Below are 70,413 nucleotides of genomic sequence, written 5' to 3'. Positions count from 1 at the left end.
AGTGTTGGTGAAAGATGATGAGGGAGGATCTGCCTGTAGGCGAGGGGTCCTAGAGGGCCGGTATCCAACATGTTTTAGTGGTTTCTCTGCTCTAACACACTTGATTCAGTGGTTGAGTCGCCTGTGCAGCAGCTCATCAGGCTCTGCAGAAGCCTGTTAATCATTAACCTGTTGGATACCGGCCCTCCAGGACCAGGACTGGGCACCCCTTCTCTAGACGGAGTTGATACTTCATGCAGGAAGGAGTTGGGAGTCTTGGAATGGTGTGACCACCAGAAGAAGGAACCATAACAAGCTAAAAGTGGGTTTGATTACAAAAGTAGAAATCTAATTACAGATTTTCCTCAGGGCCACATAAAACCATGTATACCATATACACACACAAACATATTTAGTTGAGGTTTATTTTTGCCATGCGTGTTCTCATTATTGTCGTTTTCCTTTTCTATCGCCTCCGTTGGCCCAGCAGATAATCTGTCTTGCTATGAATTCAATGACGTTAAAGGTGCAAAATGTAAGAATGAAGAATGACATCTTGTGGGCAAATTTTGTTACTGCAGCTCATTTTTCTAAACAAAAACTTACATTCTCACTGCCGTTCTGTGAGTTTCGTGCCTGTTGCCAGTTACAGATCAGCGCCAGAAGATTCTAGATAACAATCAAAGACGAGTCATACACAACGAGTTGATAAGTAGATAGACGCATTGTCATATCTGGTGTTGGCACGCTTGGGTGTTTGGGAGCACTTACTACGCTTAATACGGTAGTTTGCCTCCAGCATTAGAGGAAGTGCATGTGGCAGACATTTCACTGTAACATTGAGTTGTTGGTAAATGAAAAAGTAGCTTGAGATATTTTTAGATATTTGCTTCTAATTCACCGTTAGCATTTTAAGCTCAACATTAGCCTCTGCCCTGCTTCACCTGATAATAGAGTAAAACAAAAAGATGCCGTGGATTCTTAGGGGTACTAGAAATAACTTCCGGGTCGCTCCTGTGGCTGGCTTTGGCTCTTTAAACGACTCTGGAGCTTATTGCCGGTGTTGAATACAAATTTTAGCAATGTTGCGTTAGCCCGGCGCAGACTGATTGTAAATTGTGACTACGTCCCTCTTTTGTTTTTTTATGAGAAAAACGGCAACCCCCCCACCCACCCCCCACCCCCCCAGCCAGCTGAGAAGGAGATCTGTTTCAGTTTATCCGTCCTTCCAGCCTGATCGAAACACAACTGTTTAGTGATTATTTAACTGTAAAATTCTTACATATTGCTCCTTTAACTACGCGGCATAGACCATCTTTCCTTATGGACCGTCGGAGCAGGACCGTTTTAGAGGAAGCTTTCAGGTCGTTATTTTACCTTCCTGCTTTGTTGGGCTTTCAGGGATCAGCAATGCTGAGGCCAGGCAGCCGGGCAAGGCACCAAACTTCAGCGTGAACTGGACGGTGGGCGACCAGGCCCTGGAGGTGATCAACGCCACCACAGGCAAGGACGACATGGGCCGGGCTTCGCGGCTCTGCAAGCACGCCCTCTACAGCCGCTGGGTGCGCCTGCACTCCAAGGTAAAGGCAGGCTGAAACAATGGATTTTATGGTTTGATTTTCAGGCTCAGAGTGCAGCAGAATAAAAGTGAGGTGTGTGTTTTCACTGCGATTCTTAAAGATTTAGCGTAGTATTTTTAAAGAAATCTAAACCTGGTTTGGTTCAAATGGATTACCCAGCTTTCCATGTAATAGACGTGCCTTCACTGCGACTTCAGTGGTGCGCTGCCTTCCTACCTAAAATGTTCCACGCATTTGGTTCTACGAGATTTGGCAATCATACAAGATCACACGTGATTTTGCCATTTCTCGCGATAACAAGTGGGAGAAAGATGGCAGCCGGTCTGTGGTTTATTTCCTGTTCTTTTCCTCAGCCGTGGAGCCGTCAAAGGCGATGACATATTCTCTCTTTTAGCTGAGCAACAGGAAATCTGTACAGGTCTTTTATTTTGAAAGATGTTTTATGCTGCTCTCGTGTTTGATTTTCTGTCCGGGCAGAGCTGAACGGCGGAGCTCGACATGTTTGGAAATGTTGTGTGTAAAAAAGCTGTGACACACACTTCTGAGACGCCCGGTGGAAACACCAACTTGAACGGATGCTAATTGCTGCGTGTTGCACTTGGAGGGCACTATGTGCTGCTACGCATCCGGTGGGAAGCCGGTGTTATTTTCACTCAGTGATTGATACTGGCTCTGTTTTCCACTCCTCTCCTCCTCAGTTGTCCTCCATCCTGCGGATTAAAGCTATGAAGCCCAGCTCGTACCACGAAGCCAAGCAGGCGGCCTTAGAGTACCACTCCGCCAAGAAGGCGCTCATCAAAGCCTTCCACAAGGCCGGCCTTGGGGCTTGGGTCAAAAAGCCCATCGAGCAGGACCAGTTCACCCTCAGTTCCTGAGGAAGTCCTGCACCGCCCTCCGCAACCCCAGCCAGCTTCAGGTTCTCAAACTTCTCATCGTTTTCATTCCTCAGAGGACCTCAGCCTCATGTCTTATTGGTTTTTACCGGATGGTGTTTTCCGTCTAAAAGTTTTCTGTTTTCCAACTAGATTCATGTTTGTCTGATTTCATTGCTCTTTTAAAACCATTGAATTGTTTTATTTTTCCCAGAGAACTCCCGTTCCTGGTACTGTAGCCGTGGTAGATGAGATTATGAAGTTTTTATAAAGTGTAACTAAGTTAGCATAAAGTTTATTTTAGATACAGGGTCATTTTTCGACAAAAACCAGTGTATTTGGACCTAAAGCAAGAAAAATTGAACTATACTTACTAAAATTAAAGTGACAGTGTGTAGTTTCCTGGCGATAGGGGCAGTACTGCCTAAATCATTGCAAGCCAGCGGTATTTGTATGTTCGAGTGACAACGTTACCAACAAATGGCCATAAAGACCAAACATCTCTGAGTATCGTAGCGCTATTTGTTTTTTAATTGAATAAACTGTAAGACAGAATTACCTCCAGCATATCGCTGTGGTTGTCTGCTAGTTTAAAAACGTTGCGGTAAATGTTTCCAGTTGAGCACAAAGCATGCGGCCTCAGTCCGTGGAGAGAATGCCATGCCGATGCTAGTTTTCTGGCGGTGTAGGTACCGAATCGGCTCGAGGTCCTGCGCCTGTCGATGACGTCAAACTACAAGGACTACAATCGCAAGTTTGTCCGGACCGCTCAAAATCTTCTGTGTCAACGTGCTAACGTAACTTGTACGAATGTGGTAACGTCACTTCCACAAGTCATACGTCCAGCCAGTCATCTAGTGTGACATCATCGACGTCTAATATGGCGTCCCCCAGAGACTTAGACCCGTGCCCGTGTAGATTTTTATGGTTATATGTTACGAAGCTGCCAATACTTTCCAAAGACTGCGTAATTTTATTAATTTTCAACTTTTTGTTGGATATTTCCTGAGATTAACGGTAGAAACTACACATTGTCACTTTAACAGTGATTTTTATCTTAATGACACTTAAATGTTCAGGTTGTAGAATTTAGTAGAGAAAGGTGAGACTAGGGTGGCTCTAACATATGTTACCTGGTATTAAAGGTGAAAATAAAACATGGCCACCCTGTTTGATTCACTGACTGGAACGACAATCTGAGAGTTTAGTTTGTTTTTTTGGTTTTGTTTCCATGTCTTTGTTGGTTTATTCAGGCTTTTGTCCTCAGTTTTCCCATCATTTCATACTTGAAGAGTGGGGGAGGGCACGCGGACTCCCTCTCCCCTTCGCCTGGGTCTCGGGACGAGCTTCAGGAGACGCTGCACGTTGTAACTTCTTCCTTGGCTTTAAGCCATGGCTTTGCATGGGAACTGAACTGAGAGGCTTGCGGAGCAGAAAACGTGTGATGGAGGACTCCCTGCGTCCATCAGCGAATGATTTTTTTTTATGAATGCCAGCAACTTTTCTCCACAGGCAGCTTTGAATATTTGTCTCTGTTTTCTAGATTTCTGGGGTTGAAGGGACGCGTTTCCTTTGGTTTGTTCTGATTTTTCCCCCTTTAAAAATGATTTAAGTGGGTAAAACTGCAGTGAAAATTCAACAAACCTCTCGGCCGTTTAATAGATGTCCTGTGGCGACGCGCGCGCACACACACACACTAGATGTCCTGTGGCGATGCGCACACACACACTAGACTCACTAAAGGCCACACTAAGCCAGTCTCGTGGCTGCGATGCAAACACGTTTCAAATCTCCAGACTTCCACAGACGGTGAAGTCATATGCAGCCCCTGCATGAACAGATGTTGTATGCTAATACCTGATGCCAGTAGTTTACAACCAAATGTACAGGATCACAGTGATGTTCATCCTCCTGCTAAATGCACTCATGTTGTAAACAGATCAGCGAGGACACATTACCAAGCAAATGCAGCTGTAGGAAAAACATGTTGTGCTCAGGTGTCTTTCAGCATACTCTGTTCAATTTTCACCAAAGATGATGTCCATGTGTGTTCCTACCCGAGTATTTTCTAATGTCTCATGCGTTTCTTTGTCCTTTTTGCCATCAGCCCTTTACCGTCGGTTTTTGTAAATCTACAAAATGTTTTGTACAAAAAAACGATGCACTCTGTTCCTCAACGGGGGAAACTGAATCGTCAAGCTTCTTAGTGCAACCGTAGCCGTCAGTGACCTTGTGTTTATTGTGAACTTGCGATCATAACTGCTGCAGCATAGTAGTTCTGTGTAAATAACAAAAATGGCCGTTTTTCTTCCTCGTGAATCAAAAACAATCCTGAAACTTTCCTCTGTTGGTGGGAATGTAAAGGTGTTCTTGTTCGTTCGTGTGTGTTCGTGGTTCTGTGAGACTCACGGAGCGCCGTGACAATATGGCACTAACTCTGCCGGGGTTAACCTGCTTCATCCCCATTGTAGCCACACACACACACACACACACACACACACACACACAGAGAAAAAGCACTGTTAGTGCCTCCTCCTCCTCCACCAGCTGGCACTTGATGTCATTTACTGGATGTAACTTTTTTCACATCTAGTTTTTCGAGTCCGAATATCCAAAACATTAGCTTTGAAATTTGGTGTTTAAGGAAAGAACGGCTGTCCTTGTGCCGACCTGCTAATGGATCCCCGCTGAGGTCAGAAGCAATACTCCAGATCACTGCTTTAACGTTCTCCCATCATGAACAGCATTCCCTCTCTGCTCCTTCGTGGTTTTATTTCCCAACAAAGCTGTCTGAGGGTTATTTTGTTTTGAGTATTCCTGTAAGGATTGCCTGCTTCTAGAGTTTTTGACTGCTCTAAAGATGTCAAACGATGTCATGATTTAAAAGAAATGTTTCCGTTCACGGTGTGGATGGATGGGACTTCGTCAGGAACTGAACTGCTTAACTTTTGGTGAAACTTTGATGATGGTCAGTGCAACTAATCCTCCCTCACGGTGCCGTTCCATCCAGGATGGTTCTGGTGGTTCTTTTTAAGCCCAGATTTGGTGGATTTGGCTTATTCTGGGTCTGCTGTTTCCTCACCGTTGTCCAGTGTGTGAAAAACCACCAACCTCCCTAAAAAAATAACACAACCTTGCATGTTCAACAGACACCGAAGCTGCACCTAGCATGAAGACAAACCTTTAAAGGACGATGTAGAAAAATAACGGTTATAGATATATAAAATCAAGAAAAAAATCAATAAAAGAGTTCTTAGTTTACTTTTGATCTGTGGTTGGGATTCTTTTTTGTGTTTGTGACTTCATTTCTCTGTTTGTGACATTTTAAATGGGGATCACTGCAGCTTTATCTGGTTGAACCAACACTGAGCAGTTTCCCTTGGGGCAACGGTGACACGGGAGTTGAGCGATCGCCCGTAATCGGAAGGTTGCAGGTTCGAGCCCCGCTCTGTCGCTGTTGTGTCCTTGGGCAAGATATTTAGCCCACCTTGCCTGCTGGTGGTGGTCCGAGGGACCGGTGGCGCCTGTGTTCGGCAGACTCGCCTCTGTCGGTGCGCCCCAGGGCAGCTGTGGCTACAATGCAGTTCATCACCACCAGGGTGTGAATTGGTGAATGACTGATTGTGTTGTAAAGCACCTTGGGGGGGTTCTGGACGCCAGAAGGCGCTACATCAAATACAGACCATTTTCCTGCTCCTCTGCCCTACTGGTTGAAAGTGAAATTACAACTGTCGTGAACTGTAGCTAGCGCTAATAAAGGGCTAACACCAACATGAGCCAACTAATATTAAAATAAACCACAAAGTAAAAAATAACAAAAAGTCCAGTTGCAACATAGCCAGGTCACCATCACTCTGTAATTGTGTAGCCTGCTTTAGCTCCCGCAGGCTAGCGTAGGCCGCACCGATGTTCACTCTGGGTTTAGCTCCTTGCTTCACCTCCAAATACATTACTCTCTTACCTTTACTTCCAGGCTCCACCATGATGAATGATGAATGAATGACCCGCACTTGTATAGCGCCTCTCAGAGTGAGGACTCCAAAGCACTTTACACTACAGTGTATCATTCATCCATTCACACACTGATGGTGATGAGCTACGATGTAGCCACAGCTGCCCTGGGGCGCACTGACAGAGGCGAGGCTGCCGACTCCAGGCACCACCGGTCCCTCCGGTGTCATAAGCACACACATAAGTGTCTTGCCCAAGGACACAACAGCAGAATTCTCTGGAGCCGGGATCGAACCTGTGACTTTCCAATTACTAGACAACCCGCTCAACCTGTTGAGCTACTGCTGCCCCAACAATGATGCCAACAACGATCGACGATCTGAAAAAGCTAATTGCCAGCCTTTATATTAGCCACCAGCACAGTAAACAGCTGACAGCAGCAAAGCAGGTAGAGACCTTCCACTAGTGTACCTACCTGATCTACAAACGTCTTAAGTCCAGTTTCTGGTCACCAGAGGGCTACAGAGTGATGTCCATTGTGAAGTTACTCAAAAACCACTGAAACCAGTTTGAAGGCAATAGCTTAAGGCAGGGGTATTCAACTCTGGGCCTGGAGGGCCGGTGTCCGGCAGGTTATAGTGACTCAGTGGTTGAGTCACCAGCAGGTGACCGGCAGGCTCTGCAGAAGCCTGTTGATCACCTGCTGATTGAAGTCAGGTGTGTTGAAGCAGAGGCCTGGAACTGAACACCCCTGGCTTAAGGTGTTGACAAAACTATATTTAAAATGCTGGAGCATTCTCAGTATAGTGAAGTAAGCTTTCCCTCCTACATACGCTAACGCCTGGTCTAAACCTAGCCAAGAGTTTAGCCTTTGGAAGAGGTTGAAGACTTTGTCAAAATAAAATATTTTTTACAATCATTTGGTTTTTGTGAGCAGTGTGGTATTTATTGATAATCATTTGGAAATGAATTAGAATAGCTAATGTATGTAAAAGTTGCTTCACAAACGTTTTCACTGCCATCAGTATGACATCACACGGGTTTCTCAGCAGAAATACTAAATGAACCAAAAATATACATTTCACTGCTGCTGGTGATCTTCGGACAAATGCACAGTTGTGTGAAACAACTGCATGAAACACTGAGATTTAGCTGAATGGAGCTGTTTTATTACGATCAGACTAGCTGTTAGCTCATCAATCCTGAAAGACGTCTATCATTCGCTGTGGCTGCGCTGCTCAGGAAGCGATCGAACAGGTAAGATAGCAGTTTTACACAGAAACACACTTCTAAAGGCCACAACAAATGTTTCTGTTAAAAATTATGTTGAGTTTTGTTTTTATTTAATTCTTTTCTATTTTAAGTGTTAAATACTCGACTTTTATGAGCGATACAGGAAGATTAACTTAAAGACGCCTTTAATCAAGAGACGTCGTCGTCTTCCTCCGCTTATCCGGGTCGCGGGGGCAGCATCCCAACTAGGGAGCTCCAGACCGTCCTCTCCCCGGCCACCTCCACCAGCTCCTCCGGCAGGACCCCAAGGCGTTCCCGGACCAGATTGGAGATGTAACCTCTCCAACGTGTCCTGGGTCGACCCGGGGGCCTCCTGCTGGCAGGACATGCCCGAAACACCTCCCCAGGGAGGCGTCCAGGAGGCATCCTGACCAGATGCCCAAACCACCTCAACTGACTCCTTTCGATCCGGAGGAGCAGCAGTTCTACTCAGAGTCCCTCCCGAATGTCCCAGCTCCTCACCCTATCTCTAAGGCTGAGCCCGGCCACCCTACGGAGGAAACTCATTTCGGCCGCTTGTATCTGCGATCTCGTTCTTTCGGTCGTTACCCAAAGCCCATGACCATAGGTGAGGATTGGGACGTAGATCGACCGGTAAATCGAGAGCCTGGCTTTCTGGCTCAGCTCCCTCTTCCCCACGACAGATCGGCTCAGCGTCCGCATCACTGCAGACGCCGAACCAATCCGCCTGTCGATCTCCCGATCCCTCCTACCCTCACTCGTGAACAAGACCCCGAGATACTTAAACTCCTCCACTTGAGGTAGGACCTCTCCCCCGACCCGGAGGTGGCAAGTCACCCTTTCCCGGTCGAGAACCATGGTCTCAGATTTGGAGGTGCTGATCCTCATCCCAGCCGCTTCACATTCGGCCGCGAACCTACCCAGCAAGAGCTGAAGGTCAGAGCTGGATGAAGCTAGGAGGACCACATCATCCGCAAAAAGCAGAGACGAGATTCTCCTGCCACCAAACTCGACACACTCCACACCACGGCTGCGTCTAGAAATTCTGTCCATAAAAGTGATGAACAGAACCGGTGACAAAGGGCAGCCCTGGCGGAGTCCAACCCTCACTGGGAACAGGTCCGACTTACTACCGGCTATGCGGACCAAACTCACGCTCCTCTGGTAAAGGGACTGAATGGCCCTTAACAGAAAGCCACCCACCCCATACTCCTGGAGCGTCCCCCACAGGGTGCCCCTGGGGACACGGTCATAAGCCTTCTCCAAATCCACAAAGCACATGTGGATTGGTTGGGCAAACTCCCATGCCCCCTCCATCACCCTTGCAAGGGTATAGAGCTGGTCCACAGTTCCACGGCCAGGACGAAAACCGCATTGCTCCTCCTCTATCTGAGATTCAACTATCGATCGGACCCTCCTCTCCAGTACCTTGGCGTAGACCTTTCCAGGGAGGCTGAGGAGTGTGATCCCCCTATAGTTGGAACACACCCTCAGGTCACCCTTCTTAAAGATGGGGACCACCACCCTGGTCTGCCTCTCCACAGGAACTGCCCCCGATGACCACGCAATGTTGCAGAGACGTGTCAACCATGACAGCCCTACAACATCCATAGCCTTGAGATACCCAGGACGAACCTCATCCGCCCCCGGGGCTCCGCCGCTGTGTAGTTGTTTGACTACCTCAGCAACTTCTGCCCCCGAGATCGGACAGTCCATCCCCAGGTCTCCCGGCTCTGGTTCCTCCTCAGAATGCGCGTAGGTGGGATTGAGGAGCTCCTCAAAGTATTCCTTCCACCGTCCGACTATAGCCCCAGTTGACGTCAGCAGCTCCCCATCCCCACTGTAGACAGTGAGTTGCTGCCTTCCTCTCCTGAGGCGCCGGACAGTTTGCCAGAATCAAGAGAAGTATTTTAAATAACAATGCAAATGCAAGTGATTTATTTTCCTTTAAAAAGTGAATTTTCTGAACTTTCTGGCTTTTGTTGGACATAAATATTGTTTCTAAAGCTCCCCTCTACCTTACTAGAAAACCTTTAAGCTGAGTTAGCCATGCGTGAAACGGGGACGTCACCCTCCCAATGTTAACACTCCTTCCGTTGAGCAAAGGTGCTTTTGATGCACACTTTCACTATTATTTTCATTATTAGAGAACAAAAGTAAAACATGTCCTGATTCTGGCATTTACTGTTGAATTTATTATTTATTTATTTTGTTATTTAATCATTGGTGGAGTTGCTCGTTTTGCTGCCTGGTGGGACTTTTTTTTGCACACACACATTGTAAATGTGTTTGGTGTCAATCAGACTCGAGGTGAGGCTGGATTAGTCCGACCGCGGCGTCTCGTGCATTTTACTGCTGGGTCTAATATCCAGGTGCCACAGCGAGAGCGGCAAGCCATCAGGGTTTGTGTGTTTACAGTCTTTGTGAGGACCACCTAAAAAAAACCACTCGTTAAAGATGTACAGGACTCGAGCTTTTAGGCAACATGTGAGCAAACCTGCAGTCTTTTTCATATCATCCTAATAATTCCTGTAGTGAATGCAGGGATGTGCATGACGTCCAGTTAGATGTGGGTTTGCTTGTGGTTGTCTTCTGCTCATTGTCCCAGCTGAGAGAAGCCGTCAGATCAATAATAAATCACCCATGGTTGCTTTAAACTCTCCGCTGAATCCACAACTCGTGACAGGATGAAAGCAAAAAGCTCATTTAGATTTAGTCTCAGGCGACTTAAACATGTTCATACCTCTCTGGTGTTCAATTATCCAAATGCTCCATCTGCTGTTTCTTAACTGGTTACCATTATGTTATAAAACCAGCACATCAACTCACAAGATTCTCCTTTTTAAGTGACTGATGTTTATTTTTTATATCTCCGTACATTTTGGGTAAAGCGCTGCTCGTCTTCCTGAGCCCAGACAAACAGCACTAAAGCTTCACCAGCAACCGTTTAAAAATGCATCCACATGTTTTATTCGAAGCTCCTGAGGATCAGAGTGAGAGTTAAACGCAAGTGTAGATGACACGTATGACACATGCACGGAGGAGGGCGGCGTGGCGTGGCGGCCCAGGCCTCTGCTGCAGCGGGAATGTGACGAAGAGGGCAGCAGCTTGTGCCCCTGAGAGAAATGACAAATCATTAGCTCTGGTCCGGGGGTAAATGGGAGCCACACTCCTCCAAGGCCCACATTTCAATTTTCTGCTCAACAGAGTTGATGTATGTGGCGAATCACACGGCAAGACCAGCCTCCACCTTGGCCGGCTCGAGCCTCCTGTTATTCACCGGTTAGAGTGCGTCCGTGACCTTGTGTGTGTGTTCGTGTGTGTGTGATACAGTGATGACCCCAGCTGACTGAATCCGAAGCTAAGAGACAAATAAAGTATCTGTGCTCACAGAATAGGAAAAAATATGACATTAATGTGTCTGTTGAAGGATTTTATGTAGCAGGAAAGGAATTGACCTGCCTGTAGGACACAGGCTAACTGGGTACAGACGATAAAATACCGTTAAATAAGAAATTCCATGCTGATTCCCTTCTGTGGCGTTGTTGCAGCAGCCTACCAAAGGCTGTGAAACGTAGAATAACAGAGACTTTAGCGGTTGGAGCTTCTGTCTGGCAGCTTGGTGATGAAACAAACCGTCAGTGTGTTTAATAAAACAACTTGCATAGCTAACAACTGTCAACAGAAACGGCACCCCGACTCAGATGGATGCAGCCAAAACCAAACAAGACGAGGCTGTAATGAGCTGCAGTGGGGCCACGGCGCAGTCAGGTGTTAGGACTGAAACATGCAGTTTAACACATTTTGCTACCAGAGGGCTTTCAGATCTATTTCTATGGTTACAGGCGCAGAAATGAAAACGTTCGGTATGTTTCAAATACTTTTATTGACAGATTCATATAAAGAGTCTGTGGCTGGAAGGAGTTCCTCTGGGGGGATGATTTGGTACCTTTTTTTCATTCATGTCTGTTTTCTGAGGCTAAGCTGTGAGTCGTCTCCCTCGACTGAGAAGCTACCCCCTGAGTGGTCTCAGGATGCTTTACCGTTGAGGGGACACAAGATAATAGGACGTCTGACCTTTCTTCTGCAGACAACTCCAGCAGAATATAAAGATGTCACTGATGTTCTTTTTCTGAGTGGCCTCTTTGCTGCCTTTCCTGATGCAAGGCCATCATCAAAAAGTCTCTTTCCTGTTATCTCAGATCTACTCACACTCACCTGCCTCCATTCCTAGGCTGTTTCCCAGTATTCACACCTGTCTGGGACTCGCGTACTTGTGAAACTTCATCAACACTGGTCCAACTACCGTTCCAGTCCTAAGTATGTATCATTGAAAGTAGGATCAAAGATCCTGGATGTGTCTTTGCTCCTCCCATTCTATCAAGAATGCATCAACGAATCCTGATGCAGATTTAGGCTAGCAAGGCATCCCATAATGCATTGTGTTACACCACGAAAGGAAAATGTCTTTTATTTTTATTTCAGGTCATTTTTTATTCATAACATAAATCAGTGCTTGGTTCTGTGGCGTAGCGGAGTACGGTTCTGTCCCCAACGTACTCCCGTACTCAGTAGAATGTACTCTCTGCTGTACTTGGCAAGAGCATACTTGTCAAGTACGCCAGAACGTACTAGCGCAATTGGGTTTGAGAAACGGCTCGTGTCAAGCTCTCCACTTGTGTCACATCAAAACGTGTCCCCAGTCGAAATCTGTTTCTCCTCCAGTTTCACTCTGTTTTCCCTTTCAACTCTGTTTAGGTATAAACTTTTAGAACAGTTGCTAAAGAGAAGATTTATTTACGTTTTTATTCAGCACAGACAGACACCATCATGGTGGTAGAATATGATCAGTAATGGTTTTTCCTGGTGTTACGTTGAGAGTAGAGGTACTTCTGCATCAAGATGTGTACACTTAGGGCTGGAATGTATTTGCTGTTTAAATTAACAACGTGTGTTTAAAATGGCTGCCTCGCATAACTTGTGTTGATTTTAAGTGTCGTTTGTGCACGCTCCCTGAAATGAACACATCACGTTAGAACGCTGCAATATGAGAGTAACCAGTAGGTGGAGTTGACTAAACGAGGGAGACACACACTGCGGTGACTCTAGACTGTTTCTGGTGTAGACCATCTCGACTAGCTGACGCCATGTTTGTTTTAATTGTACCCCATACACCCAGCTCTCTATCCAGTCTGAGTACTCTACTGTGTCCCCTAGTGGAATCATCCAGTACTACATGCAGCACAGCATCAGGTATGTGAACAAAGACGTAGCCTGGAGGTTAAACAGCAAGCATATTCCAGGCCATAAAGAAAGGATCACGCATTGATGGCAAGGGCCAAGCTGGCGTCCTGTAGCTAGATCACCTTTAGCAGAAGGCTACCTGAAGCCTTCTCGGCAGTTTGGATTTGGGATTTTGTGTTTATTGACATTGAGTGATTTGAATCAATGTTCAACTTTTTAATGGTAAATGGCCTGTATTTGATATAGCGCCTTCTAGAGTCCTATAACCCCCCAAGGCGCTTTACAACACAACCAGTCATTCTCACGCTGGTGGGGATGAGCTATGATGTAGCTACAGCTGCTCTGGGGCGCACTGACAGAGGCGAGGCTGCCGAGCACTGGTGCCACCGGTCCCTCTGACCAGCAGGCAAGGTGGGTTAAGTGTCTTCCCCAAGGACACAACGACAGCGACAGACTGAGCGGGACTTGAACCTGCAACCTTCTGATTATGGGGCCAGCACTTAACTTCTGTGCCACCGTCACCCCACGATACATTTTTAAATGTATCGTCAAATAAATTCAAGAAGTCAGCTGACTTGCAGGAAGGTCTGTGCCCCCACCCCTTTGGCTCAGTGATACTTTGTAATTTACTCGGCGGTAATCCTGAGCGTCGGCTACGTTTGGAGAAGGAAGTGTCAAGAGGAGACGCAGATTGAGTTTATCTGCGAGCTCAGGCCTTCCTTTGTCAGAACAGCTCCTTTCTGATGAAGACTCTTTGAACCTGACGGAATAATTAAAATCAAAGAGAAAAAGCTGACATTTGCAATTTGACCTTTCTGACTTGCATGGCATAAAACTGCCTCCATTTTCTCCAGATTACCATTCTGCCGTGTGTGTGTGTGTGTGTGTGTGTGTGTGTGTGTGTGTGTGTGTGTGTGTGTGTGTGTGTGTGTGTGTGTGTGTGTGTGTGTGTGTGTGTGTGTGTGTGTGTGTGTGTGTGTGTGTGTGTGTGTGACAGTGGGATCTTTGTAAACTTCAGCTTTTTGGCCTTTTTCACTAAATATTTTATTTTAGAAACACTGAATTAATAAAAGTTTAACAATCCTGGCATTTTATTTAAATAACAGATATAGATGCTGTCTTTTCTCTGGCTTGCCTTTATTCATCCTTAGGGTGTTTTTGTTAAGGCATTGATCATAAAGACACAAGTCTGGGAAAAGTTACCCTGAACAGCTCTAATCACTTCAACACCAGGACACAGACACCCATCAGTCATCTGTTTTCTCTCTGGGTCTGCTTGAGCCTGTGCAGACTCACCATGTCTGTCTCCAGTGGGTCACCTGTCCAGCAGGGTCACATAATACTCACAATCACACAGGATGCATGTGTTTAGTCTGTGGGAGGGGAATACAAGGTCCTAGCCAGGAGTCGAACCGGACTACCATGCAGGAATCATGGGAGACAAAAGTCTGAACTCAAGTTTCTGCCAACTTGCAGCCCTGCTTGTTGAGAAATGGCTTTACTGATGCTAGGACTTATAAACAAAGAAGATCAAATGTGTTCCGAAATGTTTTACAAACTCCTGTAATAACTATTGCATTAACTCCACATGAGCAGTTCTCTTAAGGCAGCGGATGGAACAACTGAGGCACAAGCTGCACGCGTTAGAATAAATAAATAAAAAGTCAGCAGGTCCCATCTAAATACACTGAATTGTTTTCCTCTTCTTTTTTTTATGTACTGTCCTCCAAAATGTGTTTTCAAAACTGACATCTTCCTGACTCGTTTACCAGATACCGGAAAGGAAACTAACCACCAGGAGGTCTGTTTGTTGTTTATGGAGAATGAAGTTCGTAGCCACAGAACAGCAACACGATCCAGAGGAGGCCTTTAGATTAATTGGAAGTGATGCGCGTATTAATCACTAAGCATGTGTGCAGATGTTAATTATTCAAATAGTGAATTTTATGCTCCTTTATGCAAGGAAACTTACATCAACCTTTTTTTTGGTCATGCATACAAACTATTATCGTCCCCCCGACGCTGAAGTATTATTCACACTCTTGAAGAGTTGTGGCAGATTTTGGAGAAGTGAAGAAGATTTGGGAGTTAGATTTCAATCCCAGAGCTCTGACACAACGGTGCAAAGAACCCAGGGAGGGATCTGTCAGACCTGTGATGCAGGAGCAGAAAACACATTTGTTATGAACCCAGCAGTGCACGCCAATGAAACGTATTGGAAAAATCTCAAAAGCTCCTCAATCTCCAGAGGTCTAACTGGAAGACCGAGAACTAAAACAGAAAAGAGAAATACGCGTGGAGAAGAAGCAGAGGTGAACGCCTCACTCGTCTGATCAGGAGAAGGAAAGAAGCAGAGTGAATCATTGAATTTCTCACTCACATCTTTTTGTAGATGCAGAAGAAAATGATACTGAGGAATTAAACTTGCTGACCTATTTTACTTGTGCTTCTTTTTTTTTTTTAGGAATTTGAAGAGAAAAGTTTCGGGATACATCATGGCACAATTGAAAGTGTGAAATAAGTGGATTTTCTTTTTAATAGGAGCAAAAACTCCACATTAGATCAAGAAAACATTTAAAATGTATCACAGTGCAGCAACAAGCAGCATCTGGGATATTTGTGGGGACAGCATCTCTTGAACCATTAAAGTCTAATTTTTATCTTTAGGTAACATGTAATTACTGGTATTATAACCTGATCACTTGCAGTATTTTTTATTTTAATTATTTAAATTTGGATGAATAAATCAGATTTCTGCTAATAAATAAAAAATGGACATGCTACATCCTACTGCCCCCTAGTGGTGGAAATGTTTACAACTCAGAAATGTGGCTGAAAGATGAACAATTTCATCTGAATGATAAACAAGCAACTATTTAAAAGATTCTGCATTTAGGACCAGGAACTAAAGAACATAGCCTTGTTTCATATTTTAAAACAGATTTATTCGTGTTCAGTTACACAAAATGAACTTGTTTGGAAATCAGGATAATGTGGCGTAAACAGTTTTCCTGTTGGTTTTATTGAGGTCTGGAATAAATCCTGAAGGCTCGCGGCTGATGGTTGAGCCGTCGGATCCGTCCAGCCGGTGCAGAGCAGCGTCACAGTTCAGTGTGCATCAGGACTTTGGCTTTCTTCATGTTTTCAGACACTTTAATCAAAGAGAAGACAGAAAACTCTTAGCTGGCTGCAGTTTGTCCTTTTTACTCAGATTTAATCTGATATTTATATGTTGTCTTAAATTATACTGTAAATTGCATTGGCTTCTAATAAATTATAATAACATTTTAATTGTTTTTTTATTATTATTATTATTTGTTATGGTGTGGGTACTTAAAAATGTCAAGTTTGAAGGTTTAGTGTTTTCTTTCTGTCCTGATTCTGTTTTTCTGTTTTGTTTCGAAAGGGTTAGGAGATAAAACACATTCCCAGTGTTTCCCTCCAGTTTTCGGTGCTAAAATTGAATGAGGGACTTGTTTATTTTCTTCCATGTCCTCAGAATGTCTGACGAAGGTTAAAGGAGGTGGGATCAGTCTGTCTGAAGACAGCTGACTGGTTAGAGCAGCAAACGGTCACTCACAGAGCTCCAAGTCTCCAGACTCATAAGCGTAGAGGTTGTTGCTGTATCGTCCTGTAATGTCTGTCCGGACAGTCCTGGTTGGATCTGATGAGATGACACACATGATCAGCTGAAGACAGGTCCACAAGTCACAGACCTGCTTTTGGATTTGGCTAAATCAACAGAAACTTGGAGTTGTATGACGAATAAAACTTTTTTTAATCGAAACTGGAAAAGCAGACACCTGTGGTGATTCATGTTTTGTCTCATTAGCTGCTTTTTTATGTACTGTCAGTTTCTGTATTTAAGGCCTGCAACATGAATAAAAACAAAAAATCAGCTGCTGCACAATAAGATTTTGCTGAACAAATGAGGCAAATAGATGAAATTGGAAACATTAGAATGTGGTGCAAAAGTTCATTAATTTCACAAAATTAACTTCAAGGTGCAATATGAGGGAATACGGTAAAAATGACATCATGTGGTCAAATTTAGTTCACTGTTCCATAAGTTTCAGCTACGGATCAGATTCTAGGTGACGAGTCATACCCAGTGTGTTGATAAGTAGATAAATACATAGTCATATTTGGTGTTAGCACTCTTGGGTGTTTTACGGTAGGGAGAACTTACTACACTTATTACGGTAATAAGCCCTCGGCATTAGAAGTGTGGTTGCTTACCGTCTAGCTGTTAGCTTGCTGTTATAGTTATGAACGACTCATTAAAGGAAGTAAAACTCCACCATTGACTCATTAATCACTTCATGCACATTTCACTGTAATATCGAGCTGTCAGTAATAAAAAAAAGTAGCTTGAGATACTTTTATAGCCAACAATTTGCTTTTAATTCACCGTTAGCATTGTTAGCTCAACATTAGCCTCTAGCCTGATTCACTCAATAATAGAGTAAAACAAAAAGATGCCGTGGCATCTTAGGGGTACAAGAAATGCCTTCTGGGTCGCTCCTGTGTACTGGATCAACTTCTGTAAACATTTCTGGAGCTTTTTGCCTGCTGGTGTTGAAATGCAAATGCCTGAGCTGCAGCGTTAGCTCGTAGGAGACATGACAACCTCACACTCACTGATGGTAAACAGTAGCTATGTATGGATATTTAAATCTTTAATTGTTATAATTGTGATGATTATGGCTTACAGCTTATGCAAACCCCAAATTCAAAATCTCATACAACTAGAAATTGTGAAAAGGTTAAATATTCTAGAGTCAAAGTGTCACATTCTAATCAGCTAATGAATCCAGAGTGCCTGCAAAGGGTCCCTGAGCCTTCAGATGGTCTCTCAGTCTGAGCTGGATTACTGAAATAAATGGACTTTTGCACGAGATTCTTGTTTTTACAATTGTACCTGTATCATTCTTAATTCAGCTCACTGTAATTTGGAAGAAGCAATGACAATATTACAAAAATAATGAAACCTTTCCTGTTTCTTGTATGTTTACAATGTATACTAAAAGTAAATATTACAGCTCAAAGCATAAAACAACGTGAGTTTAGTGTGATAACAAAAATCTAGTTAAATCTGGTTAATTTTTTTCTCTTTTCTGATACAGAAACAATATTTTTACCAACAAACAAGATTCGGGGAACATAATACCCATCAGGAGCCATGTTTTTGTCCGTAGTCTCTTCCTGTAGAGAAATATCACATGTTTATATTAGGGAATTAAAGAGCAAGTCACCCCCAAATCAACTTTTTTTTGCTGATAAACTATGTAGATGAGTGTCTGTTGTGCTGAAGACACGTGTAGTCAGTAATTTGGCACTTTAGTGCATCTTAGTTAAAATGTATATTCTGTCAGTGTTGCGCTGTCTTCAGGTAAAAATTCTGCCATCACAATTGGCAAAGAGGTACACTATGATGTTAGCTGGTACATTATGATGTCACAATGTTGTGAGCCTGTGTGTGTGTATTTGTTAGAGGCTCCGCCCTCTCGGTCTGCCAGGCAACAGCATTTGTTGCATTTCTCAAACAGGAAGTGGGAGTGGAGTAAGAATCTGGTAGGGGGTGACTTGCTCTTTAAGTAAAGATGATTTTTATTTTCTATAATCTTTGCATGCTTTGAATATTTGGAGGCCAGGTAATAAAGATGCTTATTTACCACCAGGTTGAGCATGATGAAGTCCTCTTTAGCCATTTTCTGGATGCCCTTATCAGCAACAAACACCTTCTTCAGTGCTGTTAAAATAGTTTAGACGTTATTGTGTTTGTGCACGCCACGAAAACATTACTGGTACTTTTTATTTGCCCCAGAAAATTCTGAAAATGTTGCACACATTGTTCTCTGCAGACGTGAGTGTAGCAGGGTGATCGTTTGCAGCTGGGGGATGCTGCTCAACCAATCACCTGTTGAGGGCGCCCTGTTTTAAGGGCAGGGGTTTGTTCCCTCGGGGATCGCCTCTCACTAACCTTGGCGTTATAACCCAACCCTTACCCTAACCATAACCCTGAAACAAACAGAAAAATTGTGCCACACATAATATTTTCTACATTTATATTTATGCTAAACACACATTTTTGGTGACTGGGTGGTTAGGGTAAGGGTGAGGGTTATTTTTTGTGATTGGGTCGTTTCCACTTGCAGCTGGGTGCAAAAGAAACAGATCTCGAGGGGGGAACACATATCGACGTAACACCTGTTCCGCTTGACATCACCTCCTAGACTAGACTAGTGAGACTCCACTCGGGTCCAGGAGGACCACCTCTCCGGTGTCTCCAGCAGCAAGAACTTTCCAGCTGTTTAACTCTTCAATGTGTGTGGCGCGCATCTGAGCGAGACTGATTGCTCGTTTAAAATAAATTATTTAACTTTATTTTTATTTATTTTAGACAGCCTTCAACTCCTGGCTGGTGAACTAGCAGATTGTCCATCTTTTTATAACACGTTTAGCCAACTGCCTGCTTTTGTTTTTGACAGTTTCTTTCTTTTATTGCAGGCTGTTTGCTCCCAGTGGGGTACCATCGGCCTTGGTGGTGGGGAGTTTTCCACATATGTGTGTGTGTGTGTGTGTGTGTGCAGGGACGAAATTTTGATTTCAGAAGTGGGGGGGACACAGCAGGCTTGTACGGATTTGGGGTGGGGGGTGTTATGTAAATACCCCTTGACACGTCACGTGCCCATCTCAATAATTTTTCCATCCTCATATATATATATATATCAAAGTTAAAAAATGTACAACTCTATTATTATTTTTATTTATTATCATTATTGAAGTGCAGTTTTGGCTGTTGACAATGGATAGGCCATTGTATTTATTGTTTTGGGTCTTTTTTGTTGTTTTTGGTGCAACATTTTCTAACAGGGAGTGAGGTTCTTTTTTTATTCAATTTTTGTTTGTTATTTTTATTCATTTAGAAGTTCTGGTTCTGGACATTTCAATGTTAAATGAAGGTTTATTTGTTGCATTTTAAAGGGTGTACTTGCATTATTATGATATATTAACATTATATTAGTGGTTATTTTGGTCTAGATAATGTTGACAATATCGTTTATCATCAACAATTTGTTGGACAAAATATCGTCCAGCAAAATGTGTTACTTTCCCAGGCCTAGTCAAAAGTATAAAAATTATTTATACATAAACGGTCCCTCCTGAGATCTGGCCGTTTGTTCATTTGCTGTGTTAGAGGACATGCTGAACTAATGTTTTACACATGATCATCACCCTAACATTTGAGTGTATAAAAACATATTAAATATGTTTTTTCCCTTAAAAGTGTTTAAACAGTTGTTGCATTTCAACACACAAAAAATAAAAGGAAAAAATAAGATAAATCTAATGAAAAGTGTACATCTTTGACATTAAGCTCTAAAAATCTGTTGACGATGATGATACTGTTCATTTTTCAGAGCTTTTTAATGTGAACATATACATTGCAATAGATAAGTTTACAATAAAGTTAAATGATAAAAGTTTTGAAGTTACACTTCTACTACTACTACTACTAGTAATAATAATTATGATGATAATAGTAATAATAAAAATAATAATAATTATAATAATACGAATAAATTGTGTCTGAGGAGTCAGTTATGTGGAGGAGATGAGTTTGTAAAAGTTAGTTTTGAGTATGTTTGTGAAGGAGGAGGTCAGTCTGAGCTTAATGCAGCGGTGTCACATGTTCCAACTTACGTTTAGACTTTGAAAGAAGTCTCTTATATCCACTTTTCGTTTTCTTGACATGCTGCCGCCTGGCTGTGCCTAACTACCAAAGACTCACAAATGAACACTTATTCAAATGTTATGTAGTGGAAGCTGAGCTGAGCTCTGATATTACACAGCGTCTAGTTGACGATGTGACTCAGTACCGGTGTTCCCTAGCGGCTCCAAACTAGCAAAACAACGTGAGCACGTTCTGACTGTTTCCAACTTGAGTGACAGCAGCAACAGCCAATAATACGTTAGCAAGTATCAGCAGAGCCAATAGATTAGCTTTTGGGCGGGTCTAATAGTAAACCGGTTTCCGTTTCGGTCCTAGTGCTCAACTAAATCCATTTAATGGAGCGTAACATTGTTTTTGGACGGAAAAAAGTGCAGGGGACCAAAACTGCCTTTTGAAAAAGTGGGGGGGACATGTCCCACCCGTCCCCCCCCCCAAATTACGTCCCAGTGTGTGTGTGTTCCTTCACCATGCACCTCCTGGATGCAGGCCACTGTGACGGGTGACTTTAGTTTGGTTTGGTGAAAGATTCAGCCTGTTCAGGTTAATTCAGTCTTTTCTTTTTCTTTTATATTTTAATAAAAGCACATCTCCTGCCTGATCTGTAGAGTGGACCTGTGTCTTTATTTCCTGGGGTGTTACTCCCCAGGTGGTGTTGCAACTACAGCAACCCCGGATGCCACATGAGCAAACAAAACCCAGTTGTTTAAAGCCTGCATCAAACCGAGACGGAGATCTTCCCTGCTAGAGGTCGTTCTCATCGGCGTGTTGTAGGTGCTCACTGAGCTCACCAACAGGAAACCAGCTGAGTGATTAATGTGTACAGCTCTACTCCAGAGCACACATTCAGGAACATCTCACTCCCACTGAGGCCAAACCCACCACCTGGACGGGACGGCTCGTTCGAGGTGCTCGGAGAAAGATGGTTAGAAGATCAAATCAAACAAGAAGCAATGTAAGAGCGGTACCTTGACTGTGTGGGCAGCTGTCTAGATGATGGATGACCATCAATGGTTTCTGACTGGGAGAGTGAAACCACAGGGAAACAGCTCAGCATACTGATGGTTGTCAATAACGACTAAAGTACTGAGAACATGAGGCACCATGCATGGATTTCAACGATTGACTGATATTGCATAAAGAGGAGCTATAGCACAAAAGAAATGAACTCTTACCTTTTTGTCATTTCTTCTAGGCCCTCTTCATAACTTTTGACCCATTTGATATTATTCCCCCATCCTGAACAGAAAATACATTTAAACATGTCCTGTTTGCTTTTATTGCGCCCTTCACAAGCTGAATTCAAACTCAGGTTGTGTGCTGGGACTAAATCGGTCAATCTGACTGATGAATGATCAGAAACATGGAGGCTGAATGAGAGCGACCCACCTTTTGACAGAGATGGAGCCTTCTCCTTCTTCTTCTGTTCTTCTGCAGCGGCACAAGCGCCGATCAGCAGAGCAAACACAGCCCAGTGAAGCATCTCCTCGTCCTCTGGAGAACCAGACAGCTGAATAAGGCGTGCACTTTTAAAGCACAAAGCATTTTTTGAACTCTTACACCCGCAGAGCTCACTGAAGGGCTTCAGCTCTGAGTCACCAAACAAGTCTGACAGGCCGGCGCGATGATGCCGCGAAGGAAGCTTGTTTTATGTTACTATTATTTTTATATTTTATTTTATTATGGATGACATCATCACAGCTGTTTACTGTAATCAAAATAGGAATGAGTCTTAATGTATTAATGCAGCTTCTTATTTAATCTCAATCCAATGAACTATTGTACCTTTTTTTCTTTTTGAAAGAAACAGCATGTAACTTTGCAAGCCCTTACGTAGCATTAAATGGTTTAAGCATTACATTTCTATTCTGAAGAGCAGCGAACAACTTTCCAGCTGAAACTGAATCTGAATTTTCTGATTTTTGGCTACTGAAGTCACTCGTAGTGGATGTCTTACCTGTCCAGCGTGAAGCAGCAAGCGTCTGTTTGAGCTGTTCTTCTCACCTTACCTTTTGTCAGACTTTTAACCGAACTTGCCAAACGGGTAAAACAAGCATCCTGCTTTAAATGAAACACAAAGAAAGGTCTATGACTTATATGAGACATATTTGCATGCATGGGAAGTTTGGGCACACCTTCATACGATTTCATAATTCATACTTTCATAAATAAAATTCTTTGAAACACTGACTCTAAATGTAGTATTAGTGCTTGTTTAATAAATCCAGTTAGAAAATGCTTCATTAATCCCAGATGGAAATTAAGTGTTGTTGTGAATAAGGAAACAATAATAAAAACAATAAAATTTAGGTATCTATCTATCTATCTATCTATCTATCTATCTATCTATCTATCTATCTATCTATCTATCTATCTATCTATCTATCTATCTATCTATCTATCTATCATCTGTCTGTCTGTCTGTCGGCCTAATCTTTATTTATTTTTGTTCTTGTGAAGCACGTCGTGGTTTTTATCTGGAGATGCGCTGTATACACGATCGTTTTCCTTATTTCGTTTCTTTCTACATAGCTAGCTACCGTTGCTATGGACACAGAACACCTAGCAACCGAAAGCCTATGGCGCATGCGCAGCTTTCGTTCGCGGTGCACTGTGGGATTGTTGGATATTGACATAGCAACGGAGCCCCAGAGCCGCCTAGCATTCGTGTTTTAGACCAGTTTTCGCCCCTTTTCTAGCAGCTAAATTGTTCAGTTGGGATTTCATCTGCCGCCATGAACGCAGCGGTGGTGAAGAGGACTCAGGACACGCTGGGGAAAGTCATAAAGAAGCCGCCGTTAACGGAAAAACTGCTAAACAAACCGCCGTTTCGTTACCTTCACGACATCATCAGTGAGGTGAGACCGACTAAGGACAACAGTTACGTTTAAAGACATTTTATAAAGTTAAAAACTGTATATGAAGCCCTTGCGTGTGCTTTATTATCTGTGTCCATGAAAGGGATAGCTCTAACCGGACAACCCTCACCAGGAGCGAGTTAGCTTAACCGCAGCTGTTCAAAAGCGGTATCACTGCATTTCTCCTCTTCAGCACCCAGAGCGAACACGCGTTAAAGACAAGCAGCTGCTAACGTTCATTATTATGACTGTACATGTTTAGGTTGTACTTGCTTCACACCTGCTGCCGAGCAGCTGACCACAGCTGTCTTGTTGGATGCATAAGTTCTGCCTTTTTGTATTTAATGTACAGCAACATTTGATCGACATCTAGATGTTAGATGTTTACAAACGTAGGATTCACCAGTGTAAGTCGTAGGTCTGGATAAATATTAAAATTTGTATTTTATTTGTAGTATCAGCTCCAAATAATGACAGTGTAAATGTCAAAAAGTATTATTATTTCAATGATTGTCCCTTCTTAAGACAAAACTTACTCTTGTCTAAGTAGAAATGGCAGAACGAGGGTAAAACACAAAGGCAACATATTTTGTACATCAAACATTTTCCTGTTATCTTCTGGCAACTGACGTTTTCTGAATAAGGAAAATTTAGAATATTTAAGATTTTAAATAACCAAAAACCGGTTTAAAATACTATTTATTTGAATAATGTATCTACACAAGAATTAGAATCATAATATATTGTAGAGTGCAGTCTGTCGTACTGTTTGTGTTTGGGGCATCATTAGATGCTCTTATTTTGATGAGCCACTCTGCTGTTTTCCTGATTTATTTTTGACTGACGAGCATTTCCTAACTGAATGAGTATTTGTGCAGAAAAAGTGTGTTTTCATTATTTACCTAAATTATTTAGGTTATTATTCTTCCCATAACTGAGCATCTGTGTGTGTGATGTGTGTAGAACAATATGACGTCAGCTTCTTGTGTTAAACCCTTTTTCTGCTCATGTTTGTGTAAAAAATAAAATCGTACATTTGTGTTTGTGTACATGCTTAAGAAAGCAGAACGGGTATTCACAAACAGGATATATTAGCAAAATGTATATAACTGCATGAACTAAATAATACATAATATATAATGTAATTTTAAAAATATTTTCTTTAAAAGCATGTTTTTTTTACAATTAAACTCATATTTTAACTCTTTTCTTTAACAGATTAGAGACTAAATCTATTTTCTAAACAGAACTGAGATCTTATTCTCTCACCACACTGGTTGGATGGTTTTATGTTTCACTCTAGCTTTATTTATAATTAATTGAGGTTAGCATTCCTATAGCAATATTCTTTTATCTGACTAAAGGAATTCAGTTGTTTAAGACATACTTGATTGAAAATTAAAACATTTTGCAGCCATAAGTCTGCTTTAAGCTTGCTTCCATAAAATCAAAAACATTTTGTGTTAACTTGTATTAGAATGATGTAGGTTTTGCAGAAGCACCTATAATATTTGTATAATAACAGTAAACCTTTATTTTCCTCTTGACTCTAAGGTAATCAGGAGCACTGGTTTTTTGAAAGGCCTCTATGGAGAAAATGAAATGAAGTCAGATAGTGTAAAGGTAAGCTTACTCTTGCTATATTTACTTGATTTTTGACCTTTTTTTCCCCTGAAAAGACTAATTTGTTCAGGATTACCCCCGTGTGTTTTCACTGGGCAGCCTGAGTCACCAGATACGCCGTCTGGCAACACTGTGAGCTAGAAGATCTGGCAGGCAGAGACTGAGTGTTTGTCGAGGTGTCAGAATGCTAGTCTGCTATTTGCAAGGCGATCCTTGATTAGGACTGAATGAAAGAGAGCTACACCGAGTCTTCTCTGCTTACAAACGTAGCTGCACGCTGCCCGTTTCTTACTAGTGAGAGAAATGAGTTGTTAGTGTTGTGTTTTACATTTCCTCCCTCGAACAACGAGGTAACAAGCGGTTAAACCCAGTCACTCTGGGGGTAAGATTCATATTTCAGTTTCATCACTTCAGCTGTCAGGAGTGCAGAGAAGTCAGTTTGACCAACAAGTCCTCCTGGTCTTTGGTTTATCAGTTTACTGACCTGCTTTTGCACAAAACAAATGATGTCATCATTTCTTTTTGGTATGGAACCAATTTTATTTAGATTTTGCCTTTAATCAGTTTATATTTTAAATGTTTTTGTCTCGGTAACGGCTTTTTTCATTATATCTCATTCTAGGAAAAGGACTCAAAAATAACCTTTCTTCAGAAAGCGATAGATGTCGTGATGCTGGTGACCGGCGAGCCTCTGGCGGCCAAGCCCGCACGGATCGTTGCCGGCCATGAGCCGGAGAAAACCAACGAGCTGCTTCAGGCCATCGGCAAGTGCTGCCTCAATAAGGTCTGCATCACACACACACGCGCGCGCACACACACACGCACGCACACACACACACACACACACACACATGCACTCACACTCACACACACACACACACACACACACACACACACACACACACACACACGCGCGCGCACGCACACACACACACACACACACACACTCACACTCACACTCACACTCACACTCACACACACACACATGCACTCACACTCACACACACACACACACACACACATGCACTCACACTCACACACACGCACACACACACACTCACACTCACACACGTGCATATGCATGTGTACGCACTCACACAAAGACACAAAAAGTGTTTTTTATATTGTTTTTATGGGAATTCATTAAAATAAAACTCCATTTTTGTTTTTAACAAACATTTTTTCCACTCCTGGGAAATGTTTTCTTCTGCCTCAGGAGAACTCTGACACACCCTGGAGGTGGAGGTAATGAGCCACTTTCCTAGGGACCGTTGTAAACAGTTCCTGGTGCTTTAAATACATTCTCACTGCAGCGTATGCAGCGAGAATCAGAATATTTGTGTAGAGCACTGAAGGTTGTAGCATCATTTTCTTTTTTTAGGCCATAAGTGTGAAAAAGGCAAAAACACACAAGCTAAAACAAGTGCGTGTACAGATGACGTAAGAGGGGATGAATAAGAATACATTTAAAATGTGTGTTATTTGTGAAATGTTGCCTTTCAACTTAAAAACACGATGAGGTTTTTTCCATCCTCCGCTTTGAGGATCTTTACTGTTTGGTCTGCAGTTGTCCAGTGATGAAGCAGTGAAGCGAGTGCTGGCAGGAGACAAGGTGGACTTAAAAACCAGAGCCAGCACGTCCAAGTCTCAGAGTAACGACAGGGAGGGACGCAAACACACACAGAATGATGAGGTGAGTAAAAAGACTTTTCTATACTTTTCCAATAAAAAGTTATGTTTCACATATCTATCCTCATGATCGGGTCCCCGTCCTTACTTTGGTTTATATAATATCAGGAAAAGAAAAAGGCAACCGAGCGCAGCAGCAGCGAGGACCAGAAGGACGCCGAGCGGCCCCAAAAGCCAGAGAGTCAACGCAGAGATGAGAATAAAGAGCACCAACGGGACCGTAGGCGCTCCGACAGGAATCACCGCGGTGAGCAGCAGCATCCCGCCAAAGGCCACGACAAGAGCAGGGACCGGGAGCAGGACAAAGGACACGCCCGGGACAGGCACAAGGAGAAAGACCGCGACAGGGATCGAGGCAGAGACGATCAGACAATCAGAGAGAGAGAATCTCACAGAGACAAACACAGAGAGCGGCAGAAAGACCAGGAAGAGAGAAACCCAAGTGACGAGAGTAGAAACGACAAAGTATGATGCTTCACTCCACTTCTGTCCTAAATCTGAGCACTGATCACTCACACAAAGTTTGTTTGTTTGTTTGTTTGTTTGTTTGTGTTCAGACCAGAGAGGCAGACAAACTGCTGCAGAAACTCGGTCCTGAAGAGCAGAGCAACAAATCAGCCACCACAGAGCCAGTGGTGAGTCTGCGTTGGGTTTTACGTCTGCTTCTGTACGCACCTGTTAGTAAAAGGCCTTCGGGGGGATTCAGAGCGTTTCTGTGGTGTTAGATGTGTCCGAGTTTTTACTGTGATTCCTGAAAGCCACACATCTGTGTTTTTTTGTCTGTTTAGCCCTCAGAGGTAGAAGAGAATCAGGTGAGAATGTAACCAGCGGTGTGTAATCCTAACCCTAATCTGGCGATGAGATAAATATCACAATACAGACGATACGTCGTGACACTAAAACCCCGATTAGACTGAAATTCATTGGAAAACTCAGATCAGACTCTTCCAGTATTATAACAGTATGATTGTGAGATCTCGTTGTTCCGTCAGAGTGGAGGCGGTGGAAGCTGCTGCCACCTTGCAGTCGGAGTTTGAATTGCACCGCACAAAAATACAGGTCCTTCAAAAAAAATCTGCATATTGTGATAAAGTTCATTATTGTCTGTAATGTACTGATAAACATTAGACTTTCATATATATTAGATTCATTACACACAACTGAAGTAGTTCAAGCCTTTTACTGTTTCTAATATTGATGATTTTGGCGTACAGCTCATGAAAACCCAAAATTCCTGTCTCTAAAAATTAGCATATCATGAAAAGGTTTTCTAAACGAGCTATTAACCTAATCATCTGAATCCACTAATTAACTCTAAACACCTGCAAAAGATTCCTGAGGCTTTTAAAAACTCCCAGCCTGGTTCCTTACTCAAAACCACAATCATGGGTAAGACTGCCGACCTGACTGCTGTCCACAAGGCCATCATTGACACCCTCAAGCAAGAGGGTAAGACACAGAAAGACATTTCTGAGTGAATAGGCTGTTCCCAGAGTGCTGCATCAAGGCACCTCAGTGGGAAGTCTGTGGGAAGGAACAAGTGTGGCAGAAAGCGCTGCACAACGAGAAGAGGTGACCGGACCCTGAGGAAGATTGTGGAGAAGGACCGATTCCAGACCTTGGGGGACCTGCGGAGGCAGTGGACTGAGTCTGGAGTAGAAACATCCAGAGCCACCGTGTACAGGCGTGTGCAGGAAATGGGCTACAGGTGCCGCATTCCCCAGGTCAAGCCACCTTTGAACCAGAAACCGTGGCAGAAGCGCCTGACCTGGGCTACAGAGAAGCAGCGCTGGACTGTTGCTCAGTGGTCCAAAGTACTTTTTACAGATGAAAGCAAATTTTGATGTCATTCAGAAATCAAGGTGCCAGAGTCTGGAGGAAGACTGGGCAGAGGGAAATGCCAACATGCCTGAAGTCCAGTGTCAAGTACCCACAGTCAGTGATGGTCTGGGGTGCCATGTCAGCTGCTGGTGTTGGTCCACTGTGTTTTATCAAGGGCAGGGTCCATGCAGCTAGCTATCAGGAGATTTTGGAGCACTTCATGCTTCCATCTGCTGAAAAGCTTTATGGAGATGAAGATTTCATTTTTCAGCACGACCTGGCACCTGCTCACAGTGCCAACACCACTGCTAAAGGGTTTACTGACCATGGTATGACCTGAACCCCGTAGAGAATCTGTGGGATATTGTGAAGAGAAAGTTGAGAGACGCCAGACCCAACACTCTGGATGAGCTTAAGGCCGCTATCGAAGCATCCTGGGCCTCCATAACACCTCAGCAGTGCCACAGGCTGATCGCCTCCATGCCACGCCGCATTGAAGCAGTCATTTCTGCTAAAGGATTCCCGACCAAGTACTGAGTGCATAACTGAACATAATTATTTGAAGGTTGACTTTTTTGTATTAAAATCACTTTTTTTTATTGGTCGGATGAAATATGCAAATTTTTAGAGATAGCAAATTTGGGTTTTCATGAGCTGTACGCCAAAATCATCAATATTAGAAACAGTAAAAGGCTTGAACTACTTCAGTTGTGTGTAATGAATCTAATATATATGAAAGTCTAATGTTTATCAGTACATTACAGACAATAATGAACTTTATCACAATATGCTAATTTATTGAGAAGGACCTGTTCAGTAAATGTTTGTAAATTCTCTAAAGAAAATGGGTACGCTGCTTTTAAATATCGATTCACAAACACTGCATATTGTGATATTTCTGTGTGTTGCTATTTTCTTACATCCCCAAACTTAACAGTAACTAAGAGTGGAGAGGAATCAGCGAAGCTTTTCTTCATGTCCTCTTGTTCTGAATGATCTAACGGGATCAGTGAGGTTAACAAACACAACAAATGATGTCATTAATGATGATCCGTTCTTTCCATGTCTGGTTTTCCTGTTTTTAGACACCTCATGGTTCCACCTTTCATCCTTTTTTGGGTGGTTTTGTATGTTGTTAGTTTTCTGCTGCTGTCCTAGCTGGAGGCCGTGCGTCGTGATGAAATACGACACACGCTGCCTAAAGCAGGACAGGCTATGATCAAAAATAATTCTGTCGGTTCTTGTTTTTCAGTTTGAAAATCCAACCAGAATACCTCGGCCATCGTCTGCCAAAGGGCAGAGGAGGAGGCCCAAGATCGGAGGTCAAGGTAATTCCTAACACCTTCCCACACTTGAAACGTTGTTTTAAAGATGCCTTCCTGGAAACTGAACACGGTTAAGTCTGTGTTTTCCTTCTACTGTTGGAGTCATGGACTTCTTCCTTTAATGGCGTCCCCGTGTGTCGGCACAAGCTTCGTGAATCTGATCAGAATAAACTGTTAATGAATCTTCTCTTCATGCTTCAGATTTGAGATGCTGCGTTACTTTGTGACAACGTTCTCTCTTTATTTCTCTCTACAGACGACTCCGACAGCGAAGGAGGTAAACGTCTTCCGTCACTTTTGGACACCAGAACATTTATAGCTTGCAGCTGTCGGCTAGATCTCCCTAAAGAAGCCTTAATTTAAAAGGATTTGTTCTGTTTGTGACACCAAAACGTGGCTGAGTGATGACATCACAGTGGCTGAGTGATGACATCACAGTGGCTGAGTGATGACATCACAGTGGCTGAGTGATGACATCACAGTGGCTGAGTGATGACATCACAGTGGCTGAGTGATGACATCACAGTGGCTGAGTGATGACATCACAGGACTGTTTGAGGTTAACACCAGTAAAAGAAAAGTGCTAAGAAGTTTGTGATCCACAGATGGAGACGTTCATGTAGCCCAGAAAGACGTTCCTCAGGAGAACGGTGGTTCCTCGGCTCAGCTGGATGCGGTCTCCAGGTGTGTGGGGTCAGCACCTGTTACTGTACCTGTCTGGAGACCAAGGTTGTTTCTGATGTCATTAGAAATAATTATGTTGTAGTCATGACTTTGCACTCTGTTGCCCTTTATTGTTATTATAGAAAACTGACTTTCCCTGATCCTGCTGCTTTTTACAGTTTGGATAAAAAACTAAAAACGTCTTCTTCTGACTGGTCGGTAATGATCGGACCGCTTAGGCTGCTGGTCGTCCTGCGCAGCATTATTCTCCTATTTGTGTTATGTTGGGTCCACTTTTGATCAAAACTGATAAATTACCAGCATTTCCCACTATTAGATTAATAAAAATAAATAAATCTTCATCAAAACAGAGCAACTCTGCTTTTATGTTGATAGCAGGTTAGCTAATTAGCATTTTGAGGGATCGTGAAAAGTGAAACTCCAGCACACACAGCACATTTTACAGGTTACACACAATTATTTCAATGAACAGACAATTTCATATTCTTTCATTAGTATCCCCGATGTGAAACTCTACAGTTATTAGATTTCTCCTCTGAAGTTCGGACGGTTTACGACGCAGTGCATTATGGGAAACTGCTGTCCCGAGTCCGCAGAAGGATGCATTGATGCATTCTCTATACAGGGGAGGGTGCACAAACATACCTGGGAACTCTGCGCGCCCTCGCCATGATGCGTTAGGATTGGAGCCGTCCTTGAGCTGTCACTGATGATGCGAGTACACAAGTACAGACAAGTATGCAGAACAAGTACAGACAAGTATGCATAACGAGAAACGGCCATGGACTCACGGCTAGTTTAAGCTAACCGTTAGCATTAGCAACTCCACCACATAACAAAACTCCTCCAGGCTTGTGTTATTTGTGGAGATAAAACATCAACTCTCAGAGCAGTCGGTGGTAGAGTCGTGTTGCTGTTAGCCAATCAGAGGAGAGATGTCCAAATATCAGGAAATAAGACTCCAAAGGCCGCTGTCTGAAGCTCAGCTGTGATGTTGGTCACTCGTAGGTCCTAGAAGTGGTCCGCCGGTATATTTTCCCCCAGAGAACGGCTTACAAGGCATTCATTCCTACTAGAGACCACTGCAGATGTATAGATTAAACAAGTGAACCACTCCTTTAAAGCCGTGCAGTGTGGCTGTTAAAAACCCACGCATCTGGTAAACCTGACCCCTAACAGTGTTCTAGATAAACTGGGGAGGTAATGGGTAGTAAAACGTATTTAGCAGCTGTTAGATGGCGTTCATGTGTTCTCCCTCGGTTCTCCAGACAAGCAGCACGTCCGAGCAGCGCACGCCCCGCACCTCGTCGGGTCAAGAGACAGGAGAGCCACACAGACGTGACCCCGACCGAGAGGTGACATCATCATTCGTTTAGTAAAAGTCCGGCCTGAGTGAGAGTGATTATAAACCGGTTGGTGCAGCGAGTCTGCCAAGTTTCACCGAGAACTTTCTTCTTTTTTAAGGTTATCAAGTGCCAAGACCCCGGCCCCCGTCATCATGGACGGGAAGGCACTGTCGGAGGATGAGGAAGATGAAGACGAACAGTTCCTGGTGGAGGAAGCAGTCCCCCTACCCTCAGATGTTCCTGTAACAGTAAGTGACGCCGATGGGATCAGGGATGATGGGATAAAAATAGTTTTGATCTTGTTTCATCTCCACTGCAGGAACCTGCGCGGGAACTGGACCGTGAGAACCACGGTGAACACAAACACGTCTTCTTACTTTCTCCTTCTTTGTCTATCCTGGTGAACGGTTCCTGGCTGCTCGTAGGAAAACATCTTTACTGTGTTTCCTGTCGCAGGTGGACTCGTGAAGAAGATCCTCGAGACCCAGAAAAACTATGAACCATCAGAGTCTTCCTCTAAACCAGCAGAAAAGGTAAGGGATGAGTGGTTTAGTCCACTAGAGGGCAGCGCTGGCTAACACCAGGCTTGGTGCCGGTGACCCAAGGCCAGGTGTGGAAGTTTGATCCCAGGGAGCACTTTACCCCAGCCCCGCTGCCACGCTGGCTTTTATCACAAGAAAGATGTAAACAGACGGAGTGGAGACGTGTAATTACAGCCTCCAAACCACAAGAATGTCCCTTTTCACCGGAGCTGAGGGCCGAATAACCAGACAAGCATGCATGGCCCCTAATGGACCACACGCAATTAATACGTACATCTAGATGTCTGGGGCAGAACACGCTCGCTTTTCACCGCTTGCTCAACACATTTGAGGCGTTTTTAAGTTTCTGCACAATTAGGAAAACATGGGAACATGTTTCTGGATCTTTGATTTATTTATTTAACCTTCTCTACTCTAATGCAGCTTTTTATTTACATCTGATCAGCTTTTGTTTTTATGTAACAACAGATCAGATCTTATTGATGAAGACGGTGTATGGGTTCCTCTCTTGAAGCCAGAGAGAGAACTCTCATCAGTATTTGGACGTGAAACCGTTCCCAGTTTGGTCTGAACTCTTTGGTGTGAGGTGGCATGTGCCGTCTGCTTTGGGTGGTCCCGCCGCTGAAGCGTGATCTCCCCATCATCCCATCCTCGCTGACCACCCTGACTGTGATGGAGGCGCTGTTTTGGACCGTCACTCATGCAGAGAGGCCCCTGATCTGTTTGGTCCTACATGCTGCCTCAGACACCTTCCCGCACTCCAGCCTGGAGCTGTGGAAGCGTTTGACCTGCAGGAAGCCGTCGTCAGGACGGCTCCTCTGCTCCAGCGCGGTGTTAGATGTTGCCTCTGAAGGTGAAACCGCCTCGACACAAGTGTTCAAAAAGCTGAACTCTTTGAGTAACACGAGCGCAGCCTTGTAGAGATTATCCTAATTCTCCTCATGCAGCCTCCTGGCTCTTCCAGGCCTCCACACCTTCGTTTCAGGCTCTGTAGGTGCAGCAGGTATCTGCTCCCCCTACCCCGGATCGCTGGCCTCGCCGCGTCAGCTCTATACAGAACTACAATCACTTCCTTCCTGACATTAAAGCGTGGCAAGGTCAGCTTAATGGAGCTCTCTCTCCATCTTTTCTTGTAATCACAGTGAAATGTTGAAAATGTTGATCTTCCCTTTGGTTTGGTGTGACCCGCGTCTGTATTTACAGAATAAGTCACAAAAACTCTGATTTGCTGGTCTAATCGGGACGAGAGGAGCCGGCCTTTGGAGCAGGGCGTGTGTTTATTTAGACTATTTCTGTTCTTTGTCAGGAAGAAACCCTCTCAGGAGATATTTGAACAGTTGCGTGACTTCACGTTGCCGTGACCGGCGTTCTGGTGTGTGTTTCTGAGGGCGACCCTCCTCGTGACCCTCACCAGCCGTGTATATTATTCCAGGATCCTTCTCCTTTTATTTAGACAGAATCTGCTTTTTGCAACAGCTGCGTTTTTATAGGAATTTCTTGTGTACTCCTTTTTTTTGCCCCATCGAATTAGCCCAGATGAAGGTCTGTAGCGTATAAATAAACGCCGCGGCGCACAAATGGACGGCTGTTGAGTGAGCGCCACGCAGGAGAATGGCCAGAATACTCTCTGCAGGATAGTCGAGAAAATAAATACCCGTCTCTGCAGACCTGTGTCCTCATCAGCATCCCGGGTTTCTGCGTGGAAACAAGGAATCGACCCGCTGACACTGTCATATTTCTTCTGTGGAGGTCACGTTAGCTTGTCGGAGGATTTGTTCACCTGAACGTTTTTTATTTCATCTTACAGCAGATTTTTGTCATTCAGCCCATAAAAACGTGCTTTTTCACTTCAGACCCCGGGGTGGTGACCTCCCCCATGTCCCCCCGGGGCCACCGTGACCTTACAACAACATCCTGTAACCCCAGAGCTCCTCTCCACACTTCACTGACTCTCAGCTATTTTTATTATCCAGTTAGCCATTTTATTAAAAAAATAAAAATAGCAGGAAGGCCCATAAACAATGTGCAGAGCCGGTTTTATTTTGTGCTCTGCTTTCTGGTTTACCTCCAACTGGCCTTCTTCAGGAACACCCTGTAAAATCTCCCGAGCTGAACGTTCGTTAGAGACCAAGTCTGGTAGCCAGAACGGTCCAGGTCATTAGATTTGGTCTGTAGAGGAGCCAAACAAACGCTGTTGTTTACATTAGTCAGAAAAGCTTCAGCGTCTTTTATTCATGAACAGAATCGGCTGTTGCTGAAGCTTTCTTTAACACACTTCCCACTTCCTTCATATTCAATCCTCTAAATTAATAGTTTTAATCAATAAAAACGGTGAAAACCGACGTGTGAAGGAAGCTCGTGTCCTGAACGTTGTTTCCTCGTTAATGATGCCCTAAAGGTTGCCGTAGCATCAACTCTCTCTGCTCTGTCACCATTTTTCTTGTCAAAAAATACTTTGAAGAACGTTTTTCTTTTTTCCCTGAAAAATCCCCAAAAGCACACCATAAATCACATCTCAGGACAAACTTCCTAATGAAGGAAATTAGGCATGTGATGATGAGGAGGGGGAGGGGCTTGTGGTGGTTTATGGCTTTGAAAATAGACGTGGGAGAACATTGATGTTGGGCCAGTTTGTAGGAAATAGAGATCTTTGCCTTTTTTACCTTCTGGTACCAAAACGGAGGGTGCACAGGTTGCTTGTGCCCCCGACAGAGACCTCCGTAGGGCTGTGATTTATATTTACCAAGACAGAGTACGTACCAGCAAGGGGTCGTATTTTCACACCGAGTTTCTCATCCATCAGAGACGGAGGGGCGATGAAGCCGTGAGTCCTGTCTGGGCCATGTAGACCACAACCGCAGCACGGTGGAATGAGCCGTAGAGTATTTGTGTAGCTGCAGGGTGGAAAGCCACCCACCTAGTTGGGGGACCGGCGGGCCGAGGCGTTTCAGTGCTCACACCCTCCGAAAACAGAGCCAGGCTGTCAGAAGCGTGCACACTCACTGTCCCGAGGAGGAATGGAAGCAAACGCTAATGTCTGATGTCACTTCTACGGTGCGGTCTCGACTAGTCATGCCTGTCGAGACTGCTGGTTTAATTGAGGCGATGGCTCGATAACGCCCCGGCAGCGTCTTTGACATGCTTTGTTTTTTTAAGGGGGGTGGGGGCAAGTGTAGATTCTGCTGCCTCGCCAGGACAGGTGTAGCCACACGTGGAGCCGAGCGCTGCGATCTGGGCTCAGGGTTGAGCTTGAAACGAGGCGACGGTGTGGTGGTTGTTACTCAACCCCCCCTGCCACAGCCTGTTACCAAGATAAACAGAGACTGGGATTGGGGGGGGGGGTCACTGTATGCTTCGTCCTATTCTCAGGTGGGTGTTTGTCAGTAAGTGTGTGTAGTTTTAGGGCTACGACACACACACACACACACACACACACACACAGGCCTGGCGAGATCCAGCTGAGCAAACATCCTTGGGTTTGAGTTCCTTCCCCTCCCTTTGACCGTGGCCGGGCCGAGCGGCTAACGCGGCCCCCGCTGGAAACCTTCAACAGCCAGTCCTCCGGCATTAGCCCTCCGCCCGTTTGATCTTTGTATCCCCAGCTAGCCAATCCTTAGTAAGCCTTTTAGCCTCGAAATCCTAAACCGCAGAAGCCGGGGCAGCTCCGGTTCGGAGTCCTGGCTGGCACAGACAGAATTCCCAGAGAGAGTTTACGTTCTGGTCTGCGGCAACAGCAGTCTGTCTGATTGGTTCTCTAACGACATCATGTGAGAGAAACTGGAAGCTTTTGGGGTTTACTGTGCTGTCTGGTGGGTTTCTGTACCCCCGGTGCGTACTTATCCTGGTGTGCTGTTAAAGGCTTACCAAGTCCAGCTCTTCACTGAGCTCCCTAAACACCAACATTCAGACTGTAATTCACCACCGCGTCGTTGTTTCACCCCCGTGTCTTCTCCACCATCTTTTCTCAGAGCCTGGTGTCGGAGGCAGCGCTGAATAAAGAGCGCGAGGCGGTGAAGAACGAGGTGAAGCGTCTGAGCTCGTTCATCCAGGGGGTGTGCAGCAGGTCCCAGATGCTGGGTAAGATCGTGGACTACATTCAGGAGGACGTGGACGCCGTTCAGACAGAGCTGCACACCTGGCGTCGGGAGAACAGGGAGCACGCTCAGGCGCTGCTGCAGGAGCAAAGGTTGGGCTCAGTTTCACTCCGAGTCAACTTTACGTTTCTGCTTCACTTACCCCCACGTTTGTTTGTCTTCTCCTGCTCGTACGTCAGAGCCACGGACCAAACGTTGGAGACTCTTAAAGCCAGCCTCACGGAGCTGGAGCAGCAGATCAAGGACCAGCAGGACAAGATTTGTGCTGTGAAGTCCAACATTATGAAGAATGAAGAGAAGATCCAGAAGATTGTGACCGGGATCAGGTTCTCCTCCAGGTCCTGAGAGAGATGTAAAAGAACACTTCTGAATGCTCGGCGTGAGACGCTTGCTGTTATGAACGTCCAGAAGGTCGTGAAGATGGAAACCAGGCCCCGTTGGCTTGGCCGAGTGTGTCCAGCACTCGAGAAACGTTCCACACCCACGTTCCGGGATTAAAACACCAACGTTTACACCTGAGGGTGATCAGCCCTGATGATGAGGGAGTCCACTCGTTTCCACTGTTAGCAACGCTTTTCTAACGCTTGTGCCTTTTGTGATGAGTGGGTTAGCCGCTCATGACGCCAAGCTCAGGTAACGGCACACCTGTTGGAATGTTGACACGTCTGTCAGGTTTCAGACGGAGCGTTGTGCTTTTTCTGTTTCCCCCAACTTTGAACATGGTGAATAACCTCCTCTGCTCCCGAAGCACTGCTGCACTTTGATGACAGAGATGATGGCGTCGCTGTCTGACCCAAACTAACACAAAGACGTCCTGACTGAAGGCATCTTAAAGCTCTTCCTTTATACTGGAAGCTTTTTCAACTTTTTGACCAAATAGAAGTTTATTTATGATTTTATAAAAGACAAAAGATTGTATTTTACCAGCTTTTGCAGTTGTATGAAACGCCCTTGATGAATTTAGCCAACAGGAATATAAACAAATCGAGACTCGTTTGTTTCCTGACCCAGTTCTGGTTCCGGCTTTAGTTACAGACCTGCTTTCACACATGGAATAACTCATCACCAGAAAACACGAATCATCTATTTTACTACGTGCATGATTTATGTGCACACATGCACGGATGCAGATCGACCTCCAGGATGTCGCAATTAAAATATTTACTAAACACGGTCAAAACAAAATCCTCAGTGAACGGATGAGTGTGAATTCAATTCAATTCAATTCAATTCAAAAATACTTTATTAATCCCAGAGGGAAATTGATTAATATAATTGAATAATAATAATACTAATAATTATAGTATATAAAGGGCAAAAAGACCTTTTGAATCATGTGCTTTAGATGCTAAAATGTGCGCAGAAATGACTGAGCAGCTGTTTTTAGAGCAGAATCTGCTAACGTGAGATTCTGTTTGGGTGTTTTAATGTGAGGACAATAATTTTGCATAACTAGTTTTTAATAAAAGAACAAAAATAAAGGATGTGTAACAAACTACAGCCCTCCAAAGCTGCAGTCGAACTGCAATAAAATGTGACGTTTTTCATTTTCGTTTCAGTATTTTAGGTTCGTCTGAATGGTGGTAGAACGGTGACGTCAGCTATCCCGTAACCTTGGAAACGGCACTCAGCAACACGTTAAACTGTACATTGTGTAAATGTGGAGACTGTGTAGTAGTTTAAATGCTTCTATCATTCTGGGTTTGAGTTAAATAAATGATTTTGTCTCGTTTATCCCTTGTGACAGGATCTTTATGGGGGTGTGACTGGTTTGGTTGTTCAGGTAATGAGAGGCAGCTCTGTCATGTCAAACATGTCATGTTTCTCTCAGAGAGATGCTTTCATCATGGGAACCTGTAAGAGTTTATTCTTCTCTTAACACATTTGATCTAAATGACCCAATAATAATAATAATAATCCATAAAACACCGTAAAAAGGCGAGGATTCCGCTGATTTAGATCTTTCATGTTGAAGGATTGTTGAGTAAAAATAAAAACTGCTGCAACATTTGACCTGCAGAAAAATGCCAAGGACACAAGTTTCTTGTCAAATAATAAAACCGATCAACCTTTTCTTGTGAGTTTTGTTGCGTTTTCTCTCAATTTGAATCCTAATGGCCTCCTTACGGATGTTGGATGGCAGCTGTAAGGCGACCAAACTTTACCTTCCAGAGTGTTTTCATCCTGGTGAGTTACAGGTGGAGTCAACCGCGACACACACACACACACACACACACACACCAGCTGATCCGGGCACACCAACACACAACATAACTTCTTCTGTGGGATGACAATTTTGATTGTTTTCCTAGAAAAACCAGCAAAAATAAATGAATAAACGTTTACTTCTCATCTGGACATTAAGTTCACTCACACCACAAACGAGATAGCCGAACGTGTCCGTTATGCAGGGCGGCTGCGGCAGCCTCCGGTCTCCGGTACCAAACCGTTTTAATGCTGCTTTTGTCCCGACGTCTCTGTTTAACACATCTGTATCTTCCACATCCTTTTTTGGGATTTTAACGTGTTCAACACTTTCTTTCTCCCAAACCTGCTTCTTCTCTACATGTGTGTTTGTTTAGTCATGCAACGCCCTATTAAGTCGTAATTATGGAGATATCTCATAATTACGACATAATTATCTCATAATTATGATTTTTTTTTTCATCAGAGTGGCGGGAATGTGCTTCCATTAAGGGGGCGCGTCCCCTTTAAATGTGACAGCTGAGCGCAGGCCGGAAGTAGCGCAGCGAGCCGAGGGGACGCCTCCCTCCTTCCGTTTGTTTACGTGCTGCTCTCCGGTCAGATTCAAACCTTTTGGCCTTCTTTGTTTCACCAGAGAAGAGAAGCGGAGCGTCTTCCTGCGGGTCTGAACCGGTCCGGTCCGGCAGGAGCATGGCGGACGGCCCCGACGCCCACGAGCCTCCCAGCGTCACCTACCCTCCGCTCATCACCGTCTCCCACCTGCCCAGCGGGACCGGTAATGCAGGTAAACACAAACCTACAGGACCTTCTCAGAATAAATAAACAACAACAACGGGGCGATGGTGGCTCAGGGGGTAAGTGAATGCCCAGAAGGTTGCAGGTTCGAGCCCCCTGTCGCTGTCCTGTCCTTGGGCAAGGCACTCAACTGCTGGTGGTGGTCGGCAGACTCGCCTCTGTCAGTGGGCAGCTGAAGCTACACTGTAGCTAATCACCACCAGTGTGGGAATGATTGTGTTGTAAAGAGCCTTGGGGGGCTCCAGGACTCTATATCAGATATCATTGATGGCCATCTACCATAAATAAAAACAACAACAACAAAGCTGTGAACTCTAACTGCTAATGGTCTGTCATCAGCCACGCTAATCGGAACAGATGACCTGCATTCGTTACTGCAGCGGGGTTCTAAAGGCCCGTACCTGTCTGAGGCCACGGCGGCGTTACTACAGCCAAACTGACCCGCTCTTTAGGGAACATCAGGAAGGCCTAACATCTGGATTCTCTCCAACAGGTCGTCAGCTGAAGGAATGGCTGCAGGAGCAGTTCTGTGACAAGCCGCTGGAGCAGGATGACATGCGGCTGCACAACGCAGCTCATGTGGGGGACCTGGACACGCTGAGGGACCTGCTGCAGGAGGACGGCTTCAAACGGTGAGACGGGTTCAAGCCACAGCGACCCTGTCGTCAACGCTCTGTAAACACGTCAACAACAAGTCCAGTAATCCTCATCTCAACAGCTTCAAGCAACACCCTGGTTTCAACCAATCTAACAAAGCAGAAAATCAAATGAAGGAACTTTTCACAAATTACCAGTTCAGTTCATGAATTTCTGCTCATTGTTCAACTTTTACTGTTAAGAACTGCAAACAGACACGAGGTTTCTGATGTTTATCCACTTATGATCGAAACTAATGACAGAAGCTCTTTCGTGTAAAACCGTCCAGCTTGAATCCAGAAGGGCAGTGGACGAAGACTCACCTGTTCAGGCTGGTTTTGTATGACCTTCTTCACCTCTCTCTCTTTATTCTGCTCTCCCCACCTATTCCACCTTCCTCAGGATCCACTGGTTTCCCTCTTTCCTGTTCACTCTCTCTCTTTCTTTACATTTTTAATCACAATTGTCTATTTTTGCTCATTTAAAATATATTTTTAAACATTATCCAAATTATTTTTTATACTTTTACATGTTTTGTTTTTGTGAAGCGCCTCGGGATTTTTATCTTGAGAGGCGCTATAGAAACGATCTTTTCTTCTTCTTCTTAAAGACGTTTCGCCTCTCATCCGAGGAGCTTCGTCACTTCTGACTGGAACGTGCAAGAGTGAGCTGAAACTACCTGTGAATACCCCTCCTCCCTGTCCTCCGGGGAGTTGTGGTAGAATGGCTGTTTTGATCGAGTGCGGTGGCCTAGACTGACACTGTTGATGGACCAAAGCTGCATTTTAAAAGCTCTTCCTTCCCATCTTCCAGCCTGAACTGACAAAGCTCCTCGAATGGGAAGCAAAACTTCTTCAAGAAACCGAAGAAGTCCAGTTCCCTTCATGTGAACCCTTTCGGATTACCGTGACCTGGATGACAGAACCGTCACGGGCATGTTTTAGTTTTAACCTAAAAGCAACTTCCTGTTCTCCTTCCCGTTTCCAGACGTATTAACGAGAAGTCGGTGTGGTGCTGCGGCTGTCTCCCGTGCACCCCTCTACGGATCGCCGCCACAGCCGGACACGCCGCCTGCGTGTCCTATCTGATCGCTCAGGGGGCCGACGTGGACCTGGTCGATGTCAAAGGTCAAACGGCACTCTATGTGGCCGTGGTCAACGGCCACTTGGACTGTGTTCGGATCCTGCTGGAGGCTGGAGCCGACCCCAACGGGAGCCGCCACCACCGCAGTACCCCGCTGTACCACGCAGCGCGGGTGGGGAGGCTGGAGATCCTGCAGGAGCTGATCAGGTGAGGATCAGGACCAGGTGATCAGTGGAGTGAAATAAAGCAGCTCTTTAATTTTTTATTTTCCATGAACATTTTTTAAAGTTTGGTTCCTCTTAAGTCGAAACTGTCTCCGTGGTTGGTTTTGCTCCAGGTTCAATGCCGACGTGGACATGGACTACCAGCTGGGCCCCCGGCTCCTCCTGAGCGCTCGTACCCTGAACACCTTGGTGGTGTGCCCCCTCTACATCAGCGCCGCCTATCATCACCTGGAATGTTTCCGGCTGCTGCTCCAAGCCGGCGCTCAGCCGGACTTCAACTACACCGGTCCCGTCTGCCACGAGGCTCTGACCCGGGGCCTGGCCTCCTGCCTGCTGGATGCGGTGCTGCGACACGGATGTGAGGTGGCCTTCGTCCACCTGCTGCTGGACCACGGGGCCAAGCCGGCCCTAGTACCCTGGGACGAGTCCGAGCTGGAGACGCCAAACCGGAGGAAGGTGAATCCAGACGCGCTCAGGGTCTTCCTGGAAGCAAAGAGTGAGTACAAAAAATTCACCTTTCATCTAAAGATGGCGAGCTTCAGCAACACGGCTAAAATCCCTCCGATTAACAGCAGAGCGCCCGGGAAGCCCGCCTGTGGCTGTGCAGCTGGGATACTGGCAGGCCAACACGGATTCGCTCCATCCCAAGTTTCTGCCTCATCCACACTGATCACTTTAGTCACCGGGCGATCTTTTCAGACGTTGCGTTTAGCTTCATCTCAAGCTGGACGACTTCCTCACCGGGCAAAGGTCACGATTCGCGTTCTCACACCCTGAGCTCACGCTGTACGTGTGCTGGCAGCACGCCGGACCTCCGAGTCTGAAAACCCGGAAGGTCGGCGTCGCTATCGGAGGACATGCGGGAGTTTATGGGGGAAGACGAATAAAAGGAAGTAAACCCATATTTTTATTTTGTGTAAACAGCAGACGTGTTTGCTAGTTTATGGAAAAAAGTGTAGAAAATAAAAGCGGCATGTGGACCACCAGCCGGGCACACGAGTGTGTGAGCGGTTCTGGTACATTTGGGTCATGGTGCTGCTACAGCAATGCCCTCATGAGGGACGAGCAGAGTTCCCAACGGGTCTGATTTACTTGTGATTTACACGCACGATGGTGAATCAAGAGCTCGGTGTGAGGTGTTTATCGCATCCTGTCAGGTCGATGAAACGAGAGGAAATTCAGGTGTGTGTGTGTGTGTGTGTGTGTGTGTGTGTGTGTGCACGGTGAAGTGCCTTGACACGACTCTTGTCGTGACGTGGTGCTATGTAGACACGCTGAATTGAATTATCATCGATATGTAAAATCTGTGGTTTCTAATCAAAAATCTAAAGCTGTTGGGTTTTCCAGTCCGCACGGCGTTCCGATTCTATAGTTTGACTCCTTTGCTGTTTCTTGGCAGGAAATCCTCGTAGGCTGACACACTTGTGTCGCATCAGGATCCGCAGAACAATGGGCAAGAGTCGCCTAACCCACATAGCGTCGTTACCGCTACCAGAACCTATCAAGAACTTCCTGCTCCACCAGAACTGACTTTCCTCCATCCCGTGGTCTCGAAAGGAGCTCGTCCAACCTAATCCCTGGAAAAGCATTCAGAGAAAACTCCGTAAGTCCCAAAGACGAGACGGAGTTGTTGTGTTCTAACTTTCTAAAGCAGTTTTCCTCTCCAACTGTTCGGCCGTTAGCGGTACGGCTCATCTTTGTGCCGCTGTGAGAAACATCTGAAGAGTCTGAAGTCGTGGCTTTGTCTCCTCCGTGGAAAACCGTGTCTCGTACGCTCGACGTTTTTACCTGGATGTGTTCTGTATCGTTTAAAGTGTCATGATCATGCTGCTGCAGCTTCGTACTTTCTCACCTACATTCAAGAAAACCTGGATTTGATCCTTTTAAAGCTGCCAGAGTTAGCTGTAATGTTGTAATCTGGGATTATCCCTTTAACTGTATGATTCCAACCATCTGTTAGGGATTTATTGAAGGTGCTTGCCTTTTTTCAAAATGATTACAACCGAGAATGTTTCTAAAAGTATTGGGCGGCAAATGGTTTTATCAGATTAGCAAATGGACGCCACAACAAGGTGCACTGTGATGTCACCATTTGGTTTGTTTGAATCTTCCATTGATGCATAACAGATTTATTTGTTGTTTACCACTGCTGAGATGTTCAGATGAGGATTATCACTGCAGGGTCACTACAGTGGCTCAGGAGGGTCAAATATAAACACTCCCTCTTTAGAAAATCCGTTTGCTGCCCTTTAGCTCGACGGTTAGTTGTAGTTTGCAACACTTGTCTCTAGATGGCACTACACCCCACCCACTCGCCCTTTAAAATGTAAATAATTAGTATTTTAAAGTTTCTCTACATGCATGAATAAAGGAGCGAAACAAAACTCGTACTTTCTGACTGAATGACGAGCAGAAGCTGACATATTGGGTCTAAAAATGTGAAACTTTCTAGAAAAGAAATTACATTTTTTACAAGCCTTTGTGTTCACCTCCCAGAATGACGACTTCCCTCCGAGTTTGGTGATTTTCTCCTAAACTAACATGTAAATGTTTAGCGTGTTGAGCCGTTTGTGTGTTTTTTGGTTCATTATTGTTCTGATTTGCAGACAGTAAATACGATTTCAGATTGTTCTCGGATGTTGCTTTGGTTTTATTGTTTGGTGGCCGCAGAACATGAGATTGTTTAGAGTAGCACTTAAAGAGCAAGTCACCCCTAAATCAACTTTTTTTGCTGATAAACTAAATAAACGAGTGTCTGATCGTGCTGCAGACACGTGTCGTCAATAATTTGGCACTTCAGTGCATCTTAGTTTTAGGCAGAATATTTAAATTTTAACTGGCAGTGTTGCGCCGTCGTCAGGGAAAAACTCTGCACTCTATTTGAATTTAAATCTGCCACCGCTATTGGCTAAGAGGTATGCTATGATGTTAGCTGGTACATTATGATGTCACAATGCCAGTGTGTGTGTGTGTGTGTGTGTGTGTGTGTGTGTGTGTGTGTGTGTGTGTGTGTGTGTGTGTGTGTGTGTGTGTGTGTGTGTGTGTGTGTGTGTGTGTGTGTGTGTGTGTGTGTGTGTGTGTGTGTGTGTGTGTGTGTGTGTGTGTGTGTGTGTGTGTGTGTGTGTGTGTGTTTTAGCGGCTCCGCCCTCGGTCTGCCAGGCAACAGCATTTGTTGCATTTTTCAAACAAGTCGAAGTGAAGTAAATTTCCTGTAGGGGGTGACTTGCTCTTTAAAGACCAAGTTAACTTGTTTTTTCAACACCTTTACAGTGGTCTCTAGTACAAACGAATGCCTTGTGAGTCAGGCTCTGTGGGGAAAAAAACCCTGGCACTCCTGTTCCAGGAAGTAGAAGTTAGCCAGAGAAGAGGTGAACTTCAGACGGGGGGGGGGGGTCTCAATGTCAGGCGCCTTGCTGATGAGGACACCGTCCTTCCTTGGTCAAAGAAAACGGTTAAATGGAACAGACTTGCATCACGTGACACAGGAGATAACGTTATATTTTATATGTATTAGTTTCAGTATAAATATCTACCGAGCCTTTTATTTTTTTTATTGTGTTTATTTATGTTTATTAAATAAAAAATATAAGTGAGTTGCTACCCGCTAGCCACCGAAGCTGCAACTACTAAGCAGCTAACCAACAACAGATAACTTCTTTGGATAAAAAAAAAAAACATTTTTAATTAGTTGACTTACTTTTACACTTGAAAGTTGTCCCAGAAGTAGCTGCCGGCTTCTGATCCGCCATGCTTTTGAAAATATCGCGTGTATTCTGCTAAATTTTTGACCAAGGCTAGGCTACAAGACACCTCCCGTGTATCCTTGCTCAGCTAGCTAAACGGCTAACAAACGGAGAACACACACCTCGGTAGAACAGGAACACTGGAACACGTCTTGGTGGCTCTCGATGACGTATCTCCTAGGCAACCGGGGCGAGGCCAAGACATCAAGGCGAGGTTCCTAGGCACTGAGAAACACCCGGGGAGTTTTTGGAGTCTTATTTCCTGATATTTGGACATCTCTCCTCTGATTGGCTCTGCAGCATTGATGTTTTTTCTCCACCAATAACACGAGCCTGGAGGACTTCTGCTGTGTGGGGGAGTTGCTAATTCTAATGGTTAGCTTCTACTTACCTAGACGTTCTCTGCTGTTTCCTGGACGCTAAACCAACAACAGCCTTCCCCGTTGTGAGTCCAGATGGGTGAGTGCATGAATGTTAGTGACAGGGTGTCAGGATTTTCTAATCCGAGAGTTTCACCGTCTGTTTTCTATCAGAAGCTGCTGCAGGAGACAGGTGTAGGAGACTATTCTCATGTTCAGCCTGCATGAAATACAAGAATAAGTAAAAATGGTTAAAAAATTTTTTTAATAATTTAACCTTTCAAACTTTTTTTGGCACACTGCACTTTTTCTCTGTTTGCCTCCTAATAACATTTTTACCCTTCTGGGAAAATCGAGCAGTTTGGTCCGAGCGTGGGAGCAGCCTCGATGGCGATCTCTGATATTTCTGTGAAGCTGATAAATGAGTCAAAACATCACGATAGCTGAGACAAGTCTGTTAGTGGAAACAGTGGAAAAGTGCTCTGCCTGGGAAGGAAGCAGCGGGGGGCACAAGGGCAGAGGAAGATGAGGAGTTTAAACCCTGACTAGGCCACGTGGAGAGCCGACGAGAGCACAAAGCAGCAATAAAAGGTTTCACTGGACTGTTCTAACTCATCGATTCAATGTAAACAGCAGCTTTATCTGTTGCACGGCGTCTCTAGATGGCACTGTTTTCCTGCCAAGCATCACTTCTTCTCCTACTCTTGCAGCCTCTCTGCCCGTTCTCCTGTCCCGACCTCGGCTCGTGTCTTCTAGAGCTTCATCCTTTCAGATCTCATTAAAGCAAGTCTTTCATTAGCAGAGCTCACACTCCGGCGCAGACGGAGCCAAGACGAGTCGGGACGGTTTGGTAAACCACCGTTTCCTGTGAAGATCCGCCGCTGCTGCTGGAGTTCTCTCTTTCAAGTCCGTTTTTTATGTCACAGTTTATCTAGAGGGAAGGGCACCCTGGTGGGTTTGCTTCAGAGGCTTTCTCCAGGAGGGATTTAGCAGAATTCCCTTGTTTCAAATCCAAATGAATCGGAGACGCACAGGGCCTTTGTTTCCTCTGGAGCGAAGCTGCAAGAGCTGAACGCTGTTGTTCATTCCAGAGTTTATTTGCACCACAAACTGCAATCAAAATCCCACCAAGCTCTTCTAATGTCGCCGCAGCGTTCCGTTCAAACGGGGGGCCCGCGTGTGGGCCCCGCTAAAGCTTCATGACCCCACCGCAGCTTTTAAAGATGTCACCGCGGATTCGTCGTTTCCACACACATCTGCTGAGCTGCAGGTGTTTGATGCTAGTCTGGTCTGATCTAACTGATCCGTGACTTGAATATCCCACCCTGACGACTCTGCCCATCGTCTCCCTGCTCGTGCGCGGGCCGTTTGGATTTGGACCACAAGCTTTATTTTGAGTGATCTCACTCTTCAGGCAGGCCGGATCTCTTTGATTTCACCTCCGTGACCACATCACTGGCATGTTTACACAAACACACCGAGTCTGCCTCTACGCCGGCGCAGCTCGGCCTTCGTCAGCGTTTGCCGCCACACAACGAGAAGCGCAGGAATCCAGAGCTGCAGCAGCTTGACGTGATTCACAGAGGTGGCTCAAATCTGAGAAGTCGACCCGTTCCGGCTGAAGCCTGACCAGCTGCACAGGACAGCCTGGGCGTGAACGACTCCAGTTGTGCATGTTGATCAGTTTTTAGTTTTGTTTCATGAATGTTCTGAAACCTGGGCACATGTGGGCTGCACGTCCGGAAGCCATTTTCCTCTGGCACGGCCGTTCTGCTCCATAAAGCGCTCCTTCAGAGCTCAGGCGCAACACAAACAGGGAATTCCTTCAGCTTCACTGATATAATTAAGGAGTGTTTGGTTAGAAACACCCAAAGAGTCTTTTCTAATAAAAGTGGGCTTTAATTAAACGCCTCCGAGGGGCTTGATGAGTCTTAATTTGACTGGGCTCCAGGGAAGAGGCGGCAGTAGGACGGATGTGAAGGGATTTCTTCTGCAATTACTGTCCCAGGCTGGAACTCCTAATTGGCTCCCTCTCATTTGGGTGATGTTTAGTCGTTGCGCGCTTGAACTTTAAGCTCTGACCTTTAGAAGTAACCAAGTTTAAAGAGCTTCAAGGCTTCGTTGGATCTACAAAAATGTCGTTATGCACGAAGCGACGGCGTGTGCTGTTGGTGGGGGTGGGGTAGGAACGCACCCGGAAGTTCAGGCTGAAACAAGCCCGCGCTGAAGCTAGGTGCAAAATCATGATCGACTTAATTTTTGTTCAAACGTGAAATTCGATCTTCTGCATTTCTGATATTTTACAATAAAATTTTTTATTTATTTACCGCGATTGAATTGTAGCTGAATGTTATTAAATCCTCATTTTTCTGAATGTAGTATTTCCAGGACCAAATAATTGAATGCTTCTATTTCTCCTTCCGTTTTTCATATTTGCATTTAAACTTTTTATTTTCAAACCCAAGAAACTTGCAACACACACGTGGAGATGCTCTCTCCTCCCAGACCGGTTCATCCCGACTTTGGAGTGATCTTCCTTCATCCTTACGTAGTGCCGGTCTGGAGCTACAGGCCCGTTTGTTTAAAGCCGCTTTTACATAAATCTTTAAAGTTAAAGTCCCATCAGTTGTCACACACACAGGTGTGTGTGCGACATTTGTTCTCCGCATTTGACCCATCCCCTGGGGGAGCGGTGAGCTGCAGACACGGCCGCGCTCGGGAACCATTTGGTGGTTCAACCCCCCAATCCAACCCCTTAATGCTGAGTGTCAAGCAGGGAGGTGTTGGGTCCCATTTGTTCAAAGTCTTTGGTCTGACCCGACCAGGAATCTAACCCCTGATCTCCCAGTCTCAGGGCATAAATCTTTAGTTTTCCTATTTTAACTCAAGTTTGTAATCATTCTTTTGTTTCATGATATTTTATAACTGAGTGACTTTATTTTTGCAGATGTGTGAATTTATTTCTTTTTGAGATCTTTTGATTTTATGACTGTTTTATTTCGTTTGGGTCTATGTGTGATTCTCTGTCTGTGATCAGTGCTGTATAAATAAAATGTACTTACTTAATAATAAAAGGCTAATTAAAACTTTTAAAAAGTTTTCTTTCTTTCATTTGGCTGCAAATCCAGATTTAAAGCAATAAAAATGATCAATTAGGATCATTCCTCCTACAGTTGACTAGCATGGTGTAAAACTAATGATCTAATGATAATCCTCATATTTTTTATTTTGTTTGTTTATTTTGGTCATTTAAAAGGAAAAGAAAGAACACAGTAATACATGTTCTTTTGGACTATTCCTTGGTTTGTGTTGTATTTATTTAAGTTCAGCCCATTTTGACGAGAGCGACATAAATGGACTTTACCCAGAGGGTGGAGGGGGTCAACTCTGACTGGAACCATCAGTTTATATCTATTCTAATCTGAAAGGTCATTAAAGACTCGATGCGTGTCAAACCAGAACGTTCAGGAACAAACGGTTTGTTTTCTGCTGTGGTGGACGTCTGACTTGGAGAGTCGGGGATCAGTTAATCGGAGCACAATGTCCGTTACACCAAACCGTCCTTGTTTAATTGCTTCCGTAGAGCTCATGAGAAGGGTTTTCCACCCTGGAGAAGATGCTGTGGTTTGGAGAAGAAGAGGGTGTGTTGGACGAGGAACAAAGCTGCTGAGCTGTCATGGCCGATGGGGTTGGAGGGGGCTGTGGTTGGGGGTGGGCATGGGTGGCTTGCGAGGTCCCCCTCCTCTCAGAACGAACCAGAAACCATCGGGCATCTTCCCAAACCACGGCTCGACAACAACATGGGGAGCAGAAACCCCATCCCAGAGGAAGAGAGTCATTCGGTGGCCACCACTGTGGGAATTCTGTAAACTGTGCTTTCCTGAGGCCTTGGGAATCCCACACCAGAGCTGGAACCTGCGGGTATGGAAAATGGGGGTCAACATCCCCAGAGAGAGAACCAGCAGTACTTGATGCACTTGTAAAAAATATGAAAAGTCACGTTGTTTGCTGCTTAAAGAAGAGCGTGGGTTTCAGTGCAATCCTGTTTAGTTACACCAACGGTTCAGTCCAAGAGCAAAATCCACCAACTCATAGGAATCCGCATCCGGAAGGTCTTCTTCTTCAGGTGAATTCCTGTTTCCTGTTCCTGCACTCATCCGTCCTTTTAAATCACAATATTTTAATTAAACCAAAACTAGCTAAAAGGAAAATTAAAGCAGCCTGGGCAGTCTTTACAGTGTTTCTGATTAAAGGTGCAGTATGTAAGAATATAGTGAGAATTTAACGGTGAGAAAATACCAAAACAGCCCAATATTTTAGTGCTTTTGTAAGGAAGGTTGTACTGAGTCTTGTTTAACATCCAGCTGGCTGTTGGATCGTCCGTTTTTCTCCTTTCAAAACAAGACGGAGGGACTTGACTGTTTAACGTCAGTGAGTGAGGGGTTGCCATGTCTCCTGCCAGCTCAAACTGCAACTTACTTCATTTCTACAAAATGCACCTTTAAAGTATTCAAATTAAACCTCAAATGCTGGAAATTCAAAACTAAACAGAAATAGAAAAACTGTAAAAATGGAATTATTTCATGTTTGTTTGATTTCACTAACAATCTCTTACATTATTTTTTTAGACTCGTCAGAGTGAATCAGCATTTCCTCCAAATGTCGTTACACTGACATTCGTATTTATTTTTATAGATGAAGTGAAAACTACACGTACTCTGGGAGTGTTTGATTCCGATGCATGACGACGTATAAACGTGTGGTGGGAATACGGGAGCGCGGTCTGGGATGAGTGCAGCATTGCGTGACCAAGCAGCCAACTTCCTGTCCTCAGTGAATTCCAAGGAGGAGTGTGCGGCTTCGTTGGTTTTCAGGACCTTCTCTCAAGTCCCAGCGTGCAGGCGGAGTGTGTTCATGTGTGTGTGTGACTTGATGCATGTTTGAAGGACTCCTCTTCTGCTCTGTGACATCCCAGCGAGACTAAAGTCCGAGGATGTGGCAGGCAGCGTATTTACTCATGCACAGGAAATGATGCAGCGGCCCCAGTTGTGACCAAAATCCGGGTGCGACTTCAGTCATAACTTCATAAAACGTTGTAGAAGAGGAAAACTGATCAACACAGTGCAGTTGTGCATGTTAAATGTGTCCAGAGGCATTTTATCAACCTTTGTTTTGATGTTTTTACAGATTAATCGTCGGTTTATCTATTTTTTCCAGTTCAGTCTCTGGAAAACCTGGAAAATGGAGCCCTTTCTGATACATTTGTACTACAGAAGCCAACATGTGAAGGGTGAGACAAAGAAAGGTTCAGAGGATCTTTCATGGATGTTCACTCAAAGAGTCGGAGTACCCGGCCCGGAGGGTTACCGGGGTCCCAGCCTGGAGCCAGGCCTGGGGTTGGGGCCCGTGAGCGAGCGCCTGGTGGCCGGGCTTTCGCCCGTGGGCCCGGCTGGGCCCAGCCCGAACCGGATACATGGGCTCATCCAACTGTGGACCCACCACCCGCAGGAGGAACATGAAGGGTCCGGTGCAGTGTGGATCGGGTGACAGACCGAGGTGGGAGCCTTGGCGGTCCGATCCCTGGACAAGGAAACTGGTTTTTGGGACATGGAACGTCACCTCTCTGGCGGGGAAGGAGCAGGATCTTGTGGCAGAGGGTGAGACGCCTCCCCGGGGAGGTGTTTCGGGCATGTCCTGCCAGCAGGAGGCCCTCGGGTCGACCCAGGACACGTTGGAGAGGTTACATCTCCAATCTGGTCCGGCAACGCCTTGGGGTCCTGCCGGAGGAGCTGGTGAAGGCCGGGGAGAGGACGGTCTGGAGCTCCCTAGTTGGGATGCTGCCCCCACGACCCGAACCCGGATAAGCGGAGGAAGACGACGAGAAAGCCAAAATCTGCTGTACAAACTTGCTTTTTCAGCCAAACCAATCAAAATGGGATGATTTATATGCAAGAAAGTTTGGATGCAGAGGAAATGGACCCGGACATCGATCCAAAGCCTTCCAAGGCCAGAGGATATAAAATCCCTTTAGAGAATTCCCGCTCTCCCTGAGTTTTCCTAACAGAGGAGGCATCCAACTTAGATGTTCGAATCCCCGTAGTTCAGATTTGTTTTGATGAAGAGGAGCAGCGGCTTTACTGATGGTCCACCCTGAAGGTCGCGACCCAAAGCCACCAACGGTAAACCCCTTAGGAGAACGAGGGTGGGCTGGTGTTTCGTTTACTCTATAGTTTATATGTGGTCACACATTTAAATCATACATGTGAACACACACTTGTGGGCGTGGAGGTCGTTCTGATCCCTGTCAGATGTTCCCTCTGTTGTGTTGCAGCAGTTTACTAAAATCAACCAAATTCATGTTTTCCTCATTAATGTGCACACAGCAGCCCCATGCTGACAGCATATTAGAAATGTGTGTGGAGGTGTTAAAAGCGACAATATCACACGGTCCTGGGTATTCAGACCCTTTGCTGCGACACTCATATTTAACTCGAGTGCTTTCCGTTTCTTCTGATCATCCTTGAGATGGTCCTCCACCTTCACTGGAGTCCAGCTGTGTTTGATTATCCTGATTGGACTTGATTAGGAAAGCCACACACCTGTATATACACCTGTATAAGACCTGCAGCTCACAATGCATGTCCGAGCAAACCATGAGGTCAGAGGAACTGCCTGAAGAGCTCAGAGACAGAATAGTGGAAAGGCACAGATCTGGTCAAGGTTGCTAAACATCTCTGCTGCATTTAAGGTTCCCAAGAGCACAGTGGCCTCCATAATCCTTAAATGGAAGATGTTTGGGACGACCAGAACCCTTCCTAGAGCAGGCCGCCCTGCCAAACTGAGCTAGGTGGACCTTGGTGAGAGAGGTGAAGCAGCACCCAAAGATCGCTGTGGCTGAGCTCCAGAGATGCAGTCAGGAGATGGAGAAAGTTGTAGAAGGTCACCCATCCCTGCAGCCCTCCACCAGTCAGGACTTAATGGCAGAGTGGTCCGTCGGAGGCCTCTCCTCGGTGCAAGACACGTGAAAGCCTCCATAGAGTTTGCTAGAAAACACAACGAGATGGTGAGAAATAAGATTCTCTGGTCTGATGAGACCAGAATAGAACTTTTTGGCCTTAATTCGAAGCGGTATGTGTGGCAAAAACCAGGCACTGCTCATCACTTGTCCCCACAGTGAAGCATGGTGGTGGCAGCATCATGCTGTGGGGGTGCTTTTTAGCTGGAACCTTCTCCAGAGTGCTCAGGACCTCAGACTGAGCCGAAGGTTTACCTTCCAGGACTCCTGAAGACTCACGGCTGTGTTAGCCCTAAAGGGTGCCTCTACTAGATCCTGAGCTAAGGGTCTGAATTATTTTAAATAACTCTGCATAAACTTCTAAAACTCTGTGTTTTTCTGTCCGTATGGGGTGCTGTGTGTACATTAATGAGGAAAAACATGAATTTAATTGATTTTAGCAAACGGCTGCACTACAACAGTGAAAACTTGACGGGGGTCTGAATACTTTCTGTACTCACTGCAAAAAAGACAGGTTTGTGGGCATGAATTAAAAGTTAATGCGTTCATTGCAAACCCAACACGTCCTTCCTCTGCCCCGCTGCGGATCCGTCCTCTCCTGCGGTTCCAGAGCAGGGCCGTTATTAGCATGAGCTCGTCTCTTTAATCAGTTTACTGGAGGAGGTAACTGTGGGACGCTCTGCTGCTTCCTCTTTTATTTTCTCCACCGCCAGCACGCCCACTTTGTGGGAGAGTCCTGAGGTTTGGCAGCAGTCTCTGTGACAGGTGGACAGGTGGCCGTTCAACCGCACCAGCAGCCGTCGGACTGGTGCAGCTAAAACTGGAGTGCAAACGGATATCAGCAAGCATGCAGGTAATTATTAAATACAGGCTCGGTTTGGTGACTAAAGCTGAAGAGATTTCTCTGTTTACTTCCTTCCTTTGTAGGAATGGTTTTGTCTGCTGGACTCGTCTTTAAATAAAAGAAAATCTTTTTTTTAACGAAAATAAACTAAAGGTGTTTACATACTTGCTGGTGTGTCTGTAGATTTATTCCTGGCATCTTCTGAACCTCTCTGGCGTTCCTCAGAGACCAGATATGAAAGATGGATGTGGTCACATCGGGCTGGCACCAAACCGTCCTCGCCTTGGTGTGCACGTGAAATACTGAGTGTGACACCCTCCCCATTGGGTCTTGTGGTCCCTCTTAAGGCTGCAATGGTCATTTGGAAACCAAGTGGTGGTGTCTAATTGCTGGTTTGAACTCATGCCTGATCAAACACAACAAACAGGACAGAGATCTACTGTAAACAAGGTTTTGGAAGGCGTTTTGTCTATAAACCGTCTTATTTTTTTACAAGTACTACTACTACTACTACTACTACTACTGCAAGTACTTTAAATGTGGTTATTTTTGGCCCATGGGTCTGTATCCTACAGCTCAAATCCAATTTTGTTCTACTAAATTATCCAATCATTCTTAACTCAGTATGAATGTCTATGTTTGATTAAGTACGCATTTCATGACATAGAAATAGTAGATGCTCCAATCAAGTGAGAACACCCGAACCGCCTGACGTTCGGCCCGTTTGGTTGCAGGTTTCGGGTAATCGGGCGCGTGCACATCCAGCAATCAGACCACCACGAGATGTGTGTGAGCTAATTACGTTTGGTGTTTAATTTGCTCTTTGTTTGAAAGAGAAGACGGGAACCAGGCCGTCTCTGGCCTGTTGTACCACGTAAACATCCCAAGTTCTGCTCCAGATTTATTTATCACAGCTCGCTTCCACTTCCTCTGGCTGCAGCCGGCACAGAAAAGGTTCTGCTTTGTTCGTGTGTGCCAGGAAGTTGTTGATAAGAGTGAACGTGTGTGAATTTATACGTACACAATAGCAGCTGTGTGCAGAACCTACGAGTCTAAACTGTCTGTAGGGTATGAGTGTACCCAGTGGGTTTCACGCACAACGCGGCGAGTGTTTGATGGACTGTACTGTAGAGTGTGTGTGTGTGTGTGTTTACTTTTTCAAATGTATTCCACATGTCCATGCAGCTCTAAACCCATTCATACTTCCTCTCTGCTCCATGATTGCGTTGCACACTAAATTGGATAAGTTCCCTTGAAGATAACTTCACTTCTGAAACGTTCATGTGCGACTGCGCTCCTTACTTCTGTTGGTTTGTTTTGTTTGATAGTTTTCTTTGTTTGTTTTGTTTGATAGTTTTGTTTGTTTGTTTTGTTCAACTTTAGGTGGGTTGTTATTTTCCCTTTTTTTTAATGAATTTTGGAACAAATGTTCTTCCTAAAACCTAAAATGTTGTGTACTTCTTGATGATGCACAGATGAGTTTTGCATTTAATTCAACAAATACTGAATAGAAGCTCAACAAAGCAAATCGCCTAAGTTATAATATTTGTTTTTTAAAGGAACAAATAAAACTCTTATAATGTTGTTAAAATATAAAAATAAGAGTTGTATATTTCTAAACATTAAACACTTTACACTCAAATTATTATTCAAATGTCTTTAAATACAGAAACTAAAATGTTTTCTTTTATTTACGTATCGATACTCTCCTCTTCCCTCATGTCTCGTCCTCTCCTCTCCTCTCCTCTCCTCTTCTCCTATTCGTCCTCTCCTCTCCTCTCCTCTCCTCTTCTCCTATTCGTCCTCTCCTCTCCTCTCCTCTCCTCTCCTCTCCTCTCCTCTCCTCTCCTCTTCTCCTATTCGTCCTCTCCTCTCCTCTCCTCTTCTCCTATTCGTCCTCTCCTCTCCTCTCATGTCCCATCCTCTCCTCTCCTCTCCTCTCCTCTCATGTCCCATCCTCTCCTCTCCTCTTCTCCTATTCGTCCCGTCCTCTCCTCTCCTCTCCTCTCCTCTCATGTCCCATCCTCTCCTCTCCTCTCCTCTCCTCTCCTCTCCTCTCCTCTCATGTCCCGTCCTCTCCTCTCCTCTCCTCTCCTCTCATGTCCCATCCTCTCCTCTCCTCTCCTCTCCTCTCATGTCCCATCCTCTCCTCTCCTCTCCTCTCATGTCCCATCCTCTCCTCTCCTCTCCTCTCCTCTCATGTCCCATCCTCTCCTCTCCTCTCCTCTCCTCTCCTCTCCTCTCCTCTCCTCTCCCCTCCCCTCCTCTCCCCTCCTCCTCTTCCTAATTCAAAGCATATTGTGGAGTGACTGCAGCAGAGAGAAGGATGTGGCCGAAGCAAATAAAATAATCATAACAGGATCAAAGAACTTCTGCTAATCTGTTCCTTCTGGACGTGGCGGCTTTTGCATAAAACAAAGAAAGTTGAAGACAGGCATGGCATTGCTCAGAAAGGGAAGTGGAGATGAGAGGAGGTGGGGATCTGAGCTCAGGTCATCAGTTCTGTCTGCTGCTGGTTGATAGATGTCCTTCTCTTCTGCTCCAGCATGTGATGAGCCTCTCACTCTTCCATGTGTGGACGACACACACTTTTTATTCTGTAGCTCAAACAGCTGTGTGACGTATTCATCACTCACGTTCCACAGATGAACTTCTAAATTTACCTCAGCTGACTTGATTTAGTCTGAAAACATGCTGCGGTGTTGTCATGCCTTGCATTACGAGGTGCCATGTTTGAAATGCTCTCCACATATCGATGGCAACCATTGAATTAAATGTTTTCTCAAAAAGATTAATAATTTAATCGCCTCTGCAACGTAAAATGAGGAAAACCTCATCTAACCATGGTTTATGTCCCGTTCTTAATGATTCGATCATAACCCATACATCAAACGGCTCCTCTGAACGTCGCACGCTGCTGCACACAACCCGTCACTTACAGCCAAACAGGAAGGGAAGCTAGCTTAGCTGCTAGTCTCAGACAGAATGTTCCATTCTGTTTGTAAATCTCATTTGAGGAGTTGTTTTACATGCAAGGGCGCCCCCCAAGGGGTGACCATGGCCCCCCCTAGAAAATTGCTGCCCCCCTCCTGAACATATTAATGTTCAGTCAAACCATTTATTGATCTTGTTTATTCAAGACATAATTGTAAAACAAAATAAAATATTACAATTAGTGAGTAAAGAAATAATCAGAATTTAAAAAATATATAAATGTTTCTGTTGCTCACCATTTAAAAGGTAAAGGTCTGGGCGCTTTTTCTTTTTTTTTTTGTGAACACAGCAACAGGTGAATTAACCTAAAAATGCCTTTTGTTTTAAAAGATTTGGGATAACATTTTAAATAACTGGAACGTATTTCTCTGAAATGTTTGTGTTTGTAAAATTTAAGTTAAATGTTTTGGATACGTACTGTTATTTTAATAAAAACGAATAAATGTGCAGTGCAGCACATCGCCACAAACCAAATTCTCCCAGAGTTACCACAAGGACCAATTTGGTGCACCCCAAAAAATTTCTTTGGCCCCATCTGGCCACCCCATCCAAATTTTCTAGAGGCGCCCCTGTTTACATGTTCTGTTCGAAGTCTGGTTCTGGTCTTATGGAAGCGGTTAGGGTTAGGAGTTATCATCTGGGAACATGGTTATCTGTTGGCTGGCAGAATGGCTGTGTGAGAGTGTGTGTGTAACGCCGTGAGCAGGCAAAAAGTACAAAGTTCGGTTCTGGAAGTTTCTACTTTCAGTGGTGGGGTTTTCCCAGATTGTTGGTGCTGCTGCGGAGCTGTGATTTTAAAGCTGCAATAGCAAATTTACAGAACAAGCAAGCTTCTGAATACAAACACTGTGGGGGGTGGGTGCGTTTCTTCTGCGTCAGATATCGGAGGTGTGGGGAATGGGGGTGTCTCACACTCAATACATGAGCGTTGTGAGTGTTCCAGGGCTTACGTCTCCTGTTGAGTATCATCCATGAGCCATGTTTGCCGGAGCCTGAAACTCGTGTTGTCAGAGGAAACAAGAGAGCGCTAAACACCAGTCACTGTTTTCCATGTCCAAACGTTTTCTGTCGTCCGAGACTTGAAGTGCTACCACTTCACCTTTAGGACAAACTAAATGAGTCCCAAAAAAGAAAAACGCCATCTGAAGCCACGGAAATCAAGACATTTGGAGCTTGAAAATGGTGAATGAAGTTTTGTGCTCTCTCGATACCTGGCGGATGTGGCCTAGGAATGATGGCTGACTGGAGAGTTCTGTAAACGTGTTTGAGTTTAAAAACTAGCTTGTTTTACTGATTTGCCATGACAGTATTTAAGATTAAACCAAGAAAGCTAAAAACTGGGTTTAGAATATTCTGATACTGAATATTTACTGCTTGAGTTTTGTAATGAATCTGTTTACTCATCTCTACTTAATAAGACCATCTATCACACATTTATAACATAAACCATATAGAAAAAGTACTGAGGCAAAAACTGCTTTTCTCAGATAAAAACTTCTGTGGTGGATGGTAACCGAACCGGGATCAGACTAATCTTTGGAATGCAGCAATGCTAACTGCCACACCGCCAACACTTTCATTTACAACCATTTTCCAGAGACCACAGAAGCTTTTGTACGCTGCATATCAGGATGGGATAGCCGTTATCTGTTCGTTACTACAGTTTGCTATTATTTTGGTTAGCTAAGTTGAAGGTAGTGATAGAGTGCTAATGCTAGTTTTGTTTTGGTATTGAATTAAATGATTAACACCAGTCTGCTTTAGCAGCCAAACTTGACCTAGCTACATTAATGCTTGGTAATGGTACTGTGAATGTTCCAGAAACTGCTGAGGAAAGAAAAAGCTGAGCTAACACTGCTAGCGGGTTTTAGCGGCAGCAGACGCTGGACGTCGTGAAAACAAAGAAATAGATACAAGATTGCCTCTCTTTTTCTAAAATCGTCTTAATAATTGAGGAAAATATTCATGCAGACTGCTTTAGTCTAAGAATGCTGTATGCATAGTGAGAGACTTGCAGCTGACCTTCGCTTACTCCGAGCTACAGAATGTGCAATGCTTGCATGTGTGTGTGTTGCAAGCTGGTGTTATACCATTTTATACAATCTTCAGATTCGGTGACTCCGGGAGGCTGCCTGAAGAAATGCCCAGACCTTTAAATATTAATGTTTTTACAGAATCTAACTTTCTTGGATGGATTTTCCGAGAACAAAAAACAGTCTTATTTAAATCATTTAATGTTCAGTTAAGATTCATGCAATTGGTTCATTCACCTAAGAATGCTCATACTTGTCTAGTTATGTTAATTAATGTATGAAGGGAAAACACCTAAAAATGTACATTAATTATTCCGAAGAAAACAAAAAATAGAAGGAATTTATTATTTAAACCCAGAGATGTCATGATGGGAGAATTTTAGATGACATAAAACACATTTTCATCTGTAAAATAGCACCAGAATGTTTTTAAAGGATAGCAAAGCAAAAATCTTTGATCTGATGCTTCTCTGTTTGAGCTTTTTGGCTTTTCAAAGTGTGTTTGGAGAGAAACCAGATACTGAGCGTCACCTCATAAATCCATCACTACAAGCAAACATGGTCAAAGCAGAATCAGCAGGGATGTTTTCCTGTGATAAACAAGAAGATTGATGCAAAAAGCAGGACAATCCTGCCTGAAAAATCTCCTTTATGGTGTTTAGAGTGGAACCAAAGTTTAGATCTTAGCAAGACAATAATGTAAAACATCATGGAAACAAAGTGGTAGCTCAGCATGGGTCCATGTTTGGATCTGAACCAGCAGGATAACAAACACCAGCCCTGAAAAGGGTTTAAAAAATGTTAGTAGGGAAATTCCAAGCAGCAACAAAATAACATGTATTCAATGTATTCATTGGAAGGGATTTAATATGTATAATCGGTCTTTTCATTCTAATGGGTTAGTAACATGTGACCTGTTTCAACTATCGAAACAATTTTACCAGATTTGATCGCGGCATGTGCCCATTTCCATTTCACTAGGTCGTCCTGAAAGGACCAGTGTCCCAAACATTTGAGGATTCAAATGAATTCCTGACCTGGGGTAGCTACTCAGAAATGACGGAGTAAATTAACTGGGCAGGACTTATGTTTCATTAATGCTGACTGGGCGTAACTCGGTAGGAAATGATATCAGCAGATGTCACCAAATAACCGGCATTTGTAAAATCGGATGAGCTGCTGATGAAGCAGATGGGAAGGAAAAGATAACTGATGCTTCTTTAACATTAAAATTTCGAAACTCCTGGTGCCAAAAAGTGTGGTGGAAATTCCTCTACAACCCTTTAATTCAGTTTGAAGTGTGAACGATAACAGACCGGAAGCCAGTGCAGGGAGGCCAGAACCGGACTGATGTGGTCCCGTTTCCTGGTCCCAGTCAGGAACCTGGCTGCGCTGTTCTGCAAAACCTGTAACCAAATCATTTTGTCTCAATTCTAGCGTCGGTGGGAGGAACTTGGGTGGAACCAATGAGATCACGAGTCTTAGCTACCAATCACATTTCTCGAATTCCTGTCCAATCATTGGGAGAGGAGGGCAGGGATCTGTCAGAGCTGTAGAGAGAGTTGCGACACTCCAATAGACTCCTATGGAAAGAATGGAATGCGGGAGTCACGTGGTTCATGGAGCTTCCAATAGTTACAAACAGCCCCCGCTGCTGCATTGACTGCAGTTCATTTTCGGTGTTTCGGAAGGATTTTCTTTGGTAAGTTGATGAAATGTCATCATTTTGTTGCATTGTGAAGCGTTAGCTAACCGCTTCGTACCAAAATAAGCCAACGACGATATTTTATGTTGCCAGTATTAGCTAGATAACCTTTAATGAGCTAACTGTGTGCAGCTTGTTGGTTGTGAGCAGGAGGACGAGCTGTAGACGGGTTTCTTTCAGCTTTTTTGATTCTACGTTTTAAAAATATTCCCCACAGTGTGAAATAGGTTATAAACTTTTTACATTATTAGTTTTATTTGGGATTTTTTGTACAATACGTTGCTGATTGCCTTGTCAACACGAACATGCATCAGAAATGGAAGCACAAATGGAGAGACCAATAATAAAGAAAATGTGATTGTGAAGACAAGTAATTATTTAATATTTTTCTGTTAATAACACTGACTGCAGCGAACTGCTGAAGCATGAGACAAACAGGATTACGAACATAAGAAGATATGTTGTTCTGTTTTGTGCTCTCAAGTAATAAGAATAAAATTACGATATTTCAAGAACACTAGTCGAACAATAACTTTTTAAAAATTTGACATTTTCCATAAAACTGCTCATTTCCACTTGCTTTATAATATTAGCATGTGCAATTTTGTTATTAAGGAATGACAAGAAATAAGAATTAACAATAACACAACTATCAATAAATAAATGTCAAAGAGTTACTAAAACAAAAATCGTATTTAACCATTAAAGGTTAAACTGTGTCATGTGTCCATCTTCATGTTTTCATCGTGGCTGAGCGGAGAGCAGACCAGGAACAACGGTGGTGGCAAATCCCAGTTGGGTCTGTGATGGAGTGATGCACGCCTGGAGTGATTGCCATCTCATCCACAGTAAGCACACACTCTCTTTCCATCTCTGTCAGATTTTTAACCTCCAAACTGAGCATGTCACACACCTCTCCTAACACACCTGGTTCCAGTTAATGGGCTGCATTTGTCTGTGCAGGGTTCGAACATCAGGCAGAGGGATACTCGTGTCCTGAAGAAACCTGCAGCCTGTTGAACCCACTGAAAAACAGAGTTGTACGGCCTTTTTGATTGTCTGTTTACTCCATTTACCGCCTCTTGAGTTTTTCATGCCTTTTTGATTTTCTACTTCCTCCCTTAGGTTTTCCAGCTGGGTTCCCTGGTTGCAGAGCCTGTTCCTTTCTCCTCCTGGCCCTGACGCCGGCTCCTCATGGCTTCCTGGGATGTCCCTCTCTCCTGATACCATCTCATGTCCCCTCTCACTGTCCCTCATCTCATTTGCCTCACTGCTGCTGCTGCTTTCCTCATTCTCTGAAATTACAATGGCACTGTTAGAATAAAGAATAATTTTAAAATAAAATAAATAAAAATATCTTAATATTTCAAAAGATTCGTACCACAGTTTACTTGAGTACAACGTGTGGTCACTGGCCAGTGGATCAACATGCAGCGGTTCTGCTGTACTTCACTGCGGGGTCCTTCCTCCTCCTTGGTTCAGGGCGATGAACAAACACAGCATCAGCCCTGAGTCTCACCTTGCCTTGCCTAGTCTTAGTAAACTGTCCCTCCTCAAAATGTGCCTGTAGAGTGGTGTATTAGTTTATTTCCTGCCACATTTAACAGTTTAATTGCAGCCTTGTGCAGCTGAGAGCAGAACATGTAGAGCCTTGATAGAAAACATTATAGCGTGCACATTAAACTCGCTGCACACAGCTTTTTGTTATTGTGATCTCTGGTCATGGTGAGGTTGCTCCTGCTGACTTGAGCCAACCATTTTCTTCTTCTCTGCATCTTTGGGTAAGCCGTAATTCTGATTCCTCCCTCAGACCGTTTGCTATATGCAGCGCAGCCAACCACGGTAAGATAATCAACCTATAAAGGGATTATTAAAATACTATTTTTGTACTTATAGAAATATTGAACTGAACCAAATATATAGAGATGTAAAATTACATTTAAAAATTTTATCCAACCCTAAAATTAGTCATTTCAAATTTTAACCCACGGACACATTTTATTTTAATAATAATCACAATAAAGTTATTCAAAAGAGTTTCATTAGGTCTTGAGTACATTGCTCATAATTAATGATTCAGCTTATTTGTGCATATGTAATGACTAAACATAATGTTGGTAAAACGCTTTATTAAAAATGCTATTATACATGTTGTACAAGTTTGGAGTTCATTTTTTCCACAGTTAACACTTTTTTATCTACTGTGATGAACCATACAGTTTTACTGAAGTTTTCTTTTTAATTAGTTGCTATAGAAACCAGATAAACTGGGTTATAGATGCATGTACTGTCTTCACATAAAAATATAAAATAATGATTTTAAAATGTATTCTACTGAACATAACAGATCATCATTCAAAGCATAAACAGCTACGTATTTTCTTCAAGGTAAGCTGGAGCAGAATTCTAGCTTTCAATAACACTTTAAAATGGATATTACAACTCGAGTTTAGGGCTTCTCGTAGGACTTAAAGTTACTAAATATGCTTATATTAGAGCAGTGTGTTGCATTACTATATCAAAAGTATTATTATATATTATAGTAATGTATGTGGTCTAAATGTGTTCTACAGTGTGTTAGGACTGTCGTGTTCCTGTAATGTAGAACAGTCACGGGTGTCTGTCTTCCTACAAATGCTCGGAAAAATATAAATAGGCTACTTTGTGAAGGAGTTAGGACATAATATATAATATTATTCAATAATTACCACAAATCGCCAGGGGAAATGTGATTATATTAAATTTTTGTGATTTGTCCCACCATACGCCGTTCAAACTGACTTACGGCGCTGTGGGATGTTTGGAACTGAGAGCTCCATAAACCACGTGACCGCGAGTTCAAAGAGTGTCGTAACTCTCTCTTTCTACATCTCTGACAGAACCCTGCCCTCCTCTCCTAATGATTGGACAGGAATTCGAGAAACGTGATTGTAACACAAGATTTGAGGTTTGTACCTGTAGAATGAAATGTGTGTTTTGAGAGTTTTGATTTCAAACATGTACATTGATATTTTTTATTTAGGAAATCTGCTAGGTAAAAACTGAAAGTTTCATGTTTCTGAATGAATATGTAGCGTAATGGTTGTTGGCTCTTTTATGAAAGATGAACCCTTCTACATAATAATCTGGAATATTAATTTTAACAAATTAATAACCAAACGGTATAGAGATAAGAAGACTCAAAGGTTGTTTTCATCGATAAACTGACGATCGTATCCGTTTGTCTGTGTTTCAGTTCAATGAAAAGGCAAGTTTAAATTTTAAGAGATTTATTTCTTCAATTTAAACTAACGATTTGAAATGACAATGATAGGAAAAACAATCAATATTGGCAACCTTTTTGGACAATCTTTAACAGTTGATATTTTAAGCTTGCACAAATAGACCTTGTGTTGGATGTGCTAAGATTGAGGATGATGGAATTATGAATGCTTGCATGCAGGTGTCTGAGATTGCTTCAGGCAGAGAAAAGGTGAACTGAGTGAAAAATGATGTTTTGCAATTAAACTTTAGTTCTTATTAGAAAAACAGCATCAGAACGCTATCTGGTCGTGTTCTGCTTCACCGCACTTAGGACCCTCTTTTAGATCCGGACCTCAGGAGGATGTGTTCTCCAGATGACACCTTGGCTGACAGAGAAGACGAAGGTGTGCGACGGTCCAGTCCAGAGTTGACCTCGGTACACGTTGCTGAAGCTTTTTGGCAGATGCGCTATCTCATGTTTAAATTAACTCAGAAATCAAAAGACTCTGGGACGAGTCTGCGTTAGCGGGTTGCATTTCAGCTATTCTGTCTGGCTTGACAGAAATAGCGTGGGGGGAGAACAGGAGCCTGCAGGGCTCCTTTCCCCGTGGCGTTCGTTCCGCACTTCTGCTCTCTTCCGTTTTGCCTCCTTACCGAAACCACTTCTCTTCCCAAAGCAAACGTGTTGTGCGTCAGAGCAAATGTGTTTTGAAGTTACTGTGGATCCGGACCTGTGTGAAGAGGTGTGAAGGTCATCGCTTAACATCTTCAAAAACATTATTTAATTAAGTATACTGATTCATTATAGTTCATTATGATTACCCAAAGCATAATAATCATTCATTTGATTAAAATACATGAGCAAAGTGATCAAATGATTATTTAACATTAATAAAATAAAGAAAGCTTAAGACTCTGTTTTATTATGACTACACTGTGTGTGAAGTCCTTCTTCTGGAGAGCAGGTGTTTGGATGTTGTGGAGTCCTTCAGACTTGCTGGCGGCTTAGCTCTTACCCCCAAATTCCACTACCTCCGCTCCGCTCCGGTCCGCCCCCGCCTTCCGCAGCCGCTCGCTTCCGAACTCAATTTTTACTGGTACCCGCTCTACAACGGCTCCGCTCCGGTGCGGAGACCTGAGGGGGGCAAACAAGCATGCGCGGGATTTTCGAGATCTTGCGATACAGTCCGGGCAATAAACGCGGAAGTTAGATCCAAACACCCGTTGTGTGGGAGAAGCATCGGCATGAACTGTTTAATCTGCCCATCAGTTGTGTTGAGAGATCAGCAGTGTTTGGATCAACAAAGTGTGACTACTTTGATAGTAGAAACTGTATTTATGGCTTATTTTTGTGCATTTAAACTTCAGCCGCCATTGATAGTTGTTAAAAGTTGTTAAACCTGTGCATATGAAACAAAAAACGCCTTTTGTTTAGCGATTTATTGTGAAAAACGGAAGATGTGCTTGCTCCTTTTCCTGTTGGGCCGTTGTGATTTCTGTCCATTTACTGCGGAGGTGCTCCGGCGTCCGGCAAAAATAGGATCGATTCTATTTTTGCCGGACGCCGGAACAGAGGGCGCCGCACTGCCGGAGCACGGCCGCAGTAGTGGAATTGCTCTGATTGACTAGAACGGGACCGATTTTGCTCCGGCGTTCGTGTCGGAGCGGAGCGCAGCGGAGCGGAGGTAGTGGAATTTGGGGGTTAATCTGTGGGTGAAGGTGCTGCGTGACCCAGCTTTGACCCAGCCGGACAAATACGACCTTTGGCACAGAACCCATACTTCCTCACGTTACAAATGTCTGATGTTACAAAATGAGTAAATGTACAAAATAAAAGTTTGATTTTACAAAATAAAAAATACATGTACAAAATGAAAATTTCCTGTTACAAAACAAGAAATACAAGTACAAATTGAGAATTACAAGTTAGAAAACTAAAGTTACAAGTTACATCAATCAATCAATCAATCAATCAAAGCTTTATTTATAAAGCACCTTCCACAACCCTCTCAGGAAGCCCAAGGCGCTGAACATGGTACAGTAGAAGTACAAATATAGTGAATAAATCAAAAATAAAAGCAATTCAGAAATAAAAGCAATTCAAATTACAAAATACAAATTACAAAAAAAGATGAAACATTCTAGTACAGGACAGATGGGTAAAACAAGGGATAGAGTGAACCAATGAAAACTGTGAAAGAAATTCAACGTAAAAGAGGGCCGAATCAAACATGTTCAGGAACCACCACCCTGGAAGAAATTGTAAACAAAGACGAGGATTTTGAATTGTGCACGATAGCAAACCGGAAGCCAGTGCAGGGAGGCCAGAACCGGACTGATGTGGTCCCGTTTCCTGGTCCCAGTCAGGAACCTGGCTGCGCTGTTCTGCACAACCTGTAGACGACGCAGTGATGACTGACACAACCCTGAATAAAGAGAGTTGCAGTAATCAAGCCTAGAAATAACAAAGGCATGCAGTACCCGCTCCAGGTGGGCTCTCGATAGTATTGGCTTGATATTTGCAAGGCGTCTCAGGTGAAAGAAACTGGACTGGATCACTGAGTTGATGTGAGCATCAAATTTAAGTCCAGCATCAATTTTCACTCCCAAACTGGTAACAACTGGTTTTGAGTAGGGAGAAAGAGGGCCAAGATCAACATAACGATCCACATTCCTGCTGTTGGGGTGAAAAACAATGAGCTCTGTCTTTCCCTCATTCAGATGTAGAACGTTGGCCATTAGCCAAGACTTCACCTCGTTAATACAGGACACAAAGGACTGGATAGAGCAGACCTGGGCATTTTACGGCCGCGGGCCACGTGCGGCCCTTTGGTTGACTTTGACCGGCCCGCGTAAGGTTAATTGGAAATTACAAAATAAATGTATTTTCTCATTTTACCTCATGCATGGGCTAAGGCTGCATTGCTTTTATTTTGAAGTTGTTTTTTACGTGCACAATGACGCAATACGTATAGCAACAAGTGCCCGCGGTTGACATGGTGATTGTAGCCCGAGAATTGTCCGCTCATGCAAAAAAAAAAAAAAAAAAAAAAAAAAAAGATGCCGAATGCAGGATTTTCAACAAAAATTGGACTGCTAATTTTTTTTTTTACTGAAGTCGGAGGTAAAGCCGTGTGTTTGGTTTGCGGGGAGGAGATTGCCGTGTTTAAGGACTACAATTTGAGTCGGCATTACGACAAGAAACACTCGGAAAAATACAAGAACTCATCTGATGCTGAGAGGGCTGGGACATCCGAAGCTTTGCTAGCAAAAGTTGCAAAAGCAGCAAGGCTGTTTTACTAAGCTTCACACATCCAGGGATGCAGCAACCAGGACCAGCTTTGTGATACCCCACAAAACAGCTAAAAACAGCAAGCCGTTTTCGGAGGGAGAGTTTGTCAAAGAGTGCATGGTGGACTCTGCAGCACTAATATGCCCTGAAAAAAAGGCGCATTTGAGCAAATCCCGCTGTCCAGGTGAACCGTGTCCAGGAGGATCGAGGACATTGCGGGGAATCTGGAGCTTCAGCTGCAACGTGAAGTGGCAAGTTTTGACTTTTTCTCATTAGACAAGAGCTGTGATGTCCGGGACACAGCCCAGCTGCTCGTATTTGTCCGGGGGATAACGGAGCTCACAGAGGAGCAGGCAGCAATGCGGTCGATAAAAGGGACAACGACAGGGAGTGATCTTTTTACAGAGGTAAATGCGTGCATGGACACTCTGGGCAGTGTTTCCCCTAGGAATTTTTCCAGCTGTGGTGGAGGTGGTGTTGGCGGGGGGGGGGGGGGGGACACGCCTCACCTTTATGTTAATATTGTTTTATTTGATGCACTCCACTTTGAACTGCACCAATCCAGCGGCTGCTGCATTGTAATAACTAGTATTAAAGGTGAATACACCAATATTTGCACAAGAATAATTTCTGTTTTAAACTCTCAGTGACACACTTTGCAGGGGGGATTTGGCATTTAATTTTTCTTGGCGTCTGGAAAAACATCTTCTTTTTCCCTCTTTATTTGACTCTCTGCCCCCTGTATTTTGGTCCAAGATCATTACCGGGCTGGCCTTATTAAAAACGTTCTACACCCCTGCTTAGTAGACTTAATGAAGTATTTTTAAGCCAGTATAAAAATGACTGAAACACACATATACATATTTGGCATTATTGACCAATATTTTTCATTTAATTTATTTGTTAAGACATCAAGATGCATTACAGTGAACATTATAATAAGCTGGGCGGACACTGTGCGACTTTTTCACTCGTAACACAGCTTCAGCTCAAACTGTACGACTTCAGCGCAGGGCAGATCTCACGAGTCATGTGCTCACTGTACGTCTGGTAGCAACACGTCGGACCTAAAATGAGCTAAAAATAGCCGTTTTAACTCAACACGTCAGACTTTTTTGTCTTGTTTTGCCTGTTGTCCTTCAGGAGTGCTGCAGGAGGACACACAGGGATTTATGGGGGTTGGATGAGGAAACGAAATAAACAAAGTAAATCTGTGTTTTGTGATCAGTTTAATTTGACATGAACATGACAAACACGCTTTCTTGACAATCATTGTGAGTAAAAAAAACGTGTAGAAATAAAAACGAACAACGTGTGTTATTAGGGAAATAGCGGGTGAGCGGAGTTGATGCAGGATTGCGAATGCGCCGTGAGCGGTTCTGATACTTTTTGGGTCGCAGCTGCTCGTAGCGCCGCTTCAACAGTGCGATACCCTCATGAGGAACGAGATAAATATCAAACAATCCGGAAGTCCGTGCGAGCTCACGATTGCTGATCGGTAGCTGGTCACGTGGTGTTAATCGCCTCTCGTAACCCCCTGTACACTACACCACGCTCAGCGCAAAACTCGCCCCGATCTTGTGGATTCTCGCACGAGTGGAAAATCTGCTCAAAAAAGTGAAAAAGTCACACAGTGTCCGCCCGGCTTTACTGTCTGTGTGTGTGTGTGTGCGTTGATGCCTGGGCCGAGCTGACGGAGCTCCCGGCTGCAGTTTTGTGTGTAGGGAGGGGCGGGCGCTCTATCTGACTGGCCAATCACAGAGCGTGAAGACAGTCAGTTACCCAATGAGGATTTCATTCAGCACGATTACAGATATTTACGAGTTTTACACTCGTTTCTTGCTCGTATTCGTCAAAAATGCTTTATCCGTACGCTCATAGCTGTAACCACCCTGCCCTGCCTCCTCCTCCTTGCTACCTGCCGGCTGTGATCACAAGCAACAACACAGTAGTTCCCGCTGCTTCTTCGGGAAACGGCGCAAAAAAAAACATCAATAAAACTTGGGATGTTGTAGGCGTGGCGGTGGGATTTCAGCCGTGGTGGGCCGCCATGGCTACGCCTATGTAAGGGAAACCCTGCTGGGACTGAAAGGGGAGAGACTGTCAGGTGTCACAACAGACAGTTGTCCAAATCTTACGGGGAAAAATGTCGGACTTTTGAAACGCATGCAAGATAAAGTGACAGAAATCGATGCAGATCAAAAATAGGTGTTTTTGCATTGAATTATACACCAACATGTGTTGTGCAAGTCAGTGCTAAAAATCAACCATGTTACTGATGTTGTTACTAAAATAATAAACTTCATCAGGGCGCGGGCGATGAATCACAGACAGTTTGTGGCTCTTTTGGAGGACTCCACACAGCTGTCAGATGGCTCAGCCTGGGGAAAGTGCTGAAGAGGGGTTGGGACTTGAAAGCAGAGATTCAGGATCTCTGCTGGATTTCTACTCTTCTCTTAAGGAGGAGAACTTTCCAAACCTGAGGAGACATGCTCAGAAGATGTTGGTTCTCTTCGGCTCTACCTACATTTGTGAACAAGCATTTTCAATGATGAAGTTTACTAAATCCAGGTATAGATCCTCTCTCACTGATGATCATTTGTCAGCTGTGTTTCGCGTCTCCACCTCAGACATTCAACCTGACTGATGCACTCGTTAAAGCCCAGCAGAGAGATTTCTCTCACTGAATAAGAAAAAAATTGCTTAAAAACACAAAATAAGGTGTTTGGACCACAAATGTAGGCAACTAGCAGTGAACTGGGACACTTTTTTTTAAACCTCTTTCTCAAGATCACAGTTCAGTGATTTTATTTTACAGACAATACTGTGTGTCTGTAGAATGCTAAGAACCTCTTTCCAACAATATTTGAAACTCAAAATGTGTTTTGGAGTGAATGTGATTGAAACTGTTAACTAATATAAGTCACAAATGTTTAACAAAAACCAAATGCGCACTTTGTTTACCATTGCCTTGGGAAATTTGAATAAATCACATTTTTGTAAGCCAACCTCACTTTTTCCTTTTTGCTCATTTATAACATTTAGTCTACGCTTGAAAAAACAATGGTATTTACTGCTTTTTATAAAGAAATACCATTAATATTATGCATAATTGACTTCAGCCTTTTGGCCCAGCCCTCCACAATATTTTCTATTTCTCATGTGGTCCCAAGGAAAAAATAATTGCCCACCCCTGGGATAGAGTGACCTTTCTCCTGACACAATGGAGAGTAAATCTGGCAATCGTCAGCATAGAGATGGAATGATAGGCCATGTTTACGAAAGATTGACCCCAGAGGTAGCAAATAAATGGCAAACAAAAGAGGACCAAGGATTGATCCCTGCGGGACCCCCCAGTGGAGCCCCTCCCAAGAAGAAAAAACATCACCCAGTTTAAAGCTGGGCGTACACTGTGCGACTTTTTCACTCGCAGCGTTCAGCTTCAGCTCAAACTGTACGACTTCCTCGCAGAGCAGATCTCACCAGCCATGTGCTCACACTGTACGACCCAGTTCTCGCATGCGACCCGACTGCTCACATTGTACGAGTGGCATGAACTACCGCAGCTAAAAATTAGCCAGTAGATGACGCAACACGTTAGAATTACAAACACGAAGAAGAAAACCCCGGAAGTAAACAACAGGG

General features: G+C 44.2%; 5 protein-coding genes across 10 annotated transcripts in view; 4 read left to right on the top strand and 1 right to left on the bottom strand.

The window, feature by feature from the left end:
* Positions 1–5,692, top strand: part of adarb1b (adenosine deaminase RNA specific B1b) — a 194,333-nt gene extending 188,641 nt beyond the window's left edge. For all 3 annotated transcript variants that reach the window (XM_015965522.3, XM_054746482.2, XM_054746483.2), the window contains 2 exons: positions 1,381–1,559; positions 2,258–5,692. In XM_015965522.3, coding sequence (XP_015821008.1) covers positions 1,381–1,559; positions 2,258–2,434 — 356 coding nt within the window. In that variant the 3' untranslated portion in view covers positions 2,435–5,692. The remainder of the gene's footprint in view (positions 1–1,380; positions 1,560–2,257) is intronic.
* A 10,111-nt stretch (positions 5,693–15,803) lies between these two features.
* Positions 15,804–23,251, bottom strand: agr1 (anterior gradient 1). Its single transcript, XM_070544373.1, has 9 exons — positions 23,156–23,251; positions 22,573–22,676; positions 22,005–22,141; positions 21,791–21,854; positions 21,584–21,636; positions 18,556–18,632; positions 18,022–18,085; positions 16,461–16,544; positions 15,804–16,031 (listed from the first exon to the last, which is right to left on the bottom strand). The coding sequence occupies exons 1-9, from the start codon at positions 23,249–23,251 to the stop codon at positions 15,982–15,984; spliced, it is 729 nt and encodes a 242-aa protein (XP_070400474.1). The 3' UTR covers positions 15,804–15,981.
* traf3ip1 (TNF receptor-associated factor 3 interacting protein 1) lies at positions 23,178–37,173 on the top strand. 4 transcript variants are annotated; one of them, XM_015965517.3, is made up of 16 exons: positions 23,178–23,473; positions 25,028–25,096; positions 25,719–25,880; positions 26,664–26,789; positions 26,894–27,250; positions 27,343–27,420; positions 27,574–27,597; positions 29,859–29,934; positions 30,188–30,208; positions 30,537–30,615; positions 31,884–31,970; positions 32,080–32,209; positions 32,281–32,314; positions 32,418–32,494; positions 36,472–36,689; positions 36,777–37,173. In XM_015965517.3, the coding sequence occupies exons 1-16, from the start codon at positions 23,351–23,353 to the stop codon at positions 36,940–36,942; spliced, it is 1,827 nt and encodes a 608-aa protein (XP_015821003.1). In that variant the 5' UTR covers positions 23,178–23,350; the 3' UTR covers positions 36,943–37,173. The 4 variants fall into 4 exon arrangements, with proteins under 4 accessions (XP_015821003.1, XP_054602452.1, XP_015821004.1 ...); XM_054746477.2 differs by having other exon boundaries at positions 30,537–30,660; XM_015965518.3 differs by lacking the exon at positions 27,574–27,597.
* A 2,181-nt stretch (positions 37,174–39,354) lies between these two features.
* On the top strand, positions 39,355–43,930 carry asb1 (ankyrin repeat and SOCS box containing 1). The gene is made up of 5 exons (XM_015965519.3): positions 39,355–39,586; positions 40,091–40,229; positions 41,221–41,523; positions 41,654–42,036; positions 42,940–43,930. The coding sequence occupies exons 1-5, from the start codon at positions 39,493–39,495 to the stop codon at positions 43,068–43,070; spliced, it is 1,050 nt and encodes a 349-aa protein (XP_015821005.1). The 5' UTR covers positions 39,355–39,492; the 3' UTR covers positions 43,071–43,930.
* Positions 43,931–67,262: 23,332 nt separating this feature from the next.
* The window catches only part of LOC129164887 (uncharacterized), a 5,362-nt gene continuing 2,211 nt past the window's right edge, over positions 67,263–70,413 (top strand). Inside the window, exon 1 of the mRNA XM_070544372.1 lies at positions 67,263–70,413. This exon is cut by the window's right edge and continues 474 nt beyond it. The gene's annotated coding sequence lies outside the window, so the exon portion shown is untranslated.

Source organism: Nothobranchius furzeri, chromosome 14 (genome assembly GCF_043380555.1).
Source record: "Nothobranchius furzeri strain GRZ-AD chromosome 14, NfurGRZ-RIMD1, whole genome shotgun sequence".
In the NCBI taxonomy this organism is placed as follows: Eukaryota; Metazoa; Chordata; class Actinopteri; order Cyprinodontiformes; family Nothobranchiidae; genus Nothobranchius; species Nothobranchius furzeri.
This window is presented reverse-complemented; position numbering and strand designations above follow the sequence as displayed.

What these genes read in the sequence shown, in the direction of transcription:
- agr1 (XM_070544373.1), bottom strand. Translation starts at nt 23,251, where the DNA reads ATGTCAATATCCAACAATCCCACAGTGCACCGCGAACGAAAGCTGCGC. An exon ending in GTTCTGTGTCCATAGCAACG is followed by an intron (nt 22,677 to 23,155) that starts GTAGCTAGCTAT and finishes TTTCATTTAAAG; the next exon opens with CAGGATGCTTGTTTTACCCG. An exon ending in CTAGAAGAAATGACAAAAAG is followed by an intron (nt 21,637 to 21,790) that starts GTAAGAGTTCAT and finishes TCACTCTCCCAG; the next exon opens with TCAGAAACCATTGATGGTCA.
- traf3ip1 (XM_054746477.2), top strand. Translation starts at nt 23,351, where the DNA reads ATGAACGCAGCGGTGGTGAAGAGGACTCAGGACACGCTGGGGAAAGTC. An exon ending in ACGAGAGTAGAAACGACAAA is followed by an intron (nt 27,251 to 27,342) that starts GTATGATGCTTC and finishes GTTTGTGTTCAG; the next exon opens with ACCAGAGAGGCAGACAAACT. An exon ending in GTACCTGTCTGGAGACCAAG is followed by an intron (nt 30,661 to 31,883) that starts GTTGTTTCTGAT and finishes TCGGTTCTCCAG; the next exon opens with ACAAGCAGCACGTCCGAGCA.
- asb1 (XM_015965519.3), top strand. Translation starts at nt 39,493, where the DNA reads ATGGCGGACGGCCCCGACGCCCACGAGCCTCCCAGCGTCACCTACCCT. An exon ending in ATCCTGCAGGAGCTGATCAG is followed by an intron (nt 41,524 to 41,653) that starts GTGAGGATCAGG and finishes GTTTTGCTCCAG; the next exon opens with GTTCAATGCCGACGTGGACA. An exon ending in GGTCTTCCTGGAAGCAAAGA is followed by an intron (nt 42,037 to 42,939) that starts GTGAGTACAAAA and finishes GTTTCTTGGCAG; the next exon opens with GAAATCCTCGTAGGCTGACA.